The sequence below is a fragment of the Haematobia irritans genome, chromosome 4, assembly GCF_050003625.1.
Source record: "Haematobia irritans isolate KBUSLIRL chromosome 4, ASM5000362v1, whole genome shotgun sequence".
In the NCBI taxonomy this organism is placed as follows: Eukaryota; Metazoa; Arthropoda; class Insecta; order Diptera; family Muscidae; genus Haematobia; species Haematobia irritans.
Window position 1 is genome coordinate 172,951,178 of NC_134400.1, and position 72,089 is coordinate 173,023,266.

General features: G+C 33.4%; 3 protein-coding genes across 5 annotated transcripts in view; all 3 read left to right on the forward strand.

The window, feature by feature from the left end:
- Positions 1 to 7,982, forward strand: part of Galk (N-acetylgalactosamine kinase) — a 16,018-nt gene extending 8,036 nt beyond the window's left edge. For all 3 annotated transcript variants that reach the window (XM_075304995.1, XM_075304996.1, XM_075304997.1), the window contains 4 exons: positions 3,704 to 3,877; positions 3,946 to 4,679; positions 7,394 to 7,616; positions 7,688 to 7,982. In XM_075304995.1, coding sequence (XP_075161110.1) covers positions 3,704 to 3,877; positions 3,946 to 4,679; positions 7,394 to 7,616; positions 7,688 to 7,871 — 1,315 coding nt within the window. In that variant the 3' untranslated portion in view covers positions 7,872 to 7,982. The remainder of the gene's footprint in view (positions 1 to 3,703; positions 3,878 to 3,945; positions 4,680 to 7,393; positions 7,617 to 7,687) is intronic.
- A 10,358-nt stretch (positions 7,983 to 18,340) lies between these two features.
- On the forward strand, positions 18,341 to 48,948 carry LOC142236356 (uncharacterized). Its single transcript, XM_075307602.1, has 6 exons — positions 18,341 to 18,586; positions 34,705 to 34,828; positions 34,893 to 34,978; positions 40,392 to 40,550; positions 41,563 to 41,643; positions 48,636 to 48,948. Exons 1-6 carry the CDS (start codon positions 18,512 to 18,514, stop codon positions 48,669 to 48,671), a joined length of 561 nt encoding a protein of 186 aa, XP_075163717.1. The 5' UTR covers positions 18,341 to 18,511; the 3' UTR covers positions 48,672 to 48,948.
- A 14,214-nt stretch (positions 48,949 to 63,162) lies between these two features.
- On the forward strand, positions 63,163 to 64,687 carry LOC142233855 (uncharacterized). The gene is made up of 2 exons (XM_075304921.1): positions 63,163 to 63,865; positions 63,939 to 64,687. Exons 1-2 carry the CDS (start codon positions 63,242 to 63,244, stop codon positions 64,143 to 64,145), a joined length of 831 nt encoding a protein of 276 aa, XP_075161036.1. The 5' UTR covers positions 63,163 to 63,241; the 3' UTR covers positions 64,146 to 64,687.
- The last annotated feature ends 7,402 nt before the right edge of the window (positions 64,688 to 72,089 follow it).

The window sequence follows — 72,089 nt, forward strand, 5'->3', positions numbered from 1 at the left end:
AAAATTTTAAGTAAGTCAGGGCAAAACTCTGGCTTTTGAGACCATATAAGTCCAAATCGGGCGAAATATATATATATATATATATATATATATATATATATATATATATATATATATATATATATATATATATATATATATATATATATATATATATATATATATATATATATATATATATATATATATATATATATATATATATATATATATATATATATATATATATATATATATATATATATATATATGTGTGTGTGTGTGTGTGTGTGTGTGTGAGAGAGCTATATCTAAATCTGAACCGATTTTAACAAAATTGGACACAGTTAAGGATACTATTAAACGTACCCCTTGTGCAAAAGCAAATCACGGCAAAACTCTGGCTTTTGTGGCCATATAAGTTCAAATCGGACTAAAGATATATATGGGAGCTATATCTAAATTTGAACCGATTTCAATCAAATTTACCAAGCATTGGTAGAATGTCAATTTTTCCCCCTGTTCACGAAGATCGGTAGTAAACTTTGGCCTCTGTGGTCATATGAGTTTAAATCGGACGAAAGATATATATGGGAGCTATATCTAAATCTGTACCGATTTGGCTGATATTTTGCAAGATTTTCGAGACTCATAAAATATTTGGATGTACGGTATTTCCAGAAAATCGGTTGATAAACACGCTAACTATGACAAAATCGGGGATAAATATATATGGCAGCTATATCTAAATCTGAACCGATTTTTTCCAAAATCAATAACGATTGTCTTTGAGGACGATCGGACTTAAATTGCGAGCTTTACTTTGTGCACAAAATTACATATAGACAGACGGACGGACAGACGGACATCGCTAAATCGACGCAGAATTTAATTCTAAGCAGATGGGTCTATGACCAATATGTCCTGGCGTTACATACAAATGCACAAACTTATTATACCCTGTACCACAGTAGGGTGAAGGGTATAAAAATAACATTTTTATAGTTGGAACTCAATATTTTAGCACATTATTTTTCAAAAAAAAGTTTACTTGGATCCAAAGATTTTGACCTTCCCTTAAGGATCTTGGTATTGATTCCGAGCCAACGATGTGGCTTCTTTAAAATAAAGAAATTTTTTAGCGACCTATCTGGCTTTAAATCTAATACCAATAAAATTAAAATTAGGATACAGATCTCATTTATCAATTTTGCATTCTCTTTTCGCTATTTATTAATAAAGGTACTCATGTACAAACAAATGACACTTTAACAAGTATATACAGCACTAAGTTCGTCCGGGCCGAATCTTAAATACCCAACACCATGAACCAAATATTAGGGTTTCCTTTGAAATTTCAGGAGGACTTGAGGACACTTCCCGAAGATAAATTTAAAGATTTCACCTATGAGGACAATATTAGATTCTGGATTTATAAGAACCATTTTTGTTTGAGTTTTAGAGGAATCATTAACATCTCTCGTAAGTGTGCAAGAAAGTGATGAAATAACGTCTTGATTTGAAATCTTAAATCTGTAGAAGTAAAATCTGGCAATTTTACATTGAGTTTCAAGCAATTTTCATGATCAGTGCGCCTTCTACACCCTCAAGAAGTGAAGTCGGTCTATATGGATGCATTACCAAATGGACCTATAAAAACTTAATCCGATACACGTTTTTGTGAACCTAAAATACCAGAATATTTACAATTTCAGGCAAATCAGATAAAAACTACGGTTTCTAGAAACCAAAGGAGTTAAATCGGGAGATCGTTCTTATGGGGGCTATACTAAAATATGGACCGATACTCACCGTTTTCGGCACACCTCTTTATCACCCGAAAATACCTCTAAATTTCCAATTTCAGGCAATTTGGGTAAAAACTTCGGATTCTAGAAGCCCAAGAAGTAAAATCGGGAAATCGGTCTATATGGGGGCTATACCAAAATATGGACCGATACTCACCATTTTCGGCACACCTCTTTATGGTCCTAAAATACCTCTAGATTTCCAATTTCAGACAAATTGGATAAAAACTACGGTTTCTATAAAGCCAAGACCCCAAATCGGGAGGTCGTTTTATATGGGGACTATATCAAAACCGGGACCGATATAGCCCATCTTCGAACTTGACCTGCCTGCATACAAAAGACGAGTTTGTGCAAAATTTCAGCACGATTGCTTCATTATTGAAGACTGTAGCGTGATTACAACAGACAGACAGACGGACAGACGGACATCGTTATATCGCTTTAGAATTTCTCCCTGATCAAGAATATATATACTTTATATAGTCGGAAATCGATATTTCGATGTGTTACAAACGGAATGACAAACTTATTATACCCCCATCACCATTCTATGGTGGTGGGTATAAAAATCCAAATTATAACGGATACTTCAAAGTACAAAATGTTTTCTTAATTAAAAAAAAACGTTAAACCAAAGACGCTAAATCCTCAAAATAAGTCTTAGCCTATATTAAGGACAATTTCTTTAAATCAAAAATATGCTTCTTTAATTTGAGGAAAGTTAGCCTTAGTTCAAGGACATGTTACTTTAACGGAGGGACGCAAATTTATAAAATTTGCGTCCTAAATTTAATGAAAAAAGTTTTTGAAATAAAGATTATAAACTTTATTTTAATTAAAATCTCATTTTTTTATAGAAATTTGTCCTCATTATTTTGTAAATTTCGCCTCCTAAAATTTAGGTTGCCTAATCTTTAATATCACGTAAATATTTTTTTCAGTGTAGCATAAATGTTCATAATTTAGTACAACATGTTTGGGACATATATGATAATATGTTAGAACATAGTATATTTGGGAAATTACATTTTCTTAAATATGATGTCTTTAGATGTAAACATATGTTAATTTAGAAATTTAGTATAAATATATAAAAGTTTAGAAAACTCCCACACATTCATGTATTTTCTCTATTCTCTCTCGCTCTCGTTTCTAAACATATATAAGTTTCCAAATTGATATATGTTTGTATGCAGAGAAAATGTAATGACCCATACATGTTATATTAGCTTATATGCTTGCACTTATAAATAATGTGCTACATATTTGAGTTCCAAACATATAATTCTTCGTCCCTGTACGCACAAAGAAAAAATACTTTCCTCTGGAACGAAATTTTCGACAAAAGAAATTGCCATTTGTTAAAAATTATTTTCTTTAAGAAAAAAATAAAGCCGAATTTATGGCAAGCGTTGTAACCATTATCTAGTTTTTATTTGCTTTAAAGAAGACTATTTGGTGTCAAAAGAAAATTCGTTCGTTTCTCAGAAAAGAAAACTCTTCTTTCAGAGTAAACCCAGAGATGGAATATGAGATAACTCCAAATATATTTCAGTTGTTGGACGGTGAACATGGAACATGTTTGTCGCAATCATTCTTTTTTTCGAAAATAGGTCTCTGTTTTCGGCAACCATGTATATGTTTACCGAGAAAACAACATTTTTGCTTCAAATGTTCAATGTTCACCATCCAAAAATAACATTTTGCTCTTGATACATGCTTGGGCTAGTCATAGCCCCTCTCTGCGTGTAGTATTAAGCTTTCTGGTCACTCAAAAGACATTGTTTTAACTTTGTGCATCACACAATTCCTGCAATACATAACTTGTTCTATCCCTGCAGGATTTGCTACATTCACTAAGATCTCTCGATTCTTCTTGATACACTATAACCTTTTTCATTTTTTCTTTACAGAGTTAATATTATAGGAGAACATGTGGATTACTGTGGCTACCCGGTACTTCCCATGGCTATAGACCAATGTATTCTGCTAGCGGTGGGCTATAAAGAAGAAAACACAACTCTGGAACTTCGAAATATCGAAAAAGAAAAATATGAAAATTTTATGACCGATTTAAATAAATTTGAGTATGTTTGCATATACATATATAGGTTCATAGGAAATCATAAAAACTCAAGATATTTCCTTCATTTAGGATAGTTGTTAATTCTGCTGGTGCTCCTGCCTGGTACAACTATTATCTTTGTGGAGTCAAGGGTATTTGTGAGACTCTCCAGGATACCCAGCCAATTTATGGTATGACCGTGGCACTTAGTGGTAATATACCTCCCGCTTCGGGCGTCTCCAGTTCAAGTGCCCTCGTGAGTAGTGCAGTTTTGGCTACCGCCTTCGTCCATCAAGTGGATTTGGAGCGTAAAAACTTGGCCTCTATATCAGCGGCATGCGAACGTTACATTGGAACTCAAGGGGGTGGCATGGATCAGGCCATCGCTTATCTAGCCAAAGAAGGATGTGCCCAATTTATAGAATTTCATCCGAGTCTTAAGGCCACACCATTACAATTACCTCAGGGAGCTTGTTTTGTGGTAGCCAATAGTTTGGCCGAAATGAATAAGGCAGCCACTTCAGATTTCAATGAACGTGTTGTCGAATGTCGTCTTGGAAGTTGTTTAATTGCCTTCAGAAAAAATCTGCAAAATTGGAAGGATATGCGAATCTTTGCAAAACTTCAGGATGCTATTGCATGTAATTTAGATCAAATGGAGAAATACGCTATGGAATTTATGCCAAAGGATATCTATACTCGCTCAGAGCTATGTGAAATTTTTGAATTGAGAAATGAAGAGTTCGAAAGAGAATTTCTAACTGAAAACACACAAACAATGGAAAGATTTAAACTAAGACAAAGGACTCTACATGTCATACAAGGTAAGATTATTTTGACCATCTTAATTTCTGACGCCAGTAAGATGGTCCTGGGAGAGTAGGACCCCATAACAGATATCAGAAGGAAATAACTACTTCACCGATGGATCGAAGATAGGTGAGAGGATGGGACTGGGTGTATATCTGGATGAACCAGACACCGAGATCCTATTCCAATTAAATCTCATCGAATGGAATTCTAGTGTATATCAGGCGCATTCAGTAAGACAGGAAAAGATTCCCCTAATGTCATACTGTAACAATTGCCTTTAGAAATTTTGGCCAAACAGTCAGCTGAAACAACGGATGTATAGTTGCACACATTTCGGTCCTCAAAATAATGCCAGATGTAATGGCATACACTCTGGCGAAAACGCTTCTCGACAAAAAGTATGAACTTCTAATTTCCAACAGTACGGTGGGTGGGGAAGCAATTCTTGCCATTGTTCTCAATGACTTGTTCCACGGTGCGTTGTCTTGGTGGAACAACACTTTTTTCTTCTTCATATGGGACCGTTTTGCCGCGATTTCGACCTTCAAACGCTCCAATAACGCCATATAATAGTCACTGTTCTCAAGATAATCGATAAAAATTATTCCATGCGCATCCCAAACAACAGAGGCCATTACTTTGCCAGCGGACGTTTGAGTCTTTCCACGCTTCGGAGACGGTTCACCGGTCGCTGTCCACTCAGCCGACTGTCGATTGGACTCAGGAGTGTAGTGATGGAGCCATGTTTCATCCATTGTCACATATCGACGGAAAAAAAGATATCAAAGGAAGACATTCCTTTGATATCTTTAAGGCCTCTGCTCTCTCGATCAACTTCATTTTACGGTCATTCAAAATCATTTTGTGAATTTTTTGGATATTTTCGTCGGTAACCACCTCTTTCGGGCGTCCACTGCGTTCACCGTCCTCCGTGCTCATTTCACAACGCTTGAATTTTGCATACCAATCAATTATTGTTGATTTCCCTGGGGCAGAGTCCGGAAACTCATTATCAAGCCAAGTTTTTGCTTCCACCGTATTTTTTCGCTTCAGAAAACAGTATTTTATCAAAACACGAAATTCCTTTTTTCTGAAAAGACGCTCTATCTCACAAACTAATTGACTTACAGACGTCAAATTTTGACACGAATCATTTGAAGGTTGGTACTATATAAAAATAATATGCATTTAATACTAGCGACGCCATACCGGGGACTTATCAGCCAACCTGTTAATCACTGTAGGGGTTTTCTGGCTGAAATATTAGCAATAAAAGAGGTGAAAAGTGGGCGGAAAAGTAATGTTCCAACAAATGTTGGCATTAATAACATATATACTCAGACAGTCTTGGACTCTGTGTTCCTTAACTCGCCATATACTGCCGCAAATCTCTCAACGAGCAGTACAATAGTCGTCTAATATGAGTGTCTGGCCACACGAACATACCAGGGAACTACGAAGCGGATGATTTAGCAAGGCTAAGTCAATATAGGCAACGCGAGCCGAGGTGTATGTATGGGTACTGGAAACACATAAAGCGATGCGAACGTTTCATTATGCCACATCGCTTTATGTGTGTCCAGTACCGGTCGGAAGGGCCACGAAAATAGCTACTAGTGGGTCACCCAGATAAGAAAAGGACTGGAGAACTACTGAAGGGGAGTAGGACAAAATTTAAAAGGACCATGATGACCGGACACCTGGAATTGAGAGCACATCTGTGCCGAATAGGAACAGCAGAGGTTGCTGCATGCAGGGGGTGCTGCATGCAGAGCGTGCTTCCAGTATGATGAGACCTTGGAGCACTACCTTTGTTACTGCCCTACCTTTAAAGGGTTAACCATGTCGGTGATTCGAGATCTAGCCCAGCTGGAAAACAGGAACTGGGAACTCATTGGGGAATTCCTTAGGGACACAGAGTTCCTGGAATAAGAGAAGGGTACGATAGAAAGAAGATGTTAGAGCGCTTAGCTGTATGTCAGCCGACATGAGACAGGACAACTTGAATCCTATTTTAAGCCAAACCTAACTAAAGCGCTATACTTTTTAAATTTTATTGTTCAAAAGTCGGAACGTCAAATTTTAGAATCAGTTTAGATTTGTTCGAATTGGCTACCTTTGCCACGACAACTTTCAAATGGAAGCAGAGTCACTCTCTGCCGCATTTTGGCTCATTCCGGGCGCCGTCTTGAAATGATCGATCTTTTGGTATTTTTTAGTGTCATCCTTAGTAGTTGCTAGTTGCAATGTCCATGGTCTACGGCCGAAATTCTTGTCTACCAGGGCTTCAATACTGTATTTAAGAAATTTTCCCGAAAATATTCGTCATTTATTTTCAGTTCCGATGGCCAATCGAAAATGTACATTTTCAGCTTACTTTTTTGACAAGTAAACCCGATAATTTTGCTGGTTTACAAACTGTTCAATTTGGAATGGGTTCTCATCGTGAGAAACCAAATTCCAATTCCTTGAATCTTGTACTTGTAGGAACTTCAATGTTCTACAAGTACTAAGCTCATTTTGCAATGCGTTTGGAATCCGTTCTCGCGATATTTGTTATGGATGCTTCGAAAAAAAATGTCAAAATTGGTACAGGGCCATTTTAATTACATTGGAGTCAGGGGAAATTTCATCTTTTGACTGGCTAAAATCGAAAAAATACAGATAAGCAATTTAAAATATCCCACAACATAATAAAAACATTTTTCTTTTTTTAATGTTACAGAATCTTTAAGAGTTCAAGAATTCCGGAAGATTTGTCAGCTTCTTGATACTAATGCTCAAAATAATTCCAATGGTGATATGGCAGTAATCCAAAAACTTTCAGCATTAATGAGACAATCCCATGAATCTCTTAAAACTTTATATGAATGCTCCCACCCCAATTTAGACAAATTGGTAAAATTATCCGATGAATATGGCGTTGGAACAAGATTAACTGGAGCTGGGTAGGTTATAATGAACTTAAATTACTGAACGCATAAAATATTTCGTTACCCACTCTAATATTTATTTTCAGTTGGGGCGGTTGTATTGTTGCCCTTTGCAATTCTACAGAAATTTCTAAGAAATATATTGCCACCTTAAAGGAGAAATACTATGGCGATCAATCTGTTGAAGGATATCATAAAAAAGACTTTGCCAATGTTGTATTTGCCACATGTCCCCGTGATGGAGCGGAGATATTATCATTAGATTTGTAGAATTTTTCTTCATATTTGTTATACACAATTAAACATGTTTTTTTTTAAAGTAGTGATGTAATGTAAGAAGATTTTTTAAATAAAGAAAATTACATACCCACACTGAAAAAATATTTACGTGTTATTAAAGATTACGCAACCTAAAGTTAAGGATGCACAACTTACACAATATTAAGGGGTAATTTCTTCAAAATAATGAAATTTTATTTAAAAGAAAGTTTATAATCTTTGCTTCAAAAAAATTTTGTTTATTACATTTAGGACACACATTTTAGAAATTTGCTGATATTTGTTTCTATGGAGAAGTGTTTTATATGTAATATATCTCAAAAAGAGAATGCAAATTCCATAAATGAGGAGATCTGTATCCTTTTTAATTTTAGTCGTCCTAGGTTTGAAGCTACAGAGGTCCCTAAAAAATTTCCTTATTTTACAGAAGCCGTATCTTTGGCTCGGAATCAATACCAAAATCCTTAAGGTAGTTGCAGTATTACAAAGTAAACATTATGAGCTAAAGAAATTCATATTATACAAATTTCGAATTTTTAAGGATTTGGATGGAATTTTGGTTTTTTTTTGATCACGTTTAAGCTCATTTTCTCTACACGGATGAAAAAGACTGTTTTTCATATGCTTGGATGTAAAAATTATATGTTTGGAACTTAAATTTTTTAACACAATATGTTTAAGTACAAGCATATAATGTTCATAAACTAGCATAACGTGTTTGGGACATATATGTTAATATATGAGAACATATTATATTTAGGACATAAAATATTTGTAAATATAATATGCTTAGATGCAAAAATATATTAATTTAGAAATAGCCTATAAACATATATGTATTTAGAAAGAGAGACCTAAAGACCATGTAAAATAATGAAAGTAACCAATTGGCGCCTTAAAAATATATCCACACAAAGAAAATGTCATTAAAATGTTTTCTACCAGTGTATGCCCTAAGGTTAAACATAATATGTTTGAACAATACAAACAATATTTTGGTTGGACCAATCCTGAAAATATATGTATGCTTGAAGCCAAATGGACATAAAATGTTTGTAAATATAATATGCTTAGATGCAAACGTATATTCATTTAGAAATAGCCTATAAAAATATATGTATTTAGACAGCGAGACATTGAGAGTAAGCTGCTAGTAAAATAATTTCAACCGGATCGGATGAAATTTGCTTCTCTTAGAGGCTCCGCAACCCAAATCTGGGGATCGGTTTATATGGGCGCTATATATAATTATGGACCGATGTGGACAAATTTTTGCATGATTGTTAGAGACCATATACCAATACCATGTACCAAATTTCAGCCGGATCGGATGCAATTTGCTTCTCTTAGAGGGCCTACAAGCCAAATTTAGGAGTCTGTTTATATGGGGGCTATACGTAAAAGTGGAGCGATATGGCCCATTTGCAATACCATCCGACCTACATGAATAATAACTACTTGTGCTAAGTTTCAAGTCGATAGCTTATTTCGTTCGGAAGTTAGCGTGATTTCAACACATGGACGGACGGACATGCTCAGATCGACTCAGAATTTCACCACGACCCAGAATATATAAAGGGTGACACGGTCAAAATTTGGTCAATATAAACTTGACGTATTTCTTTCAATTTTGCATTTAAAAAACCTGAACACCCCTCATTTTGAAGGTGTGTGTGTAGAATGTTGCTCCTATTTTGATTTTGGAATTCACTCTTCAGTTGTCAAAATGCCGTCCAAGCAAGAAGAGCAGCGTATCAAAATTTTGCTCGCGCATCGCGAAAATCCGAGCTACTCGCACGCAAAGCTGGCAAAATCGCTAAAAGTTGCCAAATCAACCGTTACAAATGTAATTAAAGTGTTTGGGGAACGTTTGTCGACAGCCAAGAAGTTTAGATCGGGGGGAAATCGAAAACCGGAATCCGCTGAGACGACAAAGATAGTTGTCGGTAGTTTCAAGCGAAACCCTAACCTCTCTCTCCGAGATGCCGCAAATAAGCTGGCTGTATCGTCTACAACCGTGCATCGCGCCAAAAAACGAGCCGGACTATCGACATACAAGATGGTAGTGACTCCAAATCGCGATGATAAACAAAATACGACGGACAAAGCGCGATCCCGGAGGCTGTACACGACGATGCTGACGAAGTTTGATTGCGTGGTAATGGACGACGAAACCTACGTCAAAGCCGACTACAAGCAGCTTCCGGGACAGGAGTTTTATACGGCAAAAGGAAGGGGAAAGGTAGCAGATATTTTCAAGCACATAAAACTGTCAAAGTTGTTGTGGTTTGGCAAGCCATCTGTACCTGTGGCTTGAAAAGCAGCATTTTCATAGCTTCCGGGACTGTCAACCAAGAAATTTACGTGAACGAGTGTTTGAATAAACGTCTGCTGCCTTTCGTGAAGAAACACGGTTGTTCCGTACTGTTTTGGCCGGATTTGGCATCTTGCCATTACGGTAAAAAGGTCATGGAGTGGTACCCCGCCAACAACGTGCAGGTGGTTCCCAAGGACAAGAACCCTCCCAACACGCCAGAGCTCCGCCCAATTGAGAAATACTGGGCTATTGTCAAGCGGAACCTAAAGAAGACCAAAAAAACTGCTAAGGACGAGCAGCAGTTCAAGGCAAACTGGCTTTCTGCGGCGAAGAAGGTGGACAAGGTGGCTGTACAAAATCTTATGGTAGGTGTCAAGCGTGAGGCCCGGCAATTCGGATTTGGAAAAGCGAAAGCCTAACTGAATATTTTTCCTGAATTTTATATTAATTGAACTTGAAAAATAAATTTAATTTGATTTTTTAAATAAACGATTTCACCGATTTACACGCGTTTTCCCTTGACCAAATTTTGACCGTATCACCCTTTACTTGTGCCAAGTTTCAAGTCGATAGCTTGTTTCGTTCGGAAGTTAGCGTGATTTCAACAGATGGACGGACGGACATGCTCAGATCGACTCAGAATTTCACCACGACCCAGAATATATATATACTTTATAGGGTCTTAGAGCAATACTTCGATGTGTTACAAACGGAATGACAAAGATAATTTACCCCCATCCTATGGTGGAAGGTACAAAAACAATATTTTGTTTGGACCAATCCTGAATATATATATGCTTGAAGCAAAATGTGTTTGGGGTATATGTTGCAGAAGCGATTTTTTGAGGTTGTAGGGGGCCACAAATTAAGCTCCTATTTGCTGTAGGTCGCATAGTTTGGGATATATGAGCAAAAGAACTGTTTCATATAAAAATTTCGAATTTTTCGGGATGTGGATGGAATTTTGAATTTGCTAGGGGAGATGACGAATTAAGCTTCTTTTTACTCTAGGACGCATAGTTTAGGAGATATGATCAAAAGAAGTTTTTCATAGAAAAATTTAGATTTTTTCAGGATTTTGGTGGTCGCTCTATGATGCACATTTTAACAAAGAAGTTTTTCATATAAAAATGTCGTGGTTTCCAGGATTTTGGTGGAATTTTGATTGTTTCGGAGTGACCACGAATTTACCTACTTTTCGATCTACGACGGTTTTGATCGCCAATCTAAGGACGTATTTTTTTATACCCACGACCATAGAATGATGATGAATGTATAAAAAGTTTTTATACCGTTTGTATAACATCGAAATATCGACATCACACTATATAAAGTAGACGCAGAGAAGAAATATAATTAATTACCCCAAACATATTTCAAGAGCAAAATGTTATTTTTGGACGTTGAACGTGGAACATTTTTGTCTGCAAAATGTTGTTTCCTTGACAAGCATATAAAGGGTTGCTGAAATCAGATCATAACATGATTGCTACAAACATGCTAATTTTCCCCCGTTCGAAAATAGCATTTTGCTCTTGAAACATGTTTTACGTGATCATATTCCTTCTCTGGATGTATATATATATTCTTTTTCAAGAGGGAAACTCTAGAAAGATATAACAATGTTTGTTTGGCTGTCTATTGTAATAACGCCACAACAATCAATAATGAAGCTATGATGCTGAAACTTTGCATAAACTCATCAGCAAGCAGGTCAAGTTTGAAGATGGACTATATCGTTTCAGGTTTTTATATGGCCCCTAACAAAAGAAAAATGTTTTCGGTACACGTTTTCCAAACGTGTTTTTTTTTGCGTCTACGAATCAAATTTTGACAACATTTTCTATACGAATAAAATTTTGACATTTTCCATAGGAATACAATTTTGACAAGTGAGAAAGATGTGAGGGAAAATGCAATTAGTCAGAAAAAATTTTTTTTGAGTTAGTCTTTATCACAATGGACTGAATAGTCTAAGTGAACCTGAATCTTAATCGGGCTGCCACTTTAACCTTTTAACCTTGAGTTAGTCTTTATGAAATTGCTTTTACATCCTGGAAAAGAATAAACGTTTATCACAAAAAGTATATACTTTTCTTCCAAATACACTTCCTTTCAACGAAAAGCAAATGAGAAACGAACTTTGTCTAAAATTTCGTTTGGAAGGAAAGTATTATTTTTTTGCATGTTTGATTTTCTTGTACTTTTAGAGTAAGATTTAGAAACATTTTTGTTTGAGGTTTAGAGTATCTTATACACCCAGAGAAATAATTGGTTGGAATTCAAGTACGACAACAAATAGATAGTGGAGACCTACAATTTTTAGTTGTTTGGAATAAATGTTAGTTACTTCCCTTGTTTAATGGTTTCTATAACCAATATAATAGCTGTGTGACTAAAAGTTCGTACACCCGACCAAATATTGGTCGTTATTTATATATTGAAGTAAGCAACCATTTCAATTTATTCCATATTGTTGTGATAACTAATTTGTTTTGCCAATGTGTCACCAAACCCAACAGAAAGTCTGTCTGGCCAATAAGTTGGTTGTATTAACAGATTTGATAGTTATAAAGGGAACTTGTTGCTATGGACTACATATATGACAACAAATAATCTTTTGTTTCATTAATTACATAAAATTTTAAAAATCAAGTTAGATTTTTTTTGTTCAAGGTAAGTAAGATAAACATCAAATTGCAACTCACTCTTCACCATTTCTCTTAATTTCCATAACATATGTAGAGATATCTTAGCAAATGTGACCATTACCGAGGTTGGGAAAGGTAAATATAAGGTTTGTCTGCCTCATCATCGGTCTCAAAATCTCAACTTTCCCCTGCTGCCGATATATAAGAAAAATTTCATGAGTCTGATTGAATCCTAAGTCACACTGAAAATTGATCACGTGATTGTGAGTGGTCGAACTAACAAAGTTAATGTATGGGCGTGAGAATTGGCGGAAGTTGGGAAAATCCATGTTATTCATTTGCTATGGGACGCTTCCAATGATGATAATATGGTACTACAATAACAACTGGAAATATTTGATTGTGCTTTTGAAGATTTTGCAAATCTCCACCTTAGCTATTTCATGGGGTTATCATTTACCCTTCATAAAAGGCTTTTTACAAGATCCTTTTTGATCAATAACTACAATATACATTAATATATAATAAAATAAAAACTAAATGATTCCAACGAATTTTTTCTTTAAATTCGCAAGCATTGGTTATCGGGCAAATAGTTAGTTGTTTTAACAAACGAATGCAATTTTATTGGTTGTGATTGCCAATTAGACTATTAATGTGCCCAAAATGTAGTTCTTTAAACTATTTTATATACTGTTGTGTCAGACAACAATTGGTTGCTTCAACAAATTTTGTCGGTTATATTCTGATAGTAGATGGGACCAAATAATTTGGTTGGCAAAAAAATTGGTTGGCACAACAAATTTGTTTTCTGTGTGTAGGGTCTTATACCATGGAAGATTCAAAATCTGGTGTAACCTCCATATGTACAAATTTAAATTAGCGTAGGTGGTACGCCATTCGACCGATATGCTTGGAGGAGTTTTCAAAGGAAACCATTATGTTTGATTCATTCATATGCTTATTTTATTTTTTATACCCTCCACCATAGGATGGGGGTATATTAACTTTGTCATTCCGTTTGTAACACATCGAAATATTGCTCTAAGACCCCATAAAGTATATATATTCTGGGTCGTGGTGAAATTCTGAGTCGATCTGAGCATGTCCGTCCGTCCGTCCATCTGTTGAAATCACGCTAACTTCCGAACGAAACAAGCTATCGACTTCAAACTTGGCACAAGTAGTTGTTATTGATGTAGGTTGGATGGTATTGCAAATGGGCCATATCGGTCCACTTTTACGTATAGCCCCCATATAAACGGAGCCCTAAATTTGGCTTGCGATTGCTCTAAGAGAAGCAAATTTCATCCGATCCGGCTGAAATTTGGTACATGGTGTTAGTATATGGTCTCTAACAATCATGCAAAAATTGGTCCATATCGGTCCATAATTACATATAGCCCCCATATAAACCGATCCCCAGATTTGACTTCCGGAGCCTCTTAGAGGAGCAAAAGTCATCCGATCTGATTGAAATTTGGTACGTGGTGTTAGTATATTGTCTCTAACAACCATGCCAAAATTGGTCCATATCGATCCATAATTATATATAGCCCCCATATAAGCCGATCCCCAGATTTGACCTCCGGAGCCTCTTAGAAGAGCAAAATTCATCCGATCCGGTTGAAATTTGGTACGTGGTGTTAGTATATGGTATCCAACAACCATGCAGGAATTGGTCCATACGGGCCATAATTATATATAGCCCCCATATAAATCGATCCCCAGATTTGGCTTGCGGAGCCTCTAAGAGAAGCAAATTTCCGATCCATTTGAAATTTGGTACGTGGTGTCAGCATATGATAACGATTCATAATCATGGTTGCCACTCGAGCCAAAAATAATCTACCAAAATTTTATTTCTATAGAAAATTTTGTTAAAATTTTATTTCTATAGAAAATTTTTGTTAAAATTTTATATCTATAGAAAATCTTGTCAAAATTTTATTTCTATAGAAAATTTTGTCAAAATTTTATTTCTATAGAAATTCTTGTCAAAATTTTATTTCTATAGCAAATTGTTTCCAAATTTTATTTCTATAGATTTTTTTCCAAATTGTACTTCTATAGAAAATGTTGTCAAAATTTTATTTCTATAGAAAATTTTTATTAAAATTTTATTTCTATAGAAAATCTTGTCAAAATTTTATTTCTATAGAAAATTTAGTCAAAATTTTATTTCTATAGAAAATTTTGTTAAAATTTTATTTCTATAGAAAAGTTTGTTAAAATTTTATTTCTGTAGAAAATTTTGTCAAAATTTTATTTCTATAGAAAATTTTGTTAATTTTTTTTATGACTATAGAAAATTTTGTCAAACTGAATTATATACGTATTTGATCGATCTTTTTTGATTTAATATAACCACGTATGGACTTACATACAATTTAGAAGACGGTGTTAGGAGGTTTTAAGATACCTTGCCATCGGCAAGCGTTACTGCAACTTAAGTAATTCGATTGTGGATGGCAGTGTTTAAAAGAAGTTTCTACGCAATCCATGGTGGAGGGTAGAGGTGTGCGCGTGACTGAAATTTCACTCACACTCACGCACATTCACGAAACAAAATGTTTATTCACGCACGCTCACGCACGATACGCGTTGTAGCCAATCCCACTCACGCACATTCACGAAATGAAAACCAGTACTCACGCACGCTCACGCACGAACTACTTTTAAAGACTCACGTTCACGCACGATTCACGATAATTTTCGTGATTCACGACAAATTCACGAACCTCACGACATTTTCCAAACGGAAATCTGCAAAGGTAACAAACTTCAAAAATAGAATATAATTCGAGAGCTAAATTAATTTCAGTTAAAATACGAATATGAATTAAATCTTGATTTAATGTGCGTGAATTTTATTCACGCACATTCACGAACCGATTTTATTTCTCACGCACGCTCACGCACGACATATTTATTTTAGTCCCATTCACGCACATTCACGAGACTTGCTTTGGATTTTGTTCACGACTCACGTGATTCTTGCGTGAATCACGCGTGTCACGAGAATTTCGTGTCACGCGCACACCTCTAGTGGCCTGGACGAACTTACGGTCGTACATACTTGTTATTTATTATTTTATTTATTTATTTATTTTATTAAAAAACAATTTTTGTATAATGAAACAATGTTAAATTTTGAGTAATGTGTAAAAGATTACATTTTGCCGCGTGTTCTCAGTTATTTCCTGCTTCTAATTTCTTTTTATTTAAATGTGTCGAAGCAAATGCTTATACAAGTAAGGACTCAGCATTGTAAATTGAAGGACTCATCTGCTAATTTCACATCTTCTTCATACTATGGTCTTTGTTTCTAATGAAAGCCGGCAAAAATCAAAATAAACAGAGAGAGCTTCTAGCATTACTTAAGCTTTTAAATACCAACAAAGCTTTTCATTCATAAATTTTAGCCGGAAAAAGAGCTACAAACGACCTTAAAACTTAAGTGAACTCTGCCGATATCATTCAGTATCCAAATAGCGGTAAAAGTATAAACTTCAATAAACGGAAGTCGGAAACGTGTTTTTACCGGAAGTTGCTTTCAAATAAAACAAAGGCTTCGGTGAAACTTCTGTGTAAATCATTAAGTGTGTGTGTGTATGTGTTAAAATAAAGAGAAATTGAAAAGCATCCTTAATATGTATATGAAACTACAAACCTATTTATAAGTCAATGTGTGTGAAGGCACTAATACCACTACATTGTAAACAAATTTTCTGAGAAAATAAAATAACCAACTAAGCAAACAAAGAGTGATGTTAACACATCTACCAAAGCCCCAAAAAGTCCGTTATGACAATACTCATGGGCAAAAGGATCCATTGAAAATGTTGGTTTATTTTGTACACAGAAAAAAATATTATTCTTATTAAATCACGAAATTAATTGATCCAATTAGGTTTAATTAAAATTCCTTCAATGACAAAAATGATAGTATCAAAAAGTCCGTTTTGACAATACTCATGGGCAAAAGGATCCATTGAAAATTTTGGAATATTTTGTACACAGAAAACAATATTATTCTTATTCAATTGCGAAATTAATATATCAATTTTTATACCCTCCACCATAGGACAGGGGGTCTATTAACTTTGTCATTCCGTTTGTAACACATCGAAATATTGCTCTAAGGCCCCATATATATATATATATATATATATATATATATATATATATATATATATATATATATATATATATATATATATATATATATATATATATATATATATATATATATATATATATATATAACGTCCGATCGGTCTCTAACAACCATGCAAAAACTGGTTCAACCGATCCCTCGATTTGGCTTGCGGAGCCTCTAAGAGAAGAAAATTTCATCCGATCCGGCTGAAATTTGGTACATGGTGTTAGTATATGGTCTCTAACAACCATGCAAAAATTGGTCCACAGCGGTCCATAATTATATATAGCCCCACATAAACCGATCCCCAGATTTGACCTCCGGAGCCTCGTGGAAGAGCAAAATTCAACTGATTCAGTTGAAATTTGGTACGTGGTGTTAGTATATGATATTTAACAACCATGTCAAAAATGGTCCATATCAGTCCATAATCATATATAGCCCCCATATAAACCGATTCCGAGATTTGGTTTTGGAGCCTCTTGGAGGAGCAAATTTCATCCGAGTCAGTTGAAATTTGGTACATTGTGCTAGTATATGGCCGTTAACAACCATGCCTAACTAGGTCCATATCGGTCTATAGTTATATATAGCCCTCAGAAAAAATCAAGTTTGTAATTGTATATAGCCCAAATATAAGCGACCCCCATATTTCAATTCTAGCTCTCTACGTACCGTGCAAAAGTCCATATCGATTCGTAATTATTTGTAGACTTACCTCTACATACATTTTTTGTCTAATATATACCACGTATGGACTAACTCACAATTTAGAAAACGATGTTAAGAAGTTTTAAGATACCACAACCCAATTAATTCGATTGTTGATGACAGTTTTTCGTAGAAGTTTTTACGCAATCCATGGTGGAGGGTACATAAGATTCGGCCTGGCCGAACATACGGCCGTATATACTTGTTTTAATTGAAATGCCTTCAATAACGAAAATGATAGTATCAATTACTGATTTGATTGAGCAAAATAATAAATTAAAAATATAACTGATTAATTTTTAAAATAAAAACGTATCTATTTTCAATCACTTTCTTAACTAACTCAGTTTGATTAAAAATTTATTTGTTTCAAATAAATTTATAATTAAAGATTTAAAAAATTTTAATTTTTTTTATTTCTACATTTTTTCCTAATTTTTCCGATTTTTTTTAAAAATTTATTTATGTCAATTAATTTTTTAATTAAAATTTGAAATTTTTTTCAATAATTGGCTTATTGTCTTAATGTTACTAGTTTGAATCATTGTATCAATTAATTTTTAATTGTATCAATTAATTTTTTTTTTATTAAAACAGTTTTCAGCTTCAATCAACTTTTTAATAGTAAACATTGTGGTGATATTTTTCCTGTGTAGTTGATAAGCAGCATTATCGTAACATCAATTATTGAGTTCCGGTTCAAATAAACATAATTTCAAAAGCATATCGAAAAAGCATCCTGATTGCCCCCTAAGGAATAACGTGGAAATTTTAAATTGTTGTTAACAAAATGGTTATATTGATGTCATGTTGTTGTTGGGATGATGTGTGGCAAGGCAGTTTCGCCAGTGGCGTTTACACATTGGTAAGTGACAGCTATGACTTGTGTACACCCTCAACGTTGCTTTTTTTGCATTAAGGTGAGTACTATGTTCTAAATTAAAAGTACAAAAATCTATATGAAGACGATTATATTTTTAGAAAGTCTTGTGACATAATGAAAGGAAAATATCTATGGATTTGATTGTGAACCATTTTATTTTTATAGTTTAATTAATTTAAAAAAGTAACCGTGAAAACAAGCTGGTCTCCAGCTTGAAAACTGAACATAGTGCTCAGCTTGAATGGTGATTTTTAAGAGCTACAGGAAAATTTAGAAAAAAAATAAAATTAATTTCAAATAATTTAATGTTTATCCCATTTTGGCATAATCCTATTTAGCTATAACGTAGCCCACAACAAATAGTCAGAAGAATCTAGGCGGTAAATTGATGAAATAAAATCTCACGAGAGTGCTTACCATTCACAGTTACGTTATGCGCCTTGCAGACTATAAGTTTATCCGGACGACAGTGGTCGTGTCGAACATATCCCGTCTATTGGCCACATTATAAGTTATGTCCGAAGACATAATCGATACTGCTGCATGTTTATGGGATCGATAACACATTTACCGATTATTTAGTCATCGCCGACAAGTCGTATCGATCCGACACACTGTAAGATTTTTTACAAACACCAACATTCCGTCCGGAAAAACTTATAGTCTGTAAGACGCATTACGATTCGCATCGTCTTTGAAGAAGTACGGTCGAATGATGTCACCAACCCATTAACCGCACCAAATGCTTATAAAATTTGATTAAATGAAGAACCAAGTAAAATTGTTTAGCTCGTATGGTTACTGCGGTACATAGGTATGTTTAAAAGTACTAAAAAAAGGACTAAAATACTGAATTTTTCCTGATCTAAGTTCTATATTGAACCGACGAGCGATTTCGCAGGTTAATTAAAATTGTTTTAGTGTCCGTCGAAATTTGCTTAAGTTTTTTTTTTTGCAAAAATTTGCATCTTTCTTAAATTGTTATTTTTTACGAAAACACAAACAATAACTTTTTTGGACAATGGAAAGCATTCCTAAAGCTAGTAGTTCTGCTATTTCGCAAAATACCAGATCGAATCTTATGTACCCTCCACCATGGATTGCGTAGCAAGTTCTACTAAAGAATTATTTGGATTCTACCAAAGAATTCAGATATTTTAAAATTTCTTAACATTGTCATAGAATCGGATGAAATTTGCACCCCCAGGAAGCGCAGGAATCCAAATCTGATCATGGACCGATATGGATCAATTTTTGCATAGTTGCTAAAGGCCATATACTAACACCACGTACCAAATTTCAACTGGATTAGATGAAGGTTTCTTCTCCAAGAGGTTCCGAAAGCCAAGAGGTTCCCCAGATTGGGCGCTGGCCGCGGATTCTCATGGAGGAGCATATTTCATCTGAACCGGTGGAAAATTGGTACGTGGTGTTAGTATATGAACTTTAACAACCTTGCAAAAACTGGCCCATATTGGTCCATAATTATATATAGGCTCCATATAAACCGATCCCCAGATTTGCTTGCGGAGCCTCTAAGAGAAGCATATTTCATTCTATCCGGCTGAAATTTGGTACATGGTGTTGGTATATGGTCTCAAATAACCATGCAAAAATTGGTCCACATCGGTCCACAATTATATATAGCCCCCATATAAACCGATCCACAGATTTGGCTTACGGAGCCTCAAAGAGAAGCAAATTTCATCCGATCCGGCTAAAATTTAGTACATGGTTTTGGTATATGGTCTCCAACAACCATGCAAAAATTGGTCCACATCGGTCCATATATAGACCCCATATAAACCGATCCCCAGATTTGGCTTGCGGAGGCTCAAAGAGAAACAAATTTCATCCGATCCGGCTGAAATTTTGTGCATGATGTTGGTAAATGGTCTCTAACAGCCATGTCAGAATTGGTCATCTGATCCGGTTCAAATGTGGAATGTGGTGTTAGTATATGGTCTCTTATGCGAAAATTGGTCCACATCGGTTCATAATTATATATAGCCCCCATATAAAGCAAATTTCATCCGATCCGGTTGTAATTTGGAATATGGTGTTAGTATAGGGTCTCTAACAACCGTGCCAGAATTGGTCTAGATCGGTCTATAATTATATATAGCCTCCATATAAAACGTTCTCCAGATTTGACCTCCGGAGCCTCTTGGAGGAGCAAAATTCATCCGATCCAGTTGAAATTTGGAACGTGGTGCTAGTATATGGCCGGTAGCAACCATTCCAAAATTGGTCCATATCGGTCTATAGTTATATATAGCAGATCCCTCAATCACACCAAAATTGGTCCATATCGGTTCATAATCATGTTTGCCACTCGATCCAAAAATAATCTACCAAAATTTCATTTCTATTGAAAATTTTGTCAAAATTTTATTTCTATAAAAAATTTCGTTAAAATTTTATTTTTATAGAAAATTTTGTTAAAATTTCATTTTTATAGAAAATTTTGTCAAAACTTTATTTCTATAGAAAATTTTGTCAAAATTTTATTTCTATAGAAAATTTTGTCAAAATTTTATTTCTATAGAAAATTTTGTCAAACTGAATTATATACGTATTTAATCGGTCTTTTTTAATTTAATATATACCACATATGGACTTACTTATAATTTAGAAGACGGTGTTAGGAAGTTTTAAGATACCTTGCACTCGACAAGCGTTACCGCAACTTAAGTAATTCGATTGTGGATGGCAGTGTTTAGAAGAAGTTTCTACGCAATCCATAGTGGAGGGTACATAAGCTTCGGCCTGGCCGAACTTATGGCCGTATATACTTGTTTCTACCTTTTTTTTAGTTATTATTATTTTTTTTTTGGGGAAAATCTAGCGAAACAATTCTGGCAATGCTGCTTCAATCACAGAAATTATAGTATCAATTAAAAAATTAATTGAAGGTCAATTAAAATTAAAAACTTAATTGATACTATTAAAAAATTAATTGATACTATTAATTTTAGTGATTGATTAAAAAGTTTGTTGAATCAATTAAATTTTTAATTGAATATTATTTAAAACTCAATTAAATTTTTAATTGGAAAAAATGTTCGTGAATTTTTATTCTGTGTATGAATTGCTTTTATATGTAATTTAGGTTTTTCTCCATTTCTATTATTGTATCGTGTTTATAAAAAATAAAGAGCGTGTATAGAGACTTCTTTGAATCAGTGTATATTTGGAGATTTTTTTCAAACAAACTATTGTTTGTATCATGCAAACACGATATGATGATATCTATTGTCATGTAAACATAATATATGATAGCATTAACATACAAAACATGTATTTACCCCGTCAGCATTTCAAAGTTAGTTTATATACCCATCGTTACCATAGATTCTTCAGTGACAATATAACAATTGTGAATTGTGGAAATGGTATATTTCCACACTGTGAAAGTATTTTTTTATACCACACAAAACCCACATAAAAATCGGTTCTTGTGTGGCTGAGTGGCTCATATTTCTATGATTTGGCATCGGATTTATTCACTCAATTGCTTATAACTCTGTCATTTTTCGGTCGATTTTCTTCTAGTTGGTCTTCTTTCGTACATTAAAGTATCATCTTTACGAACATGAAGAGAAACAATTTTTTTTCGATGGTTTATACTTTTCTGGCGGCAAATAGCCATGGTCAAACACGATTTTTTTTTTGAAAATTTGCCCCTTTTGCATCGATATTTTTTGAACCACTTAACTTACAATTATACACAATTATTCGTCATTTCAATACCTTTCATTTAAGTACCAACAACGATATAATCGGACATATCTAACTCAAGATATAATTTTTTTTTTGTGAAAAAAGAGCGAAAAACTAAAAATAACGAGAAATCTCAAAAACTGTTCCATAAATTTTTTTTCAAATTCAGCAGATCAAAGAAAGGTCACATCTCATCAAATGTACATGAAAAAAATTTATTTTGTAAACTAGTAGGTTAGGTTAGGTGGCAGCCCGATATATCAAGCTCACTTAGACTATTCAGTCCATTGTGATACCACAATGGTGAACTTCTCCCTTATCACTGAGAGCTGCCCGATTCCATGTTAAGCTCAATGACAAGGGATCTCCTTTTTATAGCCGAGTTCGAACGGCGTTCCACATTTCAATGAAATCACTTAGAGAAGCTTTGAAACACTCAGAAATGTCACCAGCATTACTGAGGTGGGATAATCCACCGCTAAAAAACTTTTTGGTGCTCGGTCGAAGCAGGAATCGAACCCCCGACCTTGTATATGCAAGGCGGGCATGCTAACCATTGCACCACGGTGGCTAGTAAAATAAGTAGTGTTTGAAAAATGCATCATATATTGAATATAAATCATGCTGGGTGAATTTATTCGCGGGAAATGTGATCTGATCAGTTTATCATATTCTTTCATTACGAACTTTAAGAGAAACACGAAAATAGTGTGTATTTTGTAAACTCTATGAAAGTTTGCCCAAATTTGTTTTGGTGCTTTTTTCCTTGAGTCATTTATAAAATATAGATTGTAATATCAAACCATTTTTGTATACGCAAAAAATAATTCTTTCCACCCAAACGAAATTTTAGACAACCAAAGATCGTTTCACATTTGTTTTTCGCTGTAAGGAAGTTTATTTGGAAGAAAAGTATATACTCGTACTTTTTGTGATAAACGTTTATTCTTTTACAGTATGTAAAATGTGCCAGGATGTACCAAAATCTTTAAGGGAAGGTCAAAATCTATGAACTTTTTTTTGAGTGTATTGACTTTCCTAAAAAAAAATTTGGGGGTCTTTCAAAAAAATCTATAACAATTTATGTTTTTTTTTTCTTACTATTTGGCAGAAGGTTCAAAAATCATAGTCAAAATTAATGCACAACCCTTGAACAGTTACCCACAACAACACACGACTCCCAAGCACGGTTGCCATAGATGGTAGAATACAACCAAAAATGGTAGATGTTTTACTGTTTGGTACATTGGTAGAATTCTTGATATTTTGGTTGATTTTTCAAGATATTACTAAAAGATACTTCAAGTTTCTATAAAAATAAATTTTTGAGAAAATTTACATAGAAATGAATTTCTGAGAATATTTTCTATTAAAAATAAAAATTTGAGAAAATTTTGTATAGAAATACATTTTTGAGAAAAATTTCTTATAAGAAATAAAATTTTGAGAAAGTTTTCTATAGTTATAAAATTTTGAAAAATTTTTCTATAGAAATAAAATTTTGAAAAAATTTTCTATAGAAAAAACTTTGGAGAAAATTTTCTATAGAAATAAAACTTTGAGAATATTTTCTATAGAAATAAAATTCTGTCAATATTTTCTTAGAAATAACATATTGAAAAAAATTTTGAGAAAATTTTCTTTAAATTTAATATTTTTAAAAGAGTAAGATCTACCTTTTTGAAGAAGGAAGATTTCATCAAAAACTTCGAAATAATTTTTTTTTAAATATGGTAGATTTGTGGTAAAATCAAGTCGTTTCGTAGCAAAAACCATTTGCTTTCATTTAACTCTCTCGCCGTGTTATGTTCATAACATATCTTTCGTCAACTCTCTCCAGATTAATTCTGTCTATAATCTCTCTCTGACATCTTTAAGCATATATATGTTTACTAAAATTTGAAAACATATAAAAACCACCTTGTCTACACTGAAAAAAATATTTACGTGATATTAAAGATTAAGCAACCTAAATTTTAGGATGCGAAATTTACAAATATTCTTCAAAAAAATGCAATTTTAATTAAATAAAGTTTAAAGGATGGAAATAATGGAATAATTCAATTCTTATGCTGCTTTATTTGCATTTTAAAGTGACCTTGAAAGCCCATTAAAAAACAAAAACTAATAATTAAGGAAAAAAGTCGATAAACTAAATAAACTTTTAAAGTTTATAATAATTGCTTCAAAAATTTTTTTCATTAAATTTAGGACACAAATTTTTTAAATTTTCGTCCCTCCGTGAAAGTCGCATGTCTTTGAACTAAGGATAATTTTCATTGAAGTAAAGAAACAGATTTTTGAATTAAAGAAATTGTCCTATAATTAACTGAAATATTGAAACTTAATATTTAGTATTAAAACATTTCAAATATAGGCTAAGAATTATTTCGAGGATTTAGGTCTTTGGTTTAAAGTTTTTTTTTGGAAATAGGAAAACAGTTTTTACTTTGAAGTATCCGTTTGGATTTTTAAACACACATTTGTTTGTAAATGAGTACCTTTATTAATAAACCGCGAACAGAGAATGAAAATTTGATAAATGAGATCTGTATCCTAATTTTAATTTTATTGTTCCTAGATTTAAAGCCAGATTGGTCGCTAAAAAATTTCTTTATTTTAAAGAAGTCGCATCTTTGGCTCGGAATCAAAATCCTTAAGGGAAGGTAAAAATCTTCGGACCCAAGTAAACTTTTTTTTGAGTGTACACTAAAAAAATAGTGAAATAATATGAAAGATAATGCAACCTAAAGTTTTGGATACATAATTTACACAATGGCAAGGATAAATTTAGGACACTAATTTAGAAAATTTGCATACCTTCGTCAATGTCATATTTTCCTTAATAAAGAAAAACATTTTTGATTTTAAGAAAAACATTTTTAAGATAAAACCGCTTTGAATTTAGGTTAAGCTTAATTTGAGGATTTTGCATCTACACGCTGAGAAGGAATATGATCACCTCAAACATGTTTCAAGAGCAAAATGTTATTTTCGTATGGTGACCATGTAACATGTTTGTCACTAAAATGTTATTTTCTCGTCACATATAACCTGCTCGCCGAAATCAGATACATGATTTCCGAGAAAATAACATGGTTGGAAAAACCATGTTACATGGTCACCACCCAAAAATAACATTTTGCTCTTAAAACATGTTTGAGGTGATCATATTCCTTCTCTGGGTGTATGGTTTGAACTTTTATGAGAATTAGGAAAACATTTATATGTATACTTTGGATTTTTAAACTGACTTCTGTTTGTACGTGAATAGCTTATTAATATCTGTGGTCACAACCCATAACAGCATAAGTCTGTTTCAATATTTCAATATTTCAATATTTTCAGTACACGAGTTTAAAGTTTTGAATCTTCACAGAAAATCAGGAGAAGGTGTTTTTTGGAAAACTTTTCTACAGATTCCTAGAAGAGATACAAACATGAAAAATTTAGAGCAAATAAATTTAGATACGCTGAATACGATGGTGCTAATAACTCAATTGTGTCCTAACTCGAGTTAGGCTGTTAAGGGTTGTGACCACAGATATATCGCAAATAGCAAATGAAATTTCAGTAAATTAGATTAGTATCCTAATTTTAATATTATTTATCCTAGAATCAAAGTGGTATGTTTGGCTCGGAATCAATAGCAAACTCCTTAAAGGAATGAACAATTTTCCTTTGATGGGAGTCAATACTTACATCTTTAAATTAAGGTCTCTAATCTTTGAATCCAAGTTTTTTTTTCGATGTATCAATTTTCTTTTCTACACTTTCACTTTGTTTTGTCGCCACAGGAAAAAAAATCTATTGATAAGTCAAACTGTCCTTTTGTAGTTGTTGGTTTTTCGTTGCCGTAGTAAATCTTATTTGGATGGGAATTTGTATAGCCCAACAATAGCGAGTTGACATACTAGAAGGAGACAAAATAACAATAGCAGCACTTTCAAATAGTCTCATTTTTCGCTCCCCACTAAAGCAATGTCAGACGCTCAAGGCGAAAAAAGGGAATATGAATCTTATGCAGTAGGTGGGTATTGGTCTTAATTGAATGTGATTTCTTATAGAAATCTTCAAATAATGAGAAAGTGGCGAATGTGTACTCATTGCCGTGGGACCATAACAAAAAACACAATTTCGTATCCCAGAATCCTTTTGTTCTAGGAAACATAACAGTAAAAGTCATTAAAAAAATGCTAAGGGAAGAAAAGTTAAAGATACATTAGCAGTACTTCCAAACTAAACAAGCTATCGGCTTGAAACTTGACACATAAACTGTGTAGCTGATATGTATTGAAACCAACTTCAGTTTGCTAGCATCTGCTCGTTTGATAGCTGACAGATTTATTCCAGTGACAGTTCATTATACCCACCACCATAGAATGGTGAGGGGGTGAAAATAAGTTTGTCATTCCGTTTGTAACACATCGAAATATCGATTTCCGACTGTATAAAGTATATATATATATATATATATATATATATATATATATATATATATATATATATATATATATATATATATATATATATATATATATATATATATATATATATATATATATATATATATATATATATATATATATATATATATATATATATATATATATATACATATATATATATATATATATATATATATATATATATATATATATATATATATATATATATATATATATATATTCTTGATCAGGGAAAAATTTTAAGACGATATAACCATGTCCGTCCGTCTGTCTGTTGTAATAACTCTACAGTCTTCAAAAATGAAACAATCGTCTGCAGGCAAGTCAAGTTCGAAGATGGTCTACATCGGTCCAGGTTTTGATATAGTCCCCATATAAATCGACCTCCCGATTTAGAGTCTTGGGCATAGAAACCGTTGTCTACAGGTATTTTGGGACCATACAGAGGTTTGCCAAAAATTATGAGTATCGGTCCATGTTTTGGTATAGCCCCCATATAGACCGATCTCCCGATTTTATTTCTTGGTCTTCTAGAACCCTTAGTTTTTATCCAATTGGCCTGAAATTGCAAATCTAAAGGTATGTTAGGACCATAAAGAGGTCTATGTTTTGGTATAGCCCCCCATATAGACCGAACTCCCGATTTTAGTTCTGTGGCTTGTAGAAACCGTGGTTTTTATCCAATTTGCCTAAAATTTGAAATCTAGGGGTATTTTGGGACAATAAAGAGGTCCGCCGAAAATGGTGAGTATTGGTCGATGTTTTAGTATAGCCCCCATATAGACTGATCTCCCGATTTTAGATTTCAAATCAAGGCTTTATTTCATTATTTTCTTGCACACTTACAAGAAATGTTAACGATTTCTCTAAAACTCAAACAAAAATGGTTATTATATATCCAGAATCTGATATAGTCTTCATAGGTAAAATCTTTAAATTTATCTTCGGGAAGTGTACTGGTTGGACTGCTCTGCTTGGGAGAATATCTGTCATCAAATCCCCCTGAAATTTCAAAGGAAACTACAATATTTGATTCATGGTGGTGGGTATTTAAGATTCGGCCCGGCCGAACTTACTGCTGTATATACTTTGATCTCTTGCATTCTGGCCAAAAATCATGGCATATAAGCCGTTGTTATGATCCTGCTCATTTTCTTTCTGTGCAAAATTTCATGTAAATCGGAATGAAGCCTTGGCCTTCGGTGGTCATATGAGTCTAAATCCGGCGAAAGGTACACTGAAAAAAATATTGTCGTGAGGTCAAAGATTTCATGTCTTTAAAATACGAATACAAATTTTGCTTAGCATAGAAAACGCATTTCTCTAAAATAAAGTTATTTTCCTTGTCCAAAAGTCGATAAACATTTCAGTGAAGTCGTATTGTCCTTATAATTAAATGATTTTACTTAAAAATGGGTATCTTAACATGAAAGAAAAAATTTATAGGCTAAGGTCAACTTGACTTTAATAATTCAGAAAAATTCTTTAAATTTAATGAAATTGTCTTTAAATTTGTTTTCTTTTTGCATCTTGACTACAAAGCAAAAAATCGTTCAAATAAAGGACATGTTTTTCCAAACTTTATTTTAAAGAAGTTTTTTACTTCAAACATAGCATAATTTCTACTGGAAGTCGAGTCCTAATTTGGAAAATAAAGTTGCCGTTAACTCGTTTTTAAAGGACTGAGAAAGCGAAAAATTAAAATTTGCTTCCTAGAAGCAAGTACACAAAACCTAAATTTAAAAGAGAATTGTGTCTTAAAAGTATCCTTACTTGTATTCTCCGCTTCTTTGGCTCGGAATCAATACCAAATTTTTTAAAGTAAAGACAAAATCTTTGGAACCGAGTATGCTTTTTTTTCAGTGTATATATGGGTGCTATATCTAAATCTGAATCGATTTCAACCAATTCGGCACGCATAGCTATAATGCTAAATCTACTAACTGTGCAAATCAGTGTAAAACACTGGCTTCTGGAACCATATAAGTATATATCGGCCGACATATACAAATATGGGAGCTATATTCAAAACAGGTTGGATGATAAGTCCCCGGTGTGACACATAGATGGCGTCGCTAGTATTAAATGCATATTATTTTTATATAGTACCAACCTTCAAATGATTCGTGTCAAAATTTGACGTCTGTAAGTCAATTAGTTTGTGAGATAGAGCGAGCGTCTTTTGTGAAGCAACTTTTGTTATTGTGAAAAAAATGAAAAAAAAGGAATTTCGTGTTTTGATAAAATACTATTTTCTGAAGGGAAAACTACGGTGGAAGCAAAAATTTGGCTTGATAATGAGTTTCCGGACTCTGCCCGAGGGAAATCAACAATAATTGATTGATATGCAAAATTCAAGCTTGGTGAAATTAGCACGGAGGACGGTGAACGCAGTGGACGCCCGAAAGATGTGGTTACCGACGAAAACATCAAAAAAATCCACAAAATGATTTTGAATGACCGTAAAATGAAGTTGATCGAGATAGCAGAGGCCTTAAAGATATTAAAGGAACGTGTTGGTCATATCATTCACCAATATTTGGAAATGCGGAAGCTCTGTGCAAAATGGGTGCCACGCGAGCTCACATTTGACCAAAAACAACAACGTGTTGATGATTCTGAGCGGTGTTTGCAGCTGTTAACTCGTAATACACCCGAGTTTTTCCGTCGATATGTCACAATGGATGAAACATGGCTCCATCACTACACTCCTGAGTCCAATCGACAGTCGGCTGAGTGGACAGCGACCGGTGAACCGTCTCCGAAGCGTGGAAAGACTCAAAAGTCCGCTGGCAAAGTAATGGCCTCTGTTTTTTGGGATGCGCATGGAATAATTTTCATCGATTATCTTGAGAAGGGAAAAACCATCAACAGTGACTATTATATGGCGTTATTGGAGCGTTTTAAGGTCGAAATCGCGGCAAAACGGCCATATGAAGAAGAAAAAAGTGTTGTTCCACCAAGACAACGCACCGTGCCACAAGTCATTGAAAACGATGGCAAAAATTCATGAATTGGGCTTCGAATTGCTTCCCCACCCACCGTATTCTCCAGATCTGGCCCCCAGCGACTTTTTCTTGTTCTCAGACCTCAAAAGGATGCTCGCAGGGAAAAAATTTGGCTGCAATGAAGAGGTGATCGCCGAAACTGAGACCTATTTTGAGGCAAAACCGAAGGAGTACTACCAAAATGGTATCAAAAAATTGGAAGGTCGTTATAATCCTTGTATTGCTCTTGAAGGGAACTATGTTGAATAATAAAAACGAATTTTGACAAAAAAAAATGTGTTTTTCTTTGTTAGACCGGTGACTTATCAGCCAACCTGTTATCTAAATCTTAACCGATTTCAATACAATTTGGCACTCTTGACTACACTACTAATTTTACTCCTAGTGCAAAATTTCAACCAAATTGGGGTAACACTCTGGCTTCTGGGACCGTATTAGTCCATATCGGGCGAAAGATATATATGGGAGCTATATCTAAATCTGAACCGATTTCTTCCAAAATCAATAGGATTCTATTTTGACCTAAAACACATACTTGTGCCAAATTTGAAGTAGATTGTGTTCACGGATGTGAACACAAAAATGTGTTCACGGAGAGACGGACATGGCTATATCGACGCAGGAGCCCACCCTGAGCATTTTTGCCAAAGACACCCTGTGTCTATCTCGTCTCGTTCTGTGTGTTGCAAACATATGCACACTGAAAAAACAGTGAACCCTTTTCCATTGCAAAATGAACTAAACTGTAGTAATATTGACCATGATTTAGCCCTTAAGATTTTTTTCAACTTGTCTAGTTTATAATTTTCTTAAATTTTAGTTCATCTATAACATTGTAGTTTAGTTCATTTTTACAACACCATAAGATTTATATACACCTACCAAGTTAAAAAGTCAGTATTATTTTGGTTTACTTGCTTATTTTGTGGGAAACCCGATAATAAAAATTGGTTAACAGTCTCTTTAAAATGTCGACGACTAGACTGTTTTTAAATCAATCATTCCACAGTATAGAGAAATTAAATAATTAAAGGAACGACAAACCGTTTTACTATTATGACAAATTTCATACATTAAAATTAAACTATCTTTAAGCAAAAGTACTTTATTATAAAAACTTATGATGAAAGTTCTTAATACAATGTTTTTTGTGAATAAAAATTATGACCACATGGAAAAGAGAGTAGTTCATTTGAACCCGCTGTTTGGACATTTTGACTTATCCTTTTTTTATTCATCGTAGGTAATTTTTTCACATATCTTGCTGGAAAAAATGGAAACAATAATGAAAATTGTTCAAAACTTAGTACCATGTAATGAAATATTATTTTTAATTCTTCATTTTAGCTTGTAACTTACCATATTTGGGGCATTTTATCAAGTGGTGTAAGGAATTCAACTTTTCTTTGGAAAACGTATCTCATAAAATTTGTACCTGAAACAATTAGAGAAATAATGAAGTATTCTAAATAAACTCATAAAACTGTGTTGTTATCGATGTGAAAGATATAATAAAATAAATATTCTAGTTGAAAGAAAGCCAAAGTTTTAATATAAAACTTACCAATTCTCTATTAAATTGTACGCTGAGGGGAAATATAAAAAGTTGTCCAAATTTATTTGGGTTACTCTGAAATTAAATATTAAATAAAATTATTAAATAACTTTTCAAAAAATCTAATGAAAAAAATAATAATATGCATAAAAAACCAAATATTCTTGATATTCCTAGACAGTCATCAAAATGACGACACGTAATTTCATTTTCGATTTAAAATGCATTTTAGTCTATTGGGAAATGGTAAATTTAAGTTATACTAATTCGACCGTTTTATGAATTTTTGTTTTATACTACTTAAAACCAAATTGAATAAGAAAATAAATGCAAGTTTGGTTCACTTTTTCGCTCACGATGAAAATTATATCGTCTTGAAATCAGCCGTAGTCAAAATGACGAAGGATGACGTTAATGTACAAAAAATAAGGATGGCTGTCCAGGGTTAAAAGAAAGTTAAAGAAAACTTACCAATTCACTATTAAATTACAGGCAAAGGAGTACTAAAAATTTGTCCAAATTTTAAGGGGTTATTCTGAAATTAAATATTTATTTTTACATTAAAAATATTACATTAGTTTCCAAAAAAATTAATTAAAGAAATACTAAAATAAGGTATTAAAAACCTGTAATTTTGATGATAAAAAGGTCATAAAAACGAAAATATTCTAGTTGAAAGAAAGCCAATTTTTAAAAGAAAACTTACCAATTCTCTACCTTTTTAAATTTGTTTTAATCCGTCTGGAATTGCTCTGAAATTAAATATCGCTTTTACAACAAAGAAAAACATTAAACTGGTTTCCAAAAAAAAAAAAAATAATTAACAAATAATAATATACATAAAAAATATTCTTTACAAAAGAAAGCCATATTAAAAAAATACTTACCAATTTATGAATAAACTATACGCTGAGATATTACAAAAATTTTCCAAATTCATCTGGAATTGAATATTAATTTTTTACATTGAATAATGAAAATTTCAATACACTTTCAATTTCAACATATTTTACTAAATATTCTTAATAACTTTTTTCTAAACTACCGATAAAATATTAATAACTTTCATTTAAAATAATAAACAAACACCAATATATGACTCAAAAATCCAAAATATTCCATGCCTTTATATTCCCTTGTTGCATACCTACTTAAAAGATGCAACAGCCCACGCCAACGCCAACTATACAACTGAAGCATGCCAAACAAAACCAAGCAAAGCCAAAACATTCCTACAACAACAAAAACACATGTGCCTTTATTGAAAACAACACCTTATCCAGCCAAAAACCATCAACGAATAACAAACACACACACACAAGCCACTAAATGAACAAAAATAAAAACAACCCCACACTCATGTATACACAACAAAACTCAAGTAACATCATCTTTACATTAATCACATTCCACTATTCCGATAAAGATCTCTGTACTATGCATTAGTTCATCGCATCTGCTGACAATTTACTCTAAGAATAATATTCGTAAAGGCACACCAGTTTATGAGCGATGAAACGTTTAACTTAAAATTTGCAAAATTTTCATGAAATTTTATCTACCATTTTTGACGAAAATGTCTATAAATTTAATTACATGTGAACTAAAAATATTTCATTGTGTAATTTTTTACCAACAATTATTAACTATAGGAATAGTCAGTAAGAAATTGCTATCCACTTTCAAGTTCATTTTTCGTAAAAAAATATTTTCTCATACAAAAAGATCTTATAGTAAATTGCACTTATTATTTAGAAAATACTTTACATTTCACAAGTAGTTTTATAGCATGACAAACGAATTTTTTACTACCAGTTAAGAAATTTTTTAAGGAAATTTCCATCGTATTTTGTAGGCCATGAACTAAACGATTGCTACTTAGAATTTGTAAAATTTCCTTTCGAGTAGTTAATTTTCGTTCAAGATACGAAAAATGAACTAAAATTCTGGAAAATTCTTGTAATAAATTATTGTAAAAATCTTCTTAATTTTACGAGACACTTTTTTTTCTGTGCACTAACTTGTAATACCCTGTTCCACAGTGTGACGCAGGGTATAAACAACCCTCCAAAACTTAACTTCGGAAGCCTCATGAAGGAAATTTCCTCATGAAGGAAATTTCCCTCTAATTACCATCCGAAAATTGGTCCATATCTGTTCATAATTATCTATAGACTATATAACAATAATATATAAAACAATTAAAAACAAAAGAGGCTTATTTATAGTGCACTGATAAACAGTAAACTCACCAGGGAGAAAAATTTTAATTAATTTTAGAACATTTTAACTAAACAGTATTACATACGCTGACATCACGCGGATATCACAAAAATAAGTAAAATAAGTTCTTCAACAAATTCAAGAAAATTTATTAGACATTATTAATTTTTTTCACTTCCCAGCAAAGAAAGCGTTGCCAAAAAAGTAATGAAAATGTTCTTTTTGGATGAATTTAACATAGGCTTGTCATAGGACGGAATTTGCATCACTTCTTTAGGTGTGATCCGAATTCAATGTTTTGGATGTAAATTAAAAAATTCTGTGTTATTTTCTCAAATAAATAATTTTTATACTTTTTATAATTTTTAATGGATTCTAACGCTTGTCGGAACGTTTGACCTCAAATATTTTCAAAAATTCACAATTTTTTCAGATTGGATTTAGCATCTTTTCGACAAAATTTAAATGGTTTGTACCATTTTATGAATTCTTAACCTATTTGGTTAAGAATTCATAATTAAAAGTATGAAAAACCCAAGTTATAAAAAATTGAATTAAAAGAACTACCCAGGAAGGTAGTTAAAATAAAGAACATCATTGGGAGTGCATCTTCTGGAAGTGCTTTTAAAGTTGTGCTTTTGGAAGAACTTCCAAATTTTTTTGCTGGGTTGTTAAAGAAAATTTTGTAATTTGAAGGAAAACCGTGGAGTTCAAAATTCCAAGAATGTCTTTAGTGCCATACGAAGTTTAAGGTGGGAGCATTTGAAGTAAAATTTAAAAATTTAAAGAAATAATTAACTATTTTGTTAGAAGTACAAATTTAGTAAATTTTTATGCTTGATTTGGGAATAATTTTTCCCGTTTTTTATTTCATTTAACTAACGTTCCCAAAAAAATTTTAGAGTAAAGGAGACTTTCTCCAAACATAATAATTTCATAAACTAAAATAAAGTTAAATTGGCTTTAGTGAAATGGAGTGTTCGTTGTTTGGTTTTTTTAGTATACAGCACATTTTTCCCCAACGAAATCGCCATTATATATGTGTTTTTGTTTTTTTTTTTTGTGTTACTCATCCGTTGCTATAAAGGGATACTCATACCAAAATTCTTTACATATTTTCAGATATTCTACGCCTTTTCCAGCTCCATCGGTCTAATGAATATCATTGACGATTGGGACTTTTTCCTAGGCAAACGAAGCAGGCCACGCGGAGAAACCATACTTGAGAAGGGTGATATAACAAAAAGTAATGCAATAACAGCATGGTTTCATATTTAGCGCTAGTGAGCTTTCCATTTTGCATTTTACAGCTCATGTATTGTTCAACATTGTTACGGCATCAGTTTCCATGGGTCTGGTCTTTTCCTCAGTACTTTTAATATTTGGCTTGAAAAGGGTAAGTTTGCACCCTCAAAAAAAAAATCGCTTCTGTAACATATGCCCTAAACACATTTTGCTTCAAGTATATATATTTTCATGATTGGTCCAAACAAAATATTGTTTGTATTGTTCAAACATATTATGTTTCAACTTAGGCATATACTGGTAGAAAAAAAATTTTAATGAAATTTTCTTTGTGTATATATAAAGGGTGCACTATGGGCGAAAATTGAAAATTTGCGGCAAAAATTATTTACCATCAATCTAGTATCGCCAAACATGGTATATCGATATATCTTATCAAAATCAAATGTTACCAACAAAAAGGGAGTCAATCCCCCTTATTCCAGGTGCGTTACTATAGAGGGGTCGAAATTGTAATTCCGCTTGGAATACTATAGAATATACTCTTAGATAGAGTTTAATTTATATTTGCTTATTTTCCTTTTTAAGAAAGCGCCTTATACCCAGAACTTGATGTAAATAGTATAAACCAGTTGTCATTTTATTAAATTAATTTTATTAATTAAAATTAAACAAATATTAACCATCAAAATCACATTCTTCGGTATCTAACTCTAATTCCGTCCCTCTGTGTTTGTTGTTCGCAGGATTCCGGTCGCAATTATTAACCGCTTTTGATAAAATTTGGTACAACATGTTTTCTTGGTCAAAGGACAAACACGGTTGAATTTCGAAAAAAATGAATCAAAGTTACATATAGCCCCCATATATATATATGTATCGCCCGATTTCGATAAATTAGACCATACTGCGCTTATTTACTTCCCGATTGTCTTCAAATTTAACACAAAGTAATTTTTTATAGTACCCTTAAAGTGTGCAAAAGTTCATCAAATTCGGTTCAGATTTAGATATAGCTACCATATATATGTATCGCCCGATTTTCCCCAATTTGACTATAAAACCCTTACATTTATTTTAGTATGGGCAAGTTTGGGCAGACAAACTTTACAGCACGTAAAAGTATACTTCTTCACGAACAATAATAAGCAAAAATTGTCATTAACAATCGTTAACATTTCTAGTTCTATTCCTCGCAAATATACGTATGTGTTACAATTTTCACATATAAACCGCACTTTTGAATCCATAAATTCAAGTTCAAAAACAAAAATATTTTGTAAAGTCTTTACAGCATTTTGAACTACTAAAGTTCCTCTTAGAATCTACATTTAAAAATTTTCTTTATTCACTTTTATTGCGAAAAAAATTAAGCACGAAATTTTTCAATTTTTGTTCGCCTTCATTAAACGCAACTGGCATAAATTTTGGTAAACATTGGCAGCCTTTTTCTCGTGAACAGGGTTGCCAAGTTTTAAATTAACTTTCGATTTTTACTTTCCAAGATGTTCTATAGTAATTTCAATTGGAATATCCAATAATTTTTCATTTTGAAAATTTGACTTTTTGCCGCTGTTTTACGATTTCCGCCCATAGTGGGGTGGTTAAAATTTCAAGGGCCGATGTTGATTTTGAATAAAACACAAACTATTTAGGAAATTATTGTAATTTTATTTTATTATGATATATTGGTATTACTCAATTATGTATGGAACAAAATATCGGCCAAATGGGCGCCGCGACCTCGGTGGCACACCTTCATCCGATGCTCCAAATTTTCGATGACACTGAGACATAATGGACGTTCTATGCCGTTAATGTGCCGAATTATCTCATACTTTAGCTCTTGAATTGTTGCTGGCTTATCGACGTACACCTTTTCTTTCAAATAACCCCAAAGAAAAAAGTCCAACGGTGTCAAATCACATGATCTTGGCGGCCAATTGATATCGCCATTACGTGAGATAACACGGCCATTGAATTTGTTGCGCAAAAGAGCCATTGTTTCGTTAGCTGTGTGGCAAGTGGCACCGTCCTGCTGAAACCACATATCATCCATATCTTCCAATTCGGGCCATAAAAAGTTCGTTATCATCTCACTATAGCGAACACCATTCACAGTAACTGCCTGACCGGCCTCATTTTGGAAAAAATACGGCCCGATGATGCCGCCAGCCCATAAACCGCATCAAACAGTCACTCTTTGTGGGTGCATTGGTTTTTCGACAATCACTCTTGGATTCTCATTGGCCCAAATGCGGCAACTCTGTTTATTGACGAATCCACTGCGTAGAAAATGTGCCTCATCACTGAAGATGATTTTCTTCGAAAATTGATCATCCATTGTTGCCATTTCTTGGAACCATTTGACACGTTGTTGGATTGTGTTTCTCTCCATGGTTCAAACCGAGTAAGTCTGAAATAGAGAAATGTCAAAAAAAATTCGGAAAAAAACTTGGCGTTTAGGTGTGGTTCACATTCAACATCGGCCCTTATAATTTAACCAACCTTTATTTTTAAGGCGCCAATTGGTTACTTCCATTCTTTTACTTGCAGCATACTCTATAGGTCACTCTTTCTAAACACATATATGTTTATAGGCTATTTCTAAATTAATATATGTTTGCATCCAAGCATTTTATATTTACAAGCATTTTATGTCCCAAACAATTATGTTGTAACATATTAATATATATGTCCCAAACATGTTATGCTAGTTTATGAACATTATATGCTTGCACTCAAAAATATTGTGTTGAAAAATTTGAGTTCCAAACATATAATTTTTACACCCAAACATATGAAAAACAGTCTTTTTCGTCCGTGTGGTTGTAAATGGATATATAATGCACTCAAAAATAAAGTGAACTCTCTATTTCACTAAAGCCAATTAAACTATATATGATCACACTGCAACCTTCAATAACGAAGCTATCGTGCTGAAATTTTACACAAACTTGTTTTCGTTTGCATGAAGTTAAGGTTCAAAGATGCCATATATTTGTCCATATTTCGATGTATCCCCCATATAACCTCATCTCCCGATTTGACTTCTTGCGCTTCTAGCCACTGCACTTTTTATCCGATTTGCCTGAAATCGGAAATCCAGAGGCACTTTGGGTCCATCAACAATTGTGCGGAAGACAGTGTGTATAGGTCCATTTATCGGTATAGTCCGATCTCCTGATTTGCCTTCTTGGGTTTCTATACATCCCAATTTTATTCCGATTTGAATGAAATTCAAAATCTAGGAGTTCGTAAATACGTGAGGCAAATATGGTGTTCAGTTCGGCCCGGCCAAACTTAAGTCCCTATATACTTAATTTCAATAAAAACAAGTATATACGGCCGTAAGTTCGGCCAGGCCGAATCTTATGTACCCTCCACCATGGATTGCATAGAAACTTCTACTAAAGACGGTCATCCACAATTAAATTACTTGGGTTGCGGCCGATGGCAAGGCATCTTAAAACATCTTAACATTATCTTCTAAATTGTAAGTTAGTCCAATTTTGGCATGGTTGTTATCGACCATACACAAGCCTCAAAGAGGCTCCGGAGGTCAAATCTGGGGATCGGTTTATATGGGGGCTATATATAATTATGAACCGATGTGGACCAATTTTTGCATGGTTGTTAGAGACCATATACCAACACTATGTACTAAATTTCAGCCGGATCGGATGAAATTTGCTTCTCTTTGAGGCTCCGCAAGTCAAATCTGGGGATCGGTTTATATGGGGGCTATATATAATTATGGACCGATGTGGACCAATTTGTGGATGGTTGTTAAAGACCATATACCAACACCATGTACCAAATTTCAGCCAGATCGGATGAATTTTGCTTCTCTTTGAGGCTCCGCAAGCCAAATCTGGGGATCGGTTTATATGGGGGCTATATATAGTTATGAACCGATGTGGACCAATTTTTGCATGATTGTTAGAGACTATTTGCCAACACCATGTACCAAATTTCAGCCAGATCGGATGAAATATGCTTCTCTTAAAGGCTCCGCCAGCCAAATCTGGGGGTCGGTTTATATGGGGGCTATATATAGTTATGAACCGATGTGGACCAATTTTTGCATGGATGTTAGAGACCATATTCTAACATCATGTACCAAATTTCAGCCAGATCGGATGAAATTTGCTTATCTTTGAGGCTCCGCAAGACAAATCTGGGGATCGGTTTATATGGGGGCTATATATAATTATGAACCGATGTGGACCAATTTTTGCATGGTTGTTAGAGACCATATACCAACACTATGTACTAAATTTCAGCCGGATCGGATGAAATTTGCTTCTCTTTGAGGCTCCGCAAGTCAAATCTGGGGATCGGTTTATATGGGGGCTATATATAATTATGGACCGATGTGGACCAATTTGTGGATGGTTGTTAAAGACCATATACCAACACCATGTACCAAATTTCAGCCAGATCGGATGAAATTTGCTTCTCTTTGAGGCTCCGCAAGCCAAATCTGGGGATCGGTTTATATGGGGGCTATATATAATTATGGACCGATGTGGACCAATTTTTGCATGGTTCTTAGAGACCATATACCAACACTATGTACTAAATTTCAGCCGGATCGGATGAAATTTGCTTCTCTTTGAGGCTCCGCAAGCCAAATCTGGGGATCGGTTTATATGGGGGCTATATATAGTTATGAACCGATGTGGACCAATTTTTGCATGATTGTTAGAGACTATTTGTCAACACCATGTACCAAATTTCAGCCAGATCGGATGAAATATGCTTCTCTTAGAGGCTCCGCCAGCCAAATCTGGGGGTCCGTTTATATGGGGGCTATATATAATTATGGACCGATGTGGACCAATTTGTGGATGGTTGTTAAAGACCATATACCAACACCATGTACCAAATTTCAATCGGATCGGATGAATTTTGCTTCTCTTTGAGGCTCCGCAAGCCAAATCTGGGGATCGGTTTATATGGGGGCTATATATAGTTATGAACCGATGTGGACCAATTTTTGCATGATTGTTAGAGACTATTTGTCAACACCATGTACCAAATTTCAGCCAGATCGGATGAAATGTGCTTCTCTTAGAGGCTCCGCCAGCCAAATATGGGGGTCCGTTTATATGGGGGCTATACGTAAAAGTGAACCGATATGGCCCATTTGCAATACCATCCGGCCTACATCAATAGCAACTACTTGTGCCAAGTTTCAAGTCGGTAGCTTGTTTCGTTCGGAAGTTAGCGTGATTTCAACGGACGGACGGATGGACGGACGGACGAACATGCTTAGATCGACTCAGAATTTCAACACGACCTAGAATATATATACTTTATGGGGTCTTAGAGCAATATTTCAATGTGTTACAAACGGAATGACAAAGTTAAGAAACCCCCCATCCTATGGTGGAGGGTAAAAAAAAAACTCATTACATTAACGAAAAGTTTCATAGTATTTATGAAATGTTTTTCGTTAGCTTACTTTTAATTAACTAATTTCGTCAATACTACAAAGCTTTTTGTACGATTTTGCCTCCACTGAATATTTCGTTTAAATTTCGTTTATTTCATTACAGAAAAAACGAGAGCTATTCTTACCCTGGATTTTGATGATGATGACAGACCTGCTGGTGGAATTCTCCTATATAGCATATTTTGCTGTTATGCGTCACGTTGACTTTGACCCAATAAATGGCTTTATATTCACACTCATTTTCTTCATTACGACATTGAATGTAAGTTTTGTTTTAACAACGCTCAGATCAAATTTTATGTACTCTCCAGCAAAGGGATGGGACTTTTAATGCTATGATGGCGACAAATGTTTAACAAAGCAATGATCGAACTTAAAATAATTTAAGATTACACTGAAAAAATAGCAAAGATTTTGGTTTTACAAAATCCGGGTATTGAAGTATCGACAATTCTCTTTTACGTTTGAGCTATGCGTACTTGATTCCAGGAAACAAATTATTGTTTTTTTTTATTCATATTTTTTCTTCATGTGGTATCAAAGTCCTTTAAGACCGTGTTAATGACAACTTAAATTTTCAAATTCAGACTTGGCTTCAAGTAGAAATCATGCAATTTTTCAATTAAAAAATGTTTTTGGACAATTTTTTGTTTGAGACAATTTCATTAATTTTGAAGATTTTTTCAAAATTGTTAAAACCAAGCCCTTTAACCTTGGTCAGGTTAAGATACCAATTTTTTTTTAAACGAATCACTTAACCATTAGGACAAACTGACTGCATTGAAAAGTTCATTGACTTTCATACTAAGCAAAATTCGCATTCGTATTTTAAGGACATGGAAATTTTGGGTTCACAACAATATTTTTTTTAGTGTAGAATATAATATTCAGCGATTCTGAAATTCAAAAGTATCTTGTAATTGATCCAACAATTCATGTTTGAGATCAACAGTAAGTCGAGATTTTGTTGTTGAATGAGAGTTGGACCAATGGTCGTCCAGGATTAAGTCTAAAGGCCCACAAAGAACAACTCACACGGGTTACCATTTGATGAATCTCTCACTTTTCGATGAATACTGGTAGATTCTAAAATTATGTCAATGATAAGAAATTACGTTGGAGAAGTTTTCAAACACTCTTAGACAGAGGAAGAATCTATGATCTGAGTCCAAAGAGATCGTTTTTTGTCGCTAATAGAAATGACCGACATGGTATCCCTTCCTCTAAGACACATAATGATTTTAAATAAATTTTTCCAATGTTTTTCTTTTCAGATTTATTGTATATTATGTGTTATATCTCAATATCAATTGTACAAAACTATAGAATCTCTAAATGAAGGTGACGAAGAAAATGTAAGTATGCAATAAAGAATGGTGGAATTTAAAAAAAAAAAAAAAAAAAACAAGTATATACGGCCGTAAGTTCGGCCAGGCCGAAGCTTATGTACCCTCCATCATGGAATGCGTAGAAACTTCTTCTAAACACTGCCATCCACAATCGAAGTACTTACGTTGCGGTAACGCTTGCCGATGGCAAGGTATCTTAAAACCTCCTACCACCATCTTCTAAATTGTATGTAAGTCCATACGTGGTATATATTAAATCAAAAAAGATCGATCCAATACGTATATAATTTAGCTTGACAAAGTAGACATAAAATTTTGACAAAATTTTCTACAGAAATAAAATTTTAACAAAATTTTCTATAGAAATAAAATTTTCACAAAATTTTCTATAGAAATAAAAATTTTGACAAAATTTTTTATGGAAGTAAAATTTTGACAAAAATTTCTACAGAAATAAAATTTTAACAAAATTTTCTATAGAAATAAACTTTTGACAAAATTTTCTATAGAAATAAAATCTTGGTAGATTATTTTTGGCTCGAGTGGCAACCATGATTATGAACCGAATAAAATTTGAACAAAATTTTCTATAGAAATAAAATTTTGACAAAATTTTCTATAGAAATAAAATTTTGACAAAATTTTCTATAGAAATAAAATTTTGGTAGATTATTTTTGGATCTAGTGGCAACCATGATTATGAACCGATATGGACCAATTTTTGTGTGATTGGACCAATTTTGGTATGGTTGTTAGCGACCGGATCGGATGAATTTTGCTCCTCCAAGAGGCTCCGGAGGTCAAATCTGGAGAATGTTTTATATGGGGGCTATATATAATTATGGACCGATATGGACCAATTCTGGCACGGTTGTTAAAGATCATATATTAACACCATGTTCCAAATTACAACCGGATTGGATTAAATTTGCTTCTCTTGGAGACTTCGCAAGCCAAATCTGGGGATCGGTTTATATGGGGGCTATATATAATTATGAACCGATGTGGACCAATTTTTGCATGGTTGTTAGAGACCATATACCAATATCATGTACCAAATTTCAGGCAGATCGGATGAAATTTGCTTCTCTTTGAGGCTCCGCAACCCAAATCTGGAGATCGGTTTATATGGGGGCTATATATAATTATGGACCGATGTGGGCCAATTTTTGCATGATTGTTAGAGACCATATACCAACACCATGTACCAAATTTCAGCCGGATCGGATGAAATATGCTTCTCTTAGAGGCTCCACAAGCCAAATCTGGGGATCGGTTTATATGGGGTCTATATATAATTAGGGAACGATATGGACCAATTTTTGCATGGTTGTTAGAGACCATATACCAACACCATGTACCAAATTTCAGCCGGATCGGATGCCAATTTAAACCTATTTTAGTTCGTGGAATTATTATGTTTTGAGAAAGTTTTCTTAATAATTTTTTGTGTAATGAACTAACAAACTGAAAACAAATATATACGAACGTAAGTTCGGCCAGGCCGAATCTTAAATACCCACCACCATGAACCGAAAGATATAATTGTTTTCTTAGAAAACTCTTCGTCAGGTTACTTGACTTATGCATAGACCAAATATATCTCCAGATTTTGAATTTCAGGTAAATCGGATAAAATTTGCGGTGTCTATAGCCCAAGAAGTCAAATCAGGAGATGGGATTATACCAAAACATGGACCGATACACATCCACTTGTGGTTCTGAAATACCTCTAGATTCCCAAGTTCAGATAAATCGGATAAAAAGTACGGTTTCTAGAAGCCCAAGAAGTAAAATCGGGAGGTCGGTCTATATAGGGGCTATACCAAAACATGGACTGATACACACCATTTGCGACACACCCATTTGTGGTCCTAAAATACCTCTTGATTTCCAATTCGAGTCTGACATTGGAAATTTAAGTTGTTTAAAATGAAGAAAAAAAGCTTAAAAAAATTATTGAATAAATTTTGATTCCTACACCGAAAAAAAGTGAACTGTTTTATAGGAAGAATGAACTACCTCGCACGAAAATTGAACTAAATTTTGCTCCACATTTTGTTAAAACCAGGAAATTTTAATGCCATGTTGTACTTTTTAACTGCAGTTCACGAAATTACATCATCTCATAGAAGAAAAAATTATCTAAAAGTAAAGAAGAAAATCATTGGCGCCAAATCATGACCACACATGATCATTCTTACTATTTTTGGGAATCGTACGAAAATCTTCTTTTGCTTTAGTTCATATTGAACTTATGTGTACGGTCATTGAACTTTATACTCACGTTTAGTTCATAAAATTTTTGAGACATACTTAAAAAAAAGTAAGATTTCATTAAGCTGTGGAAAATTTCGATAAAAATAATAAAATTTAACTACTAGCAAATATTTTTTTTCCAATAAAAATAAGTTACATTTAGAGTTAGTTTAACTACGGAAATTTTTTTCTGTATAGAATCAAGTACGCAAAACTCATATTTAAATGAAAAATGTGTGTTTAAAGTATCTTTACTGCAATTCTCCGCTTCTTTGGTTCGGAATCAATACCAAAATCATTAGTGTAAAGATAATAACTTTGGAACCGGGTATGTTTTTTCAGTGCAGGGTTCAATCAAACACCAAAAGATATAATCGGGCAGCACTCAGTGATAAGATAAAAATTCGTCACTGTGGTATCTCAATGGACTGAAAAGTCTAAGTGAGCCTGAAATATCGGGCTACCACTATACCAAACCTAAGCCATCAAATACGTGCGTCGAATATTGTGGGTATCGGTCCAATTTTATACTAACTTGTCATTCCGTTTGTAACAAATCGAAATATTGGTCTCAGACCCCATAAATTCCATATATATTCTGTGTGGTGGTTAAATTCTGAGTTGATCCAGCGATGTCAGTCCGTCTTTCATCTATCGTTTTGATTTCATGGGCTTCTAAACACCACTGTATCAGATTTATCTCAAATTGGAAATCTAGAGGCGCTTTGGGTGTACAAATAGGTGTGCCGAATACGTTTTGGTATAGCATACCCCTATCTCCTAATTTGATTTAGATACCTAGCAAAAAAACATCGCCAAAAAGTATAGAAAATGTTCTTTTTGGATCCGGAAGTGGTGCAAACTTGGCGCAGAAGCGATGAATATCAGCAGCCATTACACTGAATTTGCATTACTTCTTAACCCTTGTGTACGTGAGTATGTGATAACACTGGAAGCGATACCAGCGTGATGAGGTCGCGTGGGACCTACAATAAAAAAAAGGATGGTAGAGAGGTTATCCCTACGATATTTTTCGATCATTTACTGTAGGTGGACTCTTCTATAATGCACAAATTGCATATATAAACATTTGGTTGTAAATATAGAGTTTTATTTAATTTTTAATAGGATACAGATAATGTTAAAATTTTTTATTAGTATACTAGTGGCCCTGATGTTTGACGCAGGCGTGGTACCTCTAAGTATCCTTATACGTACCAAGCAACAATATATTGTTTTTGTAGTTGAATGTTCTTAAAAAAACTGGATTTTTTAAGGAAAAACAATACGATTTTTTTTAGTGGCGTTCGTTTTGCTCGCAGTATTATGTGCACAGTGGTTGTTTCAAACTTGGTCCAAATTGAGGCACATCTTGCCAAATTCCAGGAGTCGATAGGTCTGGAAAATGTATAGAAATATAAAAACTTATTTCGACCACGATTTCCATGAAGTTCAAATAACTTTTTTTGCACTTTTACTCTCACTATATTGGATATATCAACGGAAGACATAAAATTATGTACTACCAAGCAACGAAACCAATGGAAACTTCAAAAATGACAAATTCTTCCAAATAACGGTATTTTCTGAAAGGATGTTAGTGTTATTAATTGTTCCAAATGCGAAAATCGCAATATCTTTACACTGCTTTTTAAACTGTACTAAAACCACTAATGTAATTAGTAATAGGTCCCATTGGACCTCATCACGCAGAATCGCACTAAACTTTTTCAAATACCTATAAAAACCGATTTAATGATTCAATCACATAAAAATTTAAAGTTTTCAACTTAAAACACTTCAGTACAAGAAGTCATAAACCATCAAGCTGAAATTCATATAAAAGATAAAGTTATGTATGAATAAAAATCAAAAAGGTCCAGCGGGACCTCATCGCGCACAGAAGGTGTAATCCGAATTCTGTGTTTTGAATGTGAATTAAAAAATTTCGTGATATTTTGCCAAATAAATAATTTCTTTGATTTTTTTATGACTTTTAATGCATTCTAACGCTGGTCTGAAATATTTGACTTCAAAAATTTTTAAAAATTCGCGATTTTTCTACAATGGGTTTTGGATTTTTTTCGACAAAATTTGAATAATTACCCAGCAAAAAAAATTTGGAAGTTCTTCCAAAGGCACAACTTTAAAAGCACTTCCAGAAGATGCACTCCCAATGATGTTCTTTATTTTAACTACCCGGGAAGTTCTTTTATTTCAATTTTTTATAATTTGGTTTTTTCATACTTTTAATGGTTAATTTTAACTTTTTTGTTTCAAGTAAGTTAAAAACAGAGTAAGAATTCATAAAATGGTAGAAGTCATTTAAATTTTGTCGAAAAAAATCCTAATTCCAATCTGAAAAAATTGTGAATTTTTGAAAATATTTGTAGTCAAACGTTTCCGACAAGCGTTAGAAACCACTAAAATTATAAAAAAAAAACAAGTATATACGGCCGTAAGTTCGGCCAGGCCGAAGCTTATGTACCCTCCACCATGGATTGCGTAGAAACTTCTACTGAAGACTGTCATCAACAATCGAATTACTTGGGGTGCGGTAACTTTTGCCGATGACAATGTATCTTAAAACTTCCTAATACCGTAATATATACCACGTATTCCATACGTGGTATATATTAAACTTAAAATGGCCTATTAAATATGTATATAATTAAGTTTGACAAAATTTTCTATAGAAATAAAATTTTGACAAAATAAAATTTTGACAACATTTTCTATAGAATTAAAATTTTGAGAACATTTTGTATAGGAATAAACATTCGACAAAATTTTCTATAGAAATAAAATTTTGATAAATTTTCTATACACGCTCACAAAAAATCGCTTCTGTAACATATACTCCCAAACATATTTTGCTTCAAGCATATATATTTTTGGGTATTGCCCAAACATTTATATGTTTGATCTCTTCCAATATATAATATGTTTGAAAGCATATTGGTCTAAACAATATATGTTTGGATAGTCTCAGTTCCAAACATTTTGTATTTTTGCATCCAAATTCAATAATGTTGTCTTCCAAAAAACAATATGTTATTATGTGACCATATAATATGTTTGGAAGCATTTTGCACCCAAAAATATTATATATTATATGCTTAAAAAAATTCTCCCAAACAATATTGTGCTCAAAATTTTATTTATTTATTTATATATTTACAATCATAATGAATTATGAAAATAAACAGGTAATATAGGTGCTAACATAGGTTTTCGACCTGAATGCTCAAAATTTTGTTTCTGTCCAATTGTATATTCCCCCACATCTTTCTCACTTCCACGAGATTTTTTAGTTCTTAGCACCTTTATCTGTAATACAAACATTGTAGAAGAAATTATTAAATTGTATGATTTTTTTTTATTTTAATTTTACCTTTTGCCGGACGGGGATTCGAACAGCGGACCACACAGTTTGTAAGGATCAAAGAAGTAGCTGATCAATTGCTAAGGGAAAAATAAAATGTTAATTTTGTAATAACAAGCAACAACCACCAACTTAATTCAATATCGCTCCCTGTTAAATAGCGCTCCAAGCTACTAAACACATATATGTTTATAGGCTATTTCTAAATTAATATATGTTTGCATCCAAGCATATTATATTTACAAACATTTTATGTCCCAAACATAATATGTTCTAACATATTAACATATATGTCCCAAACATGTTATGCTAGTTTATGAACATTATATGCTTGCACTCAAAAATATTGTGTTTAAAAATTTGTGTTCCAAACATATAATGTTTATAGCCAAACATATGAAAAACAGTCTTTTTCATCCGTGTAGAAATAAAATTTTGCTAGATTATTTTTGCAAAAATTGGTCCACATCGGTCCATAATTATATATAGCCCCCATATAAACCGATCCCGAGATTTGGTTTTGGAGCCACTTGGAGGAGCAAATTTCATCCGAGTCAGTTGAAATTTGGTACATTGTGCTAGTATATGGCCGTTAACAACCATGCCTAACTAGGTCCATATCGATCTATATTTATATATAGCCCTCAGATAAATCGATCCCCAATCACACAAAAATTGGTTCATATCAAGTTCATAATTGTATATAACCCCATATTTCAATTCTGGCTCTCTACGTACCGTGCAAAAGTCTATATCGATTCGTAATTATTTATAGACTTACCTATACATACCTTTTTTGTCTAATATATACCACGTATGGACTACCTCACAATTTAGAAAACGATGTTAAGAAGTTTTAAGATACCACAACCCAATTAATTCGATTGTGGATTACAGTCTTTCGTAGAAGTTTCTACGCAATCCATGGTGGAGGGTACATAAGATTCGGCCTGGCCGAACTTACGGCCGTATATACTTGTTTTATTTATTTTAATTTATATATATTTGTATTTGTAATTGATTCTTACTATTTTTGGGAATAGTGAGAAAATTTTCTTTTGCTTTAGTTCATATTGAACTTTTGTGTACAGTCTTTGAACTTTATACCCACGTTTAGTTTGATGAAGATTTTTGAGACATACATAGAAAAAGGAAAGTTTCATTGGGCTGTGGAAAATTTCGCAAAAAAGTAAAAAAAAATTAACTAAAAACATATAATTTTTTTTTTTTTCGGTGTACTAAGGAAGTTATTGTGATGTCAAAACGATAATAGCTAAAAAATCACCCTTTACTTGTTTTTGATATTATAATATGTAATAAATAATATATAATTTAATTCCATTTCTCCGATTAGGTAACACCAACTACACATGAAGTATATCCAAGATGACCAAATACATCGACTATTGAGATGGAAGACTTCTCAACAATTGATGACTCCCACGTATCGAAATATTCAAGGCATATTTCGTTAATTCCTCAAACTGGTGTTGTAATGCCTGCCATACCTGAAGATGACACTAATTAAAAAGTCAATGGGAACCATACAATTCAATAATCATAATTGATAGATTATTTTTACTTAATTTTTGATGTATATATTGCTCGTATTGTTGTCATTAATAGTCTATTATGTGTTTGCGTGTAATATAAAATAATAAGATAAATGGATTATGTTATAATTAATTGGTAATTTAGTTGGATGCAGAGAGTTTAACACGTTTGAAGCGATCAAACAGTTTATTACCTATAAGGTGTATCCGGAGACCTCAAATATGTTGGAACGATTTGAGTCCTGAGTCGACATGAGGCATATAACCCTAATTAAAACCAGCCCAGTATTTGTTGGGAATTTTTAAAATAAGTTTGGGATACAATGTGGCTGATGATTCACACTTCTGTATTCTACTACACACAAAAACAAAATTTTATCTTCAATTACGAAATTAATTGATCCAATTATTTTTTAATTGAAATGCCTTCAATCACAGAAATAACGGAATCAATCACCAAAGTGAATTAAAAAATTAATTGATACATCTAATTTTTGTGATTGATTTTTGTCTCAGTTAAAAATTTTGTTGAATCAATTAAAATTTTAATTGAATCATTTAAAATTTTAATTGGAAAAACTTTTGTGATACATTTTTCTGTGTAAGCGAACCCGACTCGCTTCGTTGCGCCTTTATGATTTCTTTTCTAAACTGAGAAACTATTTGATAAAAAAAAAAAATTCGGAACATTTTAGGTTGAGTAATTTATATGGATTTTCATTCAATGATTCCGGGTGAACACAACGTTTTTATTTCAGCTGTGATTTACTACTCGTCAAGTGGTGTCACCTATAGCATTATAAATCATTCAGCAGAAGTGGGCAGCACATATGTTTAAGAGAGATTTAACTCCCCAACAAAAAAACCGCCGCCAAAAAAGTAGTGAAAATGTTCTTTTTGGATCCGGAAATTTTATTAGGATTTTATTTCAATGGTGAAGAGTGTGATTTTCAGGCAAATGTCCAATATACCTCATATTAATCAAAAAATAAAGTCTTATCTGATGATAAATCTGAACCGATTTCTATGATTTTTTGCATGTTTAATTGAACTATAGAAGATTACATTGTGCCAACTTTGAGTAAGATCGGCTAATAATAGGTTAGGTTAGGTTAAAGTGGCAGCCCGATTAAATTTCAGGCTCACTTAGACTATTCAGTCCATTGTGATACCACATTTAACTAAAAGTACCTATTACATATGGGCACTTCTAGTCTTAACCACTGAACCTTCTCTATTATATACTTTTGTGGAATCAACCTGATTGCTCCAAAAACATTAACAAACTGCTTAAGTTAACGTTTTCCAGGTCCGCCAGTAATCTAAAGCTAAATGCTCCTAAAATTCGCTTACGCCTTACACGGCTAATAATAAGTCTCGATTTCCCAAATTTCAGAAAATTGTGTGATACATTCATATGGGAGCTATATCTAGAAGATAATTATAAGAAGATTTGTGATGCGACAGATAAGCCAAGTAATTCGTCTGTCTTTAAAACAAGTTTGTACTCAATCCATGGTGTTGGAAGGTACATAAGATTCGGCCTGATCGAACTTTTGTCCCTGTATATATACTTGTTTTTCTTTGCGTACCTACGCTAGTCCTAGTGACATTACATATAAATATACAAACTTATTATACTCTTTACGATAGTAGTGCACGCACAGAAAAAACATGTTTGGACATGGTTGCCGCATCTATTTAATGCTTATATAGAGCATGTAATTGTCGCGAAAATCATATTTTTTTTTCTTTGTAAAAATAAATTTCGAGCGGAGAAAAATATATGTTGGCAATAGGCATTTAAGTGGTTCTCAAATGCCGCAAACATGTTCTATTATTTAAATGATAGAATTTGAGACCATTATATGGTCGGGAAAATCATGTACCTGACCATTCAATTTTTTTCCTTTTTTGCAGAGAGAAAAGTATTTTTATAGGTTACGTATAGACATGTCTAGAACCATTACATGGCCACAAAGACCATGTACATTGTTGTCGTGATCATTTCATTTTTTGCAGCGAAAAGAATTTTATAAAAACATTGAGCAGGTACACACGATTTTCAATTTGCGCGTCAGTCGTGTGTTGATTGTTTCTTGGAATGGACGGAGAATACGGAATTACTGTGTTTTGGTTTATTTATTTATTCAGAAGTGGCACGTCGTTTTATGTGAATACAAAACAGGAAAGTGTAATTGAAAAAATTTACCTGGTTTTTGTTCTGAATTTGATATATGGTATAATTTATTTTTATTTGTAGTTACATGATGTCTGCGTTGATACATTTGATGGGCACGAAGTAAATATGCAATGATTTCTTATTATTGAAATTGTACCAAAATAGAATGTGTAAAAACATGTGATGTTTGCTTGCGCGACATAGTAAATACAAATATACAATGGATTAGTTTATAAATAAATAAAAACAAGTATATACGGCCGTAAGTTCGGCCAGGCCGAAGCTTATGTACCCTCCACCATGGATTGCGTTGAAACTCCTACTGAAGACTGTCATCCACAATCGAATTACTTGGGTTGCGGTAACACTCGTCCATGACAAGGTATCTTAAAACTTCCTAACATCGTCTTCTAAATTACAAGGTAGTTCATACGTAGTATATATTAAACTAAAAAAGGCCGATTAAATATGTATATAATTAAGTTTAAAATTTCTATAGAAATAAAATTTTGACAAAATTTTCTATAGAAATAAAATTTTGACAAAATTTTCTAAAAAAATAAAATTTTTACAAAATTTTCTATAGAAATAAAATTCTTACAAAATTTACTATCGAAATAAAATTTTGACAAAATTTTCTATAGAAATAACATTTTGACAATGTTTTCCATAAAAATAAAATTTTGGTAGATTATTTTTGGCTCGAGTAGCAACCATGAATATGAACCGATATGGAGCAATTTTTGTGTGATTGGGGATCGGCTATATATAACTATGGGCCGATATGTACCAATTTTGGCATGGATATTAGCGGCCTTATACTAACACCACGTTGGGGAACGGTTTGTATGGGGGCTATATATAATTATGGACCGATATGGACCAATTCTTGCGTGTTTGTTAGAGACGACATTCTAACACCATGTTCCAAATTTCAACCGGATCGGATGAATTTTGCTCCTCCAAGAGGCTCCGGAGGACAAATCTGGGAATTAACTTATATGGGGGCTATATTGGGGATCGGCTATATATAACTATGGACCGATATGGACCAATTTTGGCATGGATATTAGCGGCCTTATACTAACACCACGTTGGGGAACGGTTTATATGGGGGCTATATGTAAATATGGACCAATTTTTGCATGGTTGTTACTAACACCATGTACCAAATTTCAGCCGCATCGGATGAAATTTGCTTCTCTTAGAGCGATCGCAAGCCAATTTTGGGGGTCCGTTTATATGGGGGCTATACGTAAAAGTGGACCGATATGGCTCATTTGCAACACCATCCGACCTACATCAATAACAACTACTTGTGTCAAGTTTAAAGTCGATAGCTTGTTTCGTTCGGAAGTTAGCGTGATTTCAACAGACGGACATGCTGAGATCGACTCACAATTTCACCACGACCCAGAATATATATACTTTATGGGGTCTTAGAGCAATATTTCGATGTGTTACAAACGGAATGACAAAGTTAATATACCCCCATCCTATGGTGGAGGGTATAAAAATAAATAAAGTTAATTTTGTGTTTTCTTTTCTCAAGTGGCGTCCTTTTTTCGAAGACGAAAAAGATTTTTGCATAAAGATCAAAACATTTTAGGTTGTGACCATGTTCTTTTAACTGGAAGAAAAACATTTTTGACGAATACCATAACATTTTATATCGTGACCATTGTCTTTTAATGGAAACAAAATTCTTTTTATCAATATAAAAACAGATGAGGACAATTTTATTTTTCTTAGAACCATGTTCACTGAGCCAACATGGTTGCCCCAAAAATAGCTCCTATCATATTATTTTGCTCTTCGAATATGATTGTGACAATCATGTTTCTTCTCTGCGTGTGGTGGAGGGATTAAATTGGGTCGTTTGAATTGATACCAATTTCACTCAGCTAACCTGTATATAATTATGAGATTACTGTCGTAAAGGTACTACATACCACACCGTTTGGAGTAAGCTCTTATTCTCTTGGCCACAAATATTTTGAAAATTCCCTTGAATATTTAAGGTCCGCATGATACCTCCTAGTGAATAGGAAAAAATATTTACGTTACAACAATCTCCATTAATAATAGTCACCCCACCAACAAAAGAAGGATAGTTGTGTTTTTTTTACAACTTGTCGATTTTATGATTACTCTGACCTGCTGTGTTAAGCATAATCCTGCAAAGTAAATATTGGTATTACGTGCTGTTATTATACAAATGTACAAAATATCTAGCAACGTAAAAAAGGGCAAAAAAGCTTATAGGTAGGGAATGGTGGAGGTTATTACAAATTCGGCCTGTATACATTGAAAAAAATATCACCAAACTATTTTTAATCAAAAAGTTAATTGAATCTGAAAACTTTTTCAATTAAAAAATTAATTGATACAGTTGACGTTTTAATAAAACTAGAAACATTGAGTCAACTAGGTCAATGATTGAAATTTTCAATTAACAAATTAATTGACACCACTAACTTTTTAATCAAACACGGAAGAACACATCAAAATACTAGTGTAAGACAGCGTTGCCAGAATTGTTTCACCAAAAACCGCAAGATTTGCCCAAAAAAATGGCTAAAAAAAGCTAAAAAATACTAAAAAATAGCTAGAAAAAAAGCTAAATTTTTTTCTATCAAAAGTCACATTTTTGATTGAAATTTAACAAACTTAAAGGCTTTATTTCACTTACAATGCATATTATTTTCATTTTAATTCCACTTCTGTGAGACTGTAACAATATCTAAGGCATATTAGCTCTGTTTGCGTATTCGATACATTTTGATTACTAATTTGATTACAAATTTTTTACTGGAAGTCCTTCGTTTTGTGGGAGCTACCTTCCCAACACCTCTATTTTATTTACTTGTTATTTTAAAATATTAAATGATGCTTTGGATTTGGTAAAAAAATGATTTGTCATATTTTTAAATAAAATTTTAGTTTGGATTTGAAATTGTGAAAAATTCGAAATACATTACTTTTATTTAAATTGTAGAAAATACCTATAGTTTACATTTCCCAGTAAAAACATTTTCCTTTTCTTCATGAGCTATCAAAGTGCTTTAAAAACGTGCTAACGCCAACTTAAATTTCCAAATTCAGACTCGACTTCAAGTAGAAATTATTGTATATACGTTTTTAAAATAAAGTGTTGAAAAACATCTTCTATTTTTGAACGCTATTTTGGTTTGTGGTTAAGATGCAAAAACTCCTCACATTTAAAGACTATTTCATTAATTCTTCCTTCTTTCATGAAAACATACCCAGTTTTAAGTTGAATCACTTAATTATAAGGACAAAACGACTTTATCGTCTTTTGGACAAGGAAAACAGTTTATATAAAAGAAATTCACAAATGATATTATAACCAAAATTCGCGTTCGTATTTTAAGGAGACGACAATATTTTTTCAGTGCACAAAGCTATTCACATCTACTATTTTAATTTAGTAATATCGTAATAACTTTAGAATATTACACCCAGAAAAAAGTGACCCCTTCTTTAAGTTAAAATGAACTCATTGTGAAGAAAGTTGAACTTCGTATAGCGCCAAAGACATTTTTATTTGTTTGAACGATGTGATTTTCGTAGAAATTAGGAATAATGCATTCTATATATTAGTTAACATTTTCCTATATTTATATACCACTATACTACAGAATGAAAAAATTTAACTAATTTGAATTCATATATGGAATGATTTTATTGAAATTTTTTCATTCATTTCGACAAATCTTACACATTTGTGGTAAAACTTTTACTTCATAATTAGAACTGCTTATCTTCGTTTTTAAATACAATTTTATTTATTTCTATAAGCAATTTTATCTTCAATAAAAGACATGTTTTATTAATATATTGAATATATTTATTAAGAATCAACAGCATCGAATCTCTTTGAAATATTAGTTTATTAATCCACTATTTCCAATTTCCGTGTGATATTGTCAACTGTAAAACGCACTTTTTCTTCTTCTTGTACTTTTCACTTTTAATAAGTTGCTGCCTAACGATTTTGTCCTCCTTTTACAATTTCAATACCTACAAATATAAAAAATCATAAAACATTTTTGTTGCAAAAGGTTAGCGTCACTGAATATTACCTGATAATTGAAGATTCCAAAATGAAGACAAATGAAAGGGTTGTTATTCTGCTGGTGTTTTCTTTCTTTATACACTATCACAAACATTGATAGATTTATTTAAAAAAACGAAAATTTTTCTCACTAATTTAAAATAACAAATATTTTATATATTTTATTTGTTATTTATTATATTATTTTACCATATTATTTTTTAACAATCTCTCCGTATACCAAAACAACGCGATTCCAACTAAAAAAACAACCGACGCGCAAATATATCGATTACACCCACGCGCAAACACATCGATTACGATGACAGGTATCGATTACAGGTAGACAATAGAAATTTAGGAAAATTTCCTATATTCTAACAAGTGTGTTTCCTTAAGTTTTGAAAGGATTGCATACTTCTTAGTACGAATGAACTAAAATATTTTTCTATGCCAAGTGTTGTTCGTATGTATGAAAAACTTTCTATTATAAAGGAAGTCGCAATTATCATTTTATAAGAAATTTTACTAATTTTGAGGAAACTTGGTTTTAGTTCGGTTTTTGTTTATTTTTACGAATGCTTTGTTATCGGTGAATAAAATTTTCTTTTTCAGTAGTAAATTCTTATACCCAGCGAAGAAAATAGTATGAGTAAAATTCCATGCCTTATTCTAGTTAATGAACTATTCCTAACTGCTTACAGTTTAGGATTTTTTTACTGAAACGAGTAAATTTTATTATTTTTCACAAAAATTTACCTTAATGGAAATAAAATGGATAAGCTATATTGATGAAAATTTTTTCCTTTAGTTTCGAAGGCACTTTTTTCTGGGTGTATAATAACATAAAAAGGATAAACGAGTCAAATGATAATATTCCCAATAATTTACTGACAGTTTATCTAACAAATTTGTATGGTAATAGCAGATTTAAAGTTTACAATAACCTTTATGTATATAATGAAAAAACTTTACAACAAGGTGTATTTGCTACAAAAATGCCCGCATAATGGATGGACTCATTATTAATGTTTCAACTGAGCTTTGAAATATGTGGAAACCCTTATACTTGCAGCAAGGCTTAGATAAAAACGCCGATTTATCCATATTTCAATAGAAACATGTCGAAAATAAAAAAAGCCAAAAATAGCTAAAAGGGTCATGAAAAAAAGCCAGAAAAAAAGCTAAAAGCTAAATGCATTTTTTTTCCGCTAAACGTCTTCAAAACAAGCCAAATCTAGCGGGAAAAAAGCTAAATTGGCAACGCTGGTGTAAGACCCCATTATGTATAGAAAGGGTGATTTGTTAAGAGCTTGATAACTTTTTTAAAAAAAAAACGCATAAAATTTGCAAAATCTCATCGGTTCTTTATTTGAAACGTTAGATTGGTCCATGACATTTACTTTTTGAAGATAATTTCATTTAAATGTTGACCGCGGCTGCGTCTTAGGTGGTCCATTCGGAAAGTCCAATTTTGGGCAACTTTTTCGAGCATTTCGGCCGGAATAGCCCGAATTTCTTCGGAAATGTTGTCTTCCAAAGCTGGAATAGTTGCTGGCTTATTTCTGTAGACTTTAGACTTGACGTAGCCCCACAAAAAATAGTCTAAAGGCGTCAAATCGCATGATCTTGGTGGCCAACTTACCGGTCCATTTCTTGAGATGAATTGTTCTCCGAAGTTTTCCCTCAAAATGGCCATAGAATCGCGAGCTGTGTGGCATGTAGCGGCATCTTGTTGAAACCACATGTCAACCAAGTTCAGTTCTTCCATTTTTGGCAACAAAAAGTTTGTTAGCATCGAACGATAGCGATCGCCATTCACCGTAACGTTGCGTCCAACAGCATCTTTGAAAAAATACGGTCCAATGATTCCACCAGCGTACAAACCACACCAAACAGTGCATTTTTCGGGATGCATGGGCAGTTCTTGAACGGCTTCTGGTTGCTCTTCACTCCAAATGCGGCAATTTTGCTTATTTACGTAGCCATTCAACCAGAAATGAGCCTCATCGCTGAACAAAATTTGTCGATAAAAAAGCGGATTTTCTGCCACTGATTTTGGTAATAAAATTCAATGATTTGCAAGCGTTGCTCGTTAGTAAGTCTATTCATGATGAAATGTCAAAGCATACTGAGCATCTTTCTCTTTGACACCATGTCTGAAATCCCACGTGATCTGTCAAATACTAATGCATGAAAATCCTAACCTCAAAAGAATCACCCTTTATATTCTGGGTAGTGGTGAAATTCTGAGTCGATCTAGCGATGTCGATCTAGTCGATCTAAGCATGTTCGTCCGTCCGTCCGTCCGTCCATCCGTCCGTTGAAATCACGCTAACTTCCGAACGAAACAAGCTATCGACTTGAAACTTGGCACAAGTAGTTGTTATTGATGTAGGTCGGATGGTATTGCAAATGGGGCATATCGGACCACTTTTACATATAGCCCCATATAAACGGACCCCAGATTTCGCTTGCGGACCCTCTTAGAGAAGCAAATATCATCCGAACCCGTTGTAGTTTGGTACGTGATGTTAATATATGGCCTCTAACATTCACGCTAAAATTGGTCTATATAGGTCCATAATTATGTATAGATATAAACGATCCCCAGATTTGAACTCCAGAGCCTATTGGAGGAGTAAATTTTATCAGCCATATCGGTCTATAGTTTTATATATTGCCCCCAGATAAACCGATTCCCAATCACACAAAACTTGATTCATATCACAATTCATACCCAGCAAAAAAATTTGGAACTTCTTCGAAAGGAACAACTTTAAAAACACTTCCAGAAGATGTACTCCCAATGATTTCTGAGGAACGTGGAACGCCTATATATAGGAGTTCCCTTGTCATTGAGCTTAACATGGAATCTGGCAGCACTCAGTGATAAGAGAGAAGTTCACCAATGTGGTATCACAATGGACTGAACAGTCTAAGTGAGCCTGATACATCGGGCTGCCACCTAACCTAACTTAACCTAACCTACTCCCAATGATGTTCTTTGTTTTAACTACAAAGGAAGTTCTTTTCATTCAATTTTTTATAACATTTTATACCCTCCACCATAGGATGGGGGTATATTAACTTTGTCATTCCGTTTGTAACACATCGAAATATTGCTCTAAGACCCCATAATGTATATATATTCTGGGTCGTGGTGAAATTCTGAGTCGATCTGAGCATGTCCGTCCGTCCGTCTGTTGAAATCACGCTAACTTCCGAACGAAACAAGCTATCGACTTGAAACTTGGCACAAATAGTTGTTATTGATGTAGGTCGGATGGTATTGCAAATTGGCCATATCGGTCCACTTTTACGTATAGTCCCCATATAAACGGACCCCCAAATTTGGCTTGCGATTGCTCTAAGAGAAGCAAATTTCATCCGATCCGGCTGAAATTTGGTACATGGTGTAAGTATATGGTCTCTAACATCTATGCAAAAATTGGTCCACATCGGTCCATAATTGTATATAGCCCCCATATAAACTGATCCCCAGATTTGGCTTCAGAGCCTCTAAGAAAATTTCATCCGATCCGGCTGAAATTTGGTACATGGTGTTAGTATATGTTCTGTAACAACCATGCAGGAATTGGTCCATATCGGTCCATAATTATATGAAGCCCCCATATAAACCGATCCCCACATTTGACCCCCGGAGCCTCGTGGAAGAGCAAAATTCAACTGATTCGGTTGAAATTTGGTACGTGATGTTAGTGTCTGTCTGTCTGTTGTAATCACGCTACAGTCTTCAATAATGAAGCAATCATGCTGAAGTTTTGCACAAGCTCGTATTTTGTCTGCAGGCAGATCAAGTTCGAAAATGGGCTATATCGGTCCAGGTTTTGATATAGTCCAGGTTTTGATATAGTGTTTTGGTATACCCCAATAATGACCGATCTCCGGATTTTATTTCTTGAGATTATAAAAACCGTAGTTTTTATCCAATTTGTATTTATTTATTGGATCATAAAGAGATACGTCGAAAATGGTGAGTATCGGTCAGTGTTTTAGTATAGCCCCCATAAGAACGATTTCCCGATTTAACTCCTTGGGTTTCTAGAAACCGTAGTTTTTATCCGATTTGCCTGAAATTTCACTTCTTGAGGGTATAGAAGGCGCACCGATCATGAAAATTGGTTGAAACTCAATGTCAAATTTCCAGAACATCTACAGATTTAAGATTTCATATCAAGAAGTTATTTCATAATTTTCTTGCACACTTACAAGAGATGTTAATGATTCCTCTAAAACAAGAATGGTTCTTACAAATCCAAAATCTGATATAGTCTTCATAGGTAAAATCTTTAAATTTATCTCCGGGAAGTGTATTGGTTGAACTGCTCTGCTTGATTTGTCCTCAAACCCCCCTGAAATTTCAAAGGAAACCCTAATATTTGATTCATGGTGGTGGGTATTTAAGATTCGGCCTGGCCAAACTTACGGCCGTATGTACTTGTTTTGTCTAATATCCATACGGGGGACTAACTTACAGTTGAGAAGACGATGTTAAGAAGTTTTAGGATACCTTGCCTTCGGTAATTATAACCACAACCCAAGTAATTCGATTGGGGATGACAGACTTTAGTAAAACTTTCTACGCAATCCATGGTGGAGGGTACATAAGATTCGGCCTCGCCGAACTTACGGCCGTATATATGTTACTTGTTTTTTTTTTTTTTTTAATTTTCAATAAAAATTGATACAATCGACTTTTTAATCAAAATAAAAGCACAAAGTAAATAAGTAAAGTGATTGGGAAGAGTTACGTCTTTAATTAAACAATTAATTGATACAATAATTTTGTTTACTCAAACTAAGAACGCAAAGTTAGTTAAGAAAATTATTAAACATGTTCGCGGTTTATATTAAACAATTAATTGTTCCAATTAAAAATTTTATTAAAAAATGTATTCGTTGTCGATTGCAAAACTCAATTGTGTAACTGATTTAATTAAAAAGTTAATTGAAAATTGGATTTAAGTTTAATTAAATAATCAGTTGAATCAATTAAACAACTGATTGAGTTTTCCAATCAACATCAATTAATTTATTGATTGAATAAATTAAAAAATTAATTAGTTTTTGAAATTAATATCAATTAAATTTTTAATTGAATCAAGTTAAAAATTAAAATCAAATCAATTAATTTTAAATCAAATCTTTGTATGTAATTGATACTCATAATTTTCGTGATTGGAGACATTTCAATTAAAAAATTAATTAGATCAATTAATTGTGTGATTGAATCAGGATTTTTTTATACCCTAAACCACATAGTGGTCAGGGTATAATAAGTTTGATCGGTCAAAAAATGTGCCTACCAGAAATATTGATTTTAGACCCCATAAAATATATACCGATCGACTCAGAATCACCTCCTGAGTCGATCTAGCGCTTGGTGTCCGTCCGTCCGTCCGTCCGTCCGTCCGTCTGTCCATGTATTTGTTGTTCACAGGATTCCGGTCGCAATTATGAACCGATTTTGATGAAATTTGGTATAGAGAGTTTTTTGGGCACAAGGACGAACGCTTTTGAATTTGGAAGAAATCGGATCAAATTTAGATATAGCTCCCATATATATGTATCGTCCGATTTCGACAAATGGGGTCACGTTGCGCTTTCTTTCAAACGGATCGTCACCAAATTTGGCAATAGGTAATCTTTTCCATCGCCCTTCAAGTCTGCAAAATTTCATCCAAATCGGTTCAGATTTAGATATAGCTCTCATATATATGTATCGCCCGATTTTCCCAAATTTGGCCACAAACCCTTTATTTATCAACCGATCTTACTCAAAGTTGGCTAAATATAATCTTCTATAGCACTAACTATATGTGCAAAACATCATCGAAATCGGTTCAGATTTAGCTATAGCTCCCATATATATGTACCGCCCGATTATTCTACATTTGGCCATAAAACCCTTATTTACACTGAAAAAAAAGCATACTCGGTTCCTAAGATTTTGTCTTTACTTTAAAAAATTTGGTATTGATTCCGAGCCAAAGAAGCGGAGAATACAAGTAAGGATACTTTTAAGACACAATTCTCTTTTAAATTTAGGTTTTGTGTACTTGCTTCTAGGAAGCAAATTTTAATTTTTCGCTTTCTCAGCTTTTTTTCTTCATATACTATCAAAGTACTTTAAAAACGAGTTAACGGCAACTTTATTTTCCAAATTAGGACTCGACTTCCAGTAGAAATTATGCTATGTTTGAAGTAAAAAACTTCTTTAAAATAAAGTTTTGAAAAACATGTCCTATATTTGAACGATTTTTTGCTTTGTAGTCAAGATGCAAAAAGACAACAAATTTAAAGACAATTTCATTAAATTTAAAGAATTTTTCTGAATTATTAAAGTCAAGTTGACCTTAGCCTATAAATTTTTTCTTTCTTGTTAAGATACCCATTTTTAAGTCAAATCGCTTAATTATAAGGACAATACGACTTCATTGAAAAGTTTATCGACTTTTGGACAAGGAAAATAACTTTATTTTAGAGAAATGCGTCTTCTATGCTAAGCAAAATTTGTATTCGTATTTTAAAGGCATGAAATCTTTGACCTCATGACAATATTTTTTTCAGTGTATGAACCGATCTTACCCAAATTTGGCTAAATGTAGTCTTCTTAGCACTAACTATATGTGTAAAAATCATCGAAATCGGATCAGATTTAGATATAGCTCCCATATATGTATCACCCGATTTTGAAAAATTCGCCTCTAATAACCTTATGTTTGACCATACAGGCCTCATTTCTTAACTGATCTTACTCAAATCTTGCACAAGGTAACCTTTTGTGGTATTAATCAAACCCGCAAAATATTATGCAAATTGGTTCAGATTTAGATATAGCTTCCATATATATGCATCGCTCGATTTTCCCAAATTTGGCCATAGTACTCTTATTTATTAACCAATGTTACTCAAATTTCAAATTTTGATGTACTAGCCGATCGTATTTATACGTACTTGTAGCTCTTACATAAGAATATTCCTCGATTTTTACAAATTTGTATTTATTACCCACACTAATTTAACGATTTTCTCTTTTTTAATAATGGGCTCAATATTAGTGGCATACTTACTCCGTAGGTGCAATATCAACACAGCCAGTGTTGCTAGAAGTAGGGGAAATTTCCTATATGTAGGGTTTTTCTAATATTTAGCGTCTTGTAGGGACGTAGGGCCACAATGTAGGACATTTTCACTCAACACAATTTGTAATAATATTTACATTTTGGTGGCTCTAGAGGAGGAAATTAGAAGCCGACAAGGCTTGATCTTTAACAATGTGTGGTAAACTTTATTCCTGTAGAAAATTTTGTCAACATTTTATTTCTATAGAAATTTTTTCAAAATATTATCTCTATAAAAAAAATTTTCCAATATTTTATTTCTGTGGAATTTTTTCTATGTATGGGAAAGTAGGGAACTTTTTTTGTCCTTGTAGGGTAAACCGAACATTTTCCCTGGCAACATTGACTATGAGCTATAGTCAGATTGATACAAAGCACCCATAGACATGTACCCCTTAATTTTCTTAAATATGCAACTGCGGTTTATATCCCAGACCTATATGTTACCCCACAAATGCTTATGATTACTAATTCTGTAATGGTGGTTTAGGGTATGATATAGTCGGTCCCGCCCGACTTTCTACTTTACTTACTTGTTTTGGTGTATATTTGTTCTTCTTAAATTACTTAGACCATATGGCTGGTTTTGTTCATGATGTGTGTGCATAAGATTGGCATGCAAGTTGAAGGGTACATGAATTTCGGTTTGCCCTAAGAAATTTTCATTCTTACCAGTTTTACTATCAAATTTCAAGGAATTCCATTTTAATTTTGAATTTCATTGAAGCTTCTTGTGAGATTTTGTTTGTCTTCTTGATGATAACAATGACAAAGATGAATAATGATATGATGGGTGGAAGTAACTTCCGATTTTCAATAGATAACATGTTATCGGAGGACAAACCCCCGTATTGGTGGCAAATGAAGTCTATAAAAGTCCATGTCGAAAATGGAAAGATAATTATTTGATAGAAAAACAGCAAGTGCATTTTACAAGAATTTCAAAAGATCCGTTAAAAAATAAAACTCCCAAGAAGCCCTATTCGAACAACTATAAAAATGAAAACAAAAATGACACATCATTGGATTTTTTTTACTATATATTGGATGGGATATATATGTCTGTTGGTATCGGCTGAAACATTTGATGAATGCGATGGTATAGAGGATGGCACATATGTCTCAAGTTTCGATAGTTGCTCGGCCTTTATATACTGTGATGGCGAAGAATCAGTATTGGATGATTGTGGTGATGGATTTTATTTCAATGGTGAAGAATGTGATTTTGAGGCGAATGTCCAATGTCCCTTGGATGAAATCGACAATGGCAATGGTGATGATGACGATGATGGAAATGGAGAGGAAGAACCCGATGGAGAACCCGAAGAAGAAGAAGAAGAGACCAGTAAAGCTACCACAGCATCATCGTCCGTCGCCACAACTCCAGCACCTACATCGTCCATTGATTTCCCAGGCGATATTATTGATATGCCACCCATTGTAAGGGACGCCTGTCCCATTACCGATGACCCTAATCAAATTGTCCTAATAACGAATAGCAATTCATGTTCCGATTATTATGTGTGTTATCATGGTCATGCCATTGGTATGCATTGTATGGACCATTTACATTTTAATGCAGCTACAGGCAAATGTGATTTTCCAGAGAATGCTAAATGTAGAGTAAGTGCAAACTTTCAATATGGCTATAATTTTATACTAATGAGCTTTCATTGCCGTTTCTCTCCTTTTATAGTTGGCCAATCAGGCACCTTCGGAGTTCAATAAATGTTTGCCTCATATGACCGAGTTTTTTCCACATCCTAATAAATGCAATTATTTCTATTATTGCATAAAAGGATATCAAACATTGCAACAGTGTCCTTTCTATTATGGCTGGGATATTGAGAAGCGTACTTGCATTCACATGTCACAGGCAAAATGTTACAGTACAAATGCCTAAAATGGGTTATTATGCCCTAATGCTAAATTGAAAATGTTGTTAGTATATCAAACGTTCGGATTTTCCCTTGTTTCCCTTGAAAAGAAGCACATACATCATGTGTCAAAGTGAAAAGGATCTCTTTTTTCCATAGTTATTTGTTTTATATATATGCATTTCGAAAAGAGAACAACGATGCTTGGAAAAAAAGAAATATTTCCATTTATTTGTTTTTTTTTTTTTTTTTTAATTTGGAAATACGAATTTACATACTTACCAAATTTTAATGGAGAAAAAGCAATCAATAACATCAACACAAATATTTCTTATTTTTGCTTCATTGCTTTCTACCTTGTAATTGATGAAAATCCATGCATTTTAGTATTTTGAGGGAAATTTAAGGCAAATGCAAACTTAGGGCAAAATTTTAGACATGATTTTTTTCATTCGATGACAACAAATACTTTTTCATTATTTTCTTCATATATACAACATAATTATTTCTTATTCAAATTTAATTATTTAAAGAAGAATGGAACTGAAAGAATAATTTTTATAGGATACAAGCCAAATTTTATTTTATATTTATGAAAAAGAAAAATTCTATGAATTATTATGATTAATTTATTATAACTTAAGAATTACTAAATTATATACTTAAAATAAAGTGATAGCTTTCTTTAAGTTAAAATGATCTAATTTTGAAGAAAGTTTGAAGTTTATATAGCGCAAAAGACATTTTTATTTATAACAGAAATTAGGTAAAATGCATATCATCCCCCTATTCTGAGTTACTATTTCGCAACACTCAACATTTTGAGTTGTCAATAACTTGCCAAGGTTTAAACTACAGTGGGGAGCAAAACCGAGTTTTTTTCACTTTTTGCAATCTTTATTAAATAGGACGGATGTCCACCATTTCAACAGCCGTTGCACTAAATTCCTAAAATAGGACGGATATCCACCATTTCAACAGCCGTTGCACTAAATTTGCATAACTTTTGAGGGTGTGATGCATATTGTGTGTTGTGGATATGAATTAATAATTTTTGTCATATTTTGTCAAATAAATAATTTTTTAATTTTTTTTATGATTTTTAATGCATTCTAACGCTTGTCTAAAACGTTTGACATTAAATTCTTTTTTATAAAATCGCTATTTTTCTAGAATGGATTTATCATTTTTTCTGCAAACTTTAAATAATTTGTATCATTTTATTAATTCTTAATTTGTTTTTGACCTATTTGAACTAAAAACAAGTATATACGGCCGTAAATTCGACCAGGCCGAAGCTTATGTACCCTACACCATGGATTGCGTTGAAACTTCTACTGAAGACTGTCATCCACAATCGAATTACTTGGGTTGTGCTAACACTTGCCGATGGCAAGGTATCTTAAAACTTCCGTAATATATACCCATTGTCCATACGTGGTATATATTAAACTAAAAAGGCCGATTATATACGTATATAATTAAGTTTAAAGTTTCTATAGAAATAAAATTTTGACAAAATAAAATTTTGACAACATTTTCTATAGAAGTAAATTTTGGAAAAAAATTTCTATAGCAATAAAATTTGGAAAAAATTTTCTATAGAAATAAAGTTTTGGCAAAATTTTCTATAGAAATAAAATTTTGACAAAATTTTCTATAGAAATAAAATTTTGACAAAATTTTCTATAGAAATAAAATGTTTACAAAATTTTCTATAGAAATAAAATTTTGACAAAATTTTCTAGAAATAAAATTTTGACAAAATTTTGAAAAAATTTTCTATAAAAATAATACTTTGACAATGTTTTCTATAAAAACAAAATTTTGGTAAATTAATTTTTGCTCGAGTGATAACCATGATTATGAACCGATATGGACCAATTTTTGATGTGATTGGGGATCGGCTATATATAACTATAGACCGATATGGACCAATTTTGGCATGGTTATTAACGGCCTTATACTAACACCACGTTGCAAATTTCAACCGGATCGGATGAATTTTGGTCCTCCAAGAGGCTCCGGAGGACAAATCTGGGGAACGGTTTATATGGGGGTTATATATAATTATGGACCGATATGGACCAATTCTTGCGCGTTTGTTAGAGACCACATTCTAACACCACGTTGCAAATTTCAACCGGATCGGATGAATTTTGCTCCTCCAAGAGGCTCCGGAGATCAAATCTGGGGAACGGTTTATATGGGGGCTATATAGAATTATGGACCGATATGGACCAATCCTTGGATGTTTGTTAGAGACCACATTCTAACACCATGTTCCAAATTTCAACCGGATCGGATGAATTTTGCTCTTCCAAGGGGTTCCGGAGGACAAATCTGAGGATCGGCTTATATGGAGGCTATATATAATTATTGGCCGATGTAGACCAATTTGTCCATGGTCATTAGAGAACATATACTAACACCATGTACGAAATTTCAGCCGGATCGGATGAAATTTGGTTCTCTCAGAGGCTCTGCAAGCCAAATCGGGGGATCGGTTTATATGGGGGCTATATGTAATTATGGACCGATATGGACCAATTTTTGCATAGTTGTTAGAGACCATATACTAACACCATGTACCAAATTTCAGCCGGAGCGGATGAAATTTGCTTCTCTTAGAGCAATCGCAAGCCAAATTTGGGAGTCCGTTTATATGGGGGCTATACGTAAAAGTGGACCGATATGGCCCATTTGCAATACCGTCCGACCTACATCAATAACAACTACTTGTGCCAAGTTTCAAGTCGGTAGCTTGTTTCGTTCGGAAGTTAGCGCGATTTCAACAGACGGACGGACATGCTCAGATCGACTCAGAATTTCACCACGACCCAGAATATATATTCTTTATGGGGTCTTAGAACAATATTTCGATGTGTTACAAACGGAATGACAAAGTTAATATACCCCCATCCTATGGTGGAGGGTATAAAAATTAAAATTACCCATTAAAAGTATGAAAACCCAAGTTATAAAAAATTGAATTAAAAGAACTTCCTGGGTAGTGAAAATAAAGAACATCATTGGGATTGTATCTTCTGGAAGTGCTTTAAAAGTTGTGCCTTTGGAAGAACTTCCAAATTTTTTTGGTGGGTAGGTCTACCGAATATGGTGTGTAAAGGGTGATACGGTCAAAAGTTGGTCAAGGGAAAACGCGTGTAAATCGGTGAAATCGTTTATTAAAAAAATCAAATTAAATTTCTTTTTCAAGTTCAATTAGTATAAAATTCAGGAAAAATATTCAGTTAGGCTTTCGCTTTGCCAAATCCGAATTGCCGAAAACGCTTGACACCTGCCATCAGATTTTGTACAGCCACCTTGCCCACCTTCTTCGCCGCAGAAAGCCAGTTTGCCTTGAACTGCTGCTCGTCCTTAGCAGTTTTTTTGGTCTTCTTTAGGTTCCGCTTGACAATAGCCCAGTATTTCTCAATTGGGCGGAGCTCTGGCGTGTTGAGAGGGTTCTTGTCCTTGGGAACCACCTGCACGTTGTTGGCGGCGTACCACTCCATGGCCTTTTTACCGTAATGGCAAGATGCCAAATCCGGCCAAAACAGTACGGAACACCCGTGTTTCTTCAGGAAAGGCAGCAGACGTTTATTCAAACACTCTTTCACGTAAATTTCTTAGTTGACAGTCCCGGAAGCTATGAAAATGCTGATTTTCAAGCCACAGGTACAGATGGCTTGCCAAACCAGATATTTCTTTGCGAACTTTGACAGTTTTATGTGCTTGAAAATATCTGCTACCTTTCCCCTTCCTTTCGCCGTATAAAACTCCTGTCCCGGAAGCTGCTTGTAGTCGGCTTTGACGTAGGTTTCGTCGTCCATACCACGCAGTCAAACTTCGTCAGCATCGTCGTGTACATCCTCCGGGATCGCGCTTTGGCCGTCGTAGTTTGTTTATCATCGCGATTTGGAGTCACTACCTTCTTGTAAGTCGATAGTCCGGCTTGTTTTTTGGCTCGATGCACGGTTGTAGACGATACACCCAGCTTATTTGCGGCATCTCGGAGAGAGAGGTTAGGGTTTCGCTTGAAACAACCGGCAACTCTCTTTGTCGTCTCAGCGGCTTCCGGTTTTCGATTTCCCCCCGATCCAGGCTTCCTGGCTGTCGACAAACGTTCCTCAAACACTTTAATTACATTTGTAACGGTTGATTTGGCAACTTTTAGCGATTTTGCCAGCTTTGCGTGCGAGTAGCTCGGATTTTCGCGATGCGCGAGCAAAATTTTGATACGCTGCTCTTCTTGCTTGGACGGCATTTTGACAACTGAAGAGTGAATTCCAAAATCAAAATAGGAGCAACATTCTACACACACACCTTCAAAATGAGGGGTGTTCAGGTTTTTTAAATGCAAAATTGAAAGAAATACGTCAAGTTTATATTGACCAAATTTTGACCGTATCACCCTTTATCGGTCCATGTTTTGGTATAGCTCCCATATAGACCGATTCCCGATATGTGTTCTTGGACTTCTAGAAACTGCAGTTTTTATCCGATTTTATTGGAAAACTAGAGTTATTATGGGTCCAGAGTTAGATATAGTTCCCACATAAATCTTTCGCCCAAGTTACAAAAGCCAAAGTTTTATTACAATTTACGTGAAATTTTGCATAGATAGAAGAAAATGCATGCCAAATTTGTTTAAAATCACCCGATTCAGATTTATATGACCACGGATTCCAAAGTTTCACTGAATTTGGAAAAGAAAGTAGAATTAAAATTTGATCCAAATCGCTTCAGATTTTAATTATGATGCCACATATATTTCTTCCGATTTGTGTAAATATGACCAGTTTTTTGGTCACCCATTTTACACACAATTTGCATAAAGATTTACACATCGCAATTGCATACTTTCCATAGAATCGGTTATGATTAAGACTCCGACTTCTGTGTACCTAACCTAACCTAGGGCATCCATATTGTAAAAAAGAACTCTTTAAATCAGATGGTTAAAACAGCCACTATTATATTTCATTTATCATTAAATGTAAGACGCTGCATTCCAATTACGTATTACAACGATAAGTTCAATGTTCGCATTGTCATTGCTAGTTTTGCGTAACTGATGTTGAAATATTTCTCAGATCGTTGATCATAGATATCTAAATGATTCAAACATTCCAAATGATAACATATTTAGAAAAAGTACAGTGTATTTGTAGATATTTATCAGAACAAGCACATCAATATGGATAACATTTTCATTTTGATAATGTCATATTTTTATCGATCAACCATTAGTTGGTGGTATACTCGTTCCATCACTGGGAATGCAATAAATTCAGATATTCGTCTTGATCATGAATAACAAACAGATGAATAGACAGACGGACAGCCAGGGCTGAATAAACTCAAAAATTAATTCTCAATGTTTCGGTAAATATAATAATAGGTCTAGAAGCAATATTATTTAGTGGTAGGCTTATATTCACTCAAAACATACTTAAACCCAATATTTGCTTCCAGACTTTTGTATTAAGGTAAATACTATGTTCGCTTTTCGAGTTGAAATTTTCGCGGATACTTTTAGGACAGAATGGACAGAATTTACCTGGATGGACAGAATTTACCTGGATTTTCTCGGAATTTCGTCTTCAGGAAGTGTCCCGAATCTTTCACAAAATTTGCCAAAAATCCCAGAATTTCAATTACTCAAGGCATATGTTTTAATTCAATTCCTTAGAAAAGAAAATGATTTGAAATTAAAGCGCTTTCAAAAATATTTTTGGTTTTGGATTTACATACTTTTTAAATGTACATTTGTCTGTCAGATTTTGTACCATTTCATTCAATCTCATCACTATGAAAAACAAATCAAGTCACTGTCTTCACACTGTGATCACACTGTTAGAAAAATATGTTTTTCATATGTTCCTATATAAACAAAATGTTTTTCGGGCACAATTTTTAAACACAATATATTTAAGTGTAAACATGTAATGTTGGTATGTTAGAATATATTATGTTTGGGACATGAATGTTTCATAAAAATAATATGTGTGAATGTAAACATATATAAATTTACAAATTTCGAGTAAACATATATATGTTGTGATATTTTATTCCGAGAGCTACAGAGAGAGAGAATATAGAGAAACAAATAGAGATGGAAACCGGGAGGGTTGACGAAAGATATCAACATAACACAACTTAAGTCTAAATATTATTTAATTTGAATAATAGAATGGGTATTCGGAATAAAGAGAGTAGACATTCGGAACCAAGAGAATATACATTTGAAAACAAGAAAACAGCATGTGTTTTCGCCTTGAGAGCAGCATTTTATGTATGTGTGGACATGTTTTTTGTTTATCATTTTGGCATTATGGGCACAATTTTTTTCTTGGTTCGTTAAAAGAAATCGGAACGTACGAGGAGTAAGTCACAATATTAAGGCAAAGGAAATTAAAAAACAAGTGAGTAAAGTAGAAAGTCGAGCGGGGCCGACTATATCATACCCTAAACCATCCCTTCTGAATTGGTAGAAATTGTTTGTGGGGTATCAATGGTATAGGTTTGGGCGATAAACTGCATTTTCATATTTAAGAACATAAAAGGGTAAATGTTTATGGTAGTCTTGTCACAAGCTGAGCAGAAATGTCCGATATTGGCAGCTATAGTTGATTTTGCACCTACAGAGATAGTATGCTACTAATATTGAGTCCATTATTAAAATAGGAAGGAAAGGAAGGAATCGCTCAATTAGTTGTGGGTAATGAATCCAAATTTGTACAAATTGGGCAATATTATATTGTAAGAGCTACATGTAAATCTAAATACGATCGGCTAGTATATCAAAATTTGAAATTTGAGTAACATTGGTATTAGATAAGAGTATTATGGCCAAATTTGGGAAAATTGAGCGATGCATATATATTGGAGCTATATCTAAACCTAAACCATTTTGTATAATATTTTGCAGGTATGATTGATACCACAGACTGTTACCTTGTGCAAAATTTGAGTACGATAAGTTAATAAATAAGACCTCTATGGTAAAAAATAAGGTTATTAAGGCCAAATTTGGCAAAATCGGGGGATACATATATATGGGAGCTATATCTAAATCTGAACCGATTTCGATGAAATTTCGCACATACACTTAGTGCTGTAGAAGATTACATTTAGCCAAATTTGAGTACAATCAGTTGATAAATAAGAGTTTTACGGCTAAATTTGGCAAAATCGGGCGATACATATATATATATATATATATATATATATATATATATATATATATATATATATATATATATATATATATATATATATATATATATATATATATATATATATATATATATATATATATATATATATATATATATATATATATATATATATATATATATATATATATATATATATAGACGTATGGACAGACGGACGGACGGACACCAAGCTCTAGACCGACTCAGAAGGTGATTCTGAGTCTATCGGTATATATTTTATGGGGTCTAAAATCAAAATCAATATTTCTGGACCACTATGTGGTTTAGGGTATAAAAACGATGGAAAATATAACAAAATTACAAAGGGATCTTCATAAAAATAACGAAAAGTCACTAACTCTTTTTAAAGTTGGGACATTAAAATGAAAAAAGGAGGAAACAGTGAAAAATTAAACAGTAAAATGAATAAAAACAAAGTTTAGTTCTCTCTCTCTCTCTCTTTATTAATAAGTAGTCCAAGAGGAGTTGACGGACACTTTCAAATATAAAAGCGGGCATTAAGTTCGAATTTTGCAGCTAAAATTATTTTTTATCTTAGCGGCAAAACTCGAATCTATAAAAACAGAATAACTTTTTCGGGAACGATAAGTTTTAAATGCATTTAAAATGGTGTTAAATGCTAGTAAAAAAACTGTTCACGCCTAAATAAATTTATGTGTATATTATAAAATTATTTATGCATGTTTATACTCGACTCCATTTCAAACTTTTATACCAAAAACA

What these genes read in the sequence shown, in the direction of transcription:
- LOC142236356 (XM_075307602.1), top strand. Translation starts at nt 18,512, where the DNA reads ATGGTTATATTGATGTCATGTTGTTGTTGGGATGATGTGTGGCAAGGC. An exon ending in CCAGTGGCGTTTACACATTG is followed by an intron (nt 18,587 to 34,704) that starts GTAAGTGACAGC and finishes ACATATTTTCAG; the next exon opens with ATATTCTACGCCTTTTCCAG. An exon ending in GAAGGGTGATATAACAAAAA is followed by an intron (nt 34,829 to 34,892) that starts GTAATGCAATAA and finishes TGCATTTTACAG; the next exon opens with CTCATGTATTGTTCAACATT.
- LOC142233855 (XM_075304921.1), top strand. Translation starts at nt 63,242, where the DNA reads ATGAAAACAAAAATGACACATCATTGGATTTTTTTTACTATATATTGG. An exon ending in CAGAGAATGCTAAATGTAGA is followed by an intron (nt 63,866 to 63,938) that starts GTAAGTGCAAAC and finishes CTCCTTTTATAG; the next exon opens with TTGGCCAATCAGGCACCTTC.